This window comes from Schistocerca piceifrons, chromosome 3 (assembly GCF_021461385.2).
Source record: "Schistocerca piceifrons isolate TAMUIC-IGC-003096 chromosome 3, iqSchPice1.1, whole genome shotgun sequence".
Lineage (NCBI taxonomy): Eukaryota > Metazoa > Arthropoda > Insecta > Orthoptera > Acrididae > Schistocerca > Schistocerca piceifrons.
The window spans coordinates 210439436-210511524 of record NC_060140.1 but is presented as its reverse complement, the minus strand read 5'-3'; positions in this window follow the sequence as shown (position 1 = coordinate 210511524).

Sequence of the window (72089 nt, the reverse complement as noted above, 5' to 3'; positions counted from 1 at the left end):
CAAGTACAAACAATCCTGTTGGCAGAACATCCGCAACTGAGCATTATAGAAGAGGCTGAAAATACCGCCTCAGTTGTAAATAACTTTATTTTCGTACGACCGGTTTGAGGATGGGCTTATAACAGTCTGAAACCGGTCGTGCGAAAATAAATTTATTTATAACTCTGCGGTAGTTGAAGAGGGTCGTCATGTGTAACAGGCAGACACCTATCCAGGCCATCACACAGCAATTCCAAACTACATCAGAATCCACTCCAAGTACTATGACAGTTAGGTGGGAGGTGAGAAAACTTGGATTTCATGGTCGAGCGGCTGCTCATAAGCCACACATCACGACGGTAAATGCCAAATGAAACCTCGCTTGGTGTAAGGAGCGTAAATATTGGACGATTGAACAGTGGAAAAACGTTGGGTGGAGTGTCGAATCACGGTACACAATGCGGCAATCCGATGGCAGGGTGTGGATGTGGCAAATGCCGGGAGAACGTCATCTGCCAGCGTGTGTACTGCCAAGAATAAAAGTCGGAGGCTATAGTATTATGGTGTGGTCGTCGTTTAATGAAGGGGAATTGCACCCCTCGTTGTTTTGCGTGGCACTACCACAGCACAGGCCTACATTGATGTTTTAAGCACCGTCTTGCTTCCCACTGTTGAAGAGCAATTCGGGGATGGCGATTGGTTCTTTCAACACGATCGAGAACCTTTTCATAATGCACGGCCTGTGGTGGAGTGGTTACACGACAATAACATCCCTGTAATGCACTGCCTGACCTGAATCCTATGGAACGCCTATGGTATGTTTTGTAACGCCGACTTCGTGCCAGGCGTCACCGACCGACATAGATACCTCTTCTCACTGCAGAGTGGGTTGCCATTCCCCAAGAAACCTTCCAGCATCTGTTTGAACGTATGCTTGCGGGAGTGGAAGCTGTCATCAAGGTAAGGGTGGGTCAACACCATATTGAATTCCAGCATTACCGATTGTGGGCGCCACGAACTTGTAAGTCATTTTCAGCTAGGTGTCGAGATACTTTTGATCACATAGTGTATACATATACAATGAAGAGCGTGGGTTTGTTCAAATTCACACAAATCTACAGTTTTGTTCATAACTGGATGAATTTCACACATTTTACCTTCAAGACGAATGGAAGATTACTGTTTACGTAACATTTAGTAATCTGACTTGAAACATGCTTGTATGTAATATATAAACGGGAAGGGCTGTTTTTGGACGATTTACTTCAAATTTCTGCACAAGACCCAACTGAACATTTGGGCAGACATAGGCTATACACATTTTTAATATTCCCAATAAAAACATCTCGAAAAGTATTTGACCGATTTACTACGAAGTGGGCAGAAACAATGAAGAAAATTAATGGAAAATTAAATGCCTGACAAACGACATGCATCGTGGTAATTAGACTGTAGTTCCTATCGCCGGAATAGGTTATAGCGAAGTAACCGTTCAAATGGTTCAAATGGCTCTGAGCACTATGGGACTTAACTTCTAAGGTCATCAGTCCCCTAGAACATAGAACTACTTAAACCTAACTAACCTAAGGACATCACACACATCCATGCCCGAGGCAGGATTCGAATCTGCGACCGTCGCAGCAGCGCGGTTCCGGACTGAAGCGCCTAGAAGCGCTCGGCCACAGCAGCTGGACGTCATTAGATCGCGGGAAGATATTTTAGTTGTGTTTCAGAGATCTTTTTATTATTAGAATCCAATTATGTTAATAAGATAATCGAGGAAACGCTTTCCGGCGTCTCTGTCACCTTTAAGTCCATCGATTCAGTAGTGGATATAAAGAAAGCTGTGCATTACCTAAAAGAATTTTCAAATGCTCTTGACCTCTCAGCATTACCGCCACATAAGTTCATTTAAAAAGAAACGATCGCCTATCGCATTATTACGCAACATCGTCTCGCCTTCGCCGTGCAACGGAACAAGGCTGGCTGTGAAGAACGTACTTCCGAAAGTAATTATAGTTCACATCATCTCGGAGTATGCCGCATATGAAGACTTATTTGCTCCTCGCGTTCCGTTTATACCCAAAGATTTAAATATTCTATTCGGTTCCAAGCTAGGGCAGTTTCTCATCCGATTTGCATTTTCTATTACTGTCAACAACGCGTAGAGCCCGTCACTTTGTGAGCCACATATCAAACATCCTGAGCAATGCCGTGCACGGCAGCTAGTAAATCATAAGTACATGGGTCCCTCATACCAAAATACCAAGAAGGTATCCATAGTGCCAGGCAAAAAAAAAGTGGCGCACCCAGGAGACACAGTAGGATGTCAGTGTAATTCCGTACACTTAGGCTGCGACCATAGTGGCACCGACTTCTGTGAATTCTGTTGACAACCGACACCGTCCAAAGACCGTCTATCTTTTCAAATCAGTAGACCACTACGTGCATAGTCACAATGTAACCGATCTCATCTTCCGAACGTACAGATTTTTGACGCCAGTCGGTGGAGTTCAAATGAGCTTGTTTTCTGCGGCCATGTCATTCGATACGAAATGAAACATTCACTGTCAGAAACTGACAAAAGTAGTCAGAGAAGGAGTTTGCTGCAACCTTAGGATGAAAAATGTCATAATCGGGATTTATTTCGGAATGTATGGACTGAAATCGCAGGTTTATTGCAAACCACAAGTAGTCAAAATCTTTATCGATAATTTTATGAGTACTGGTTAATTATAACATCAAAAAAATTATTTATTCAATTGTGAAGGATGGCCAGTCTTGTGCTTAAAGTTAGTGTAGTGGATCTTTTTGGGTTATTATTACTGCTTAGGGCATTTTTATGCTGGTAGGCAGGTGATTCTGCTACATGATGTGGTTTGTAAATGTTGTATATGTGTTTGCACTTTTCAGTGCCTTAGGTGAACAGAGTGCATTATTCAAGCAGTATTTTTTGGAAGAATAAACCGCTATTCGACTTTATACTACCGTGTATTTCTTTTGTACTATCTGCATTTCGGCTTTTATGCCATAACCTTGTACAATGTTAAAAGTTCTTAGACCATTAACACGTCATGTCCGCTAAAGTCAGCCCAAAGAAGGTAAACAGGACTAGCACATGCCTTTACTATGTAACTATTTGGATTGATTTTACCAGATATGACGTGTTAATAGTCTAAAAACTTTTAGCATTGTACTCGATAATGACATAAAAGCTGAAATATAGATATACAGAAGGAGAATGCAGAGCTATGTAGTCAAATGGCGGTTTATTCATAAAGAAAGAAAAGAAAACCTCATATTAAAATTGCAGTAGTATATCAGATAAAACTAGAAGTGACGCTTCGATAATTGACATCTGGCGATTACATTTTTCCATTCTGTAAGTGTTTAAAGAACATTGAGGTTTCCATTTCTAGAATCTGATTATCTGCGCATGCAACCAGTTTTGCATTGATTTTCACCGTTTTTAAAATAAAGCGAGCTGCTGTGAAACCACAAATGTACCTTTCATTAATGAAATAATTCTTGCTACCTCGCACACAAATTTTATACACGCATCACGGAATAGAAACATCATCTACTTTCATCACTTAAATTAACCATTATGTGCTAATAACATCACTGACCAAATCGTTATACACCGAAGTCGCACGTCCTATCATTGTAGCATAATAAACCACACTAGGAACAGCACGTTTTGGAGAGTTCCTTAATGCGGTGTGTCATACAAAGTGGCTCTAAGCACTATGGGACTTAACATCTGAGGTCATCAGTCCCCTACACTCAGAACTACTTGAACCTAACTAACCTAAGGACATCAACACATCCATGCCAGAGGCAGGATTCGGACCTGCGACCGTAGCAGCAGCGCGGTTCCGGACCGAAGCGTCTAGAATCGCTTGCCGACAGCGGTCGGCGGTGCGTCATTAAAACTACACATACACAGCTGTAAGTATGAAAAACATAACATATGCCATGTTAGCTTCACTGATGGCGACCCCTTCTGACGCAAATTGGTAGCGGGAGAAGGAAGGTGACGTCAGAAAGTCGAAGCGTTTTTACGTTTTTTGGCACATGTTTTTTTTTTCCTTTCATGTCATATACTGGTAAACCTCCCGTGGTAATTCCAGTGACTGAGTACAGAGTGTACAGTACTCGTCACGTTGTTTTAGACACAGATACAGATCATTTACACGCATCTTTTTATTAGAAAACGCTGCACTGCAGCGCTCGTCTCCAAGCACGGAGTCGTCATGGTACCCATGCCACCCTTGGATGTTAAAATCTAATCTACGTCATACATAGAATATATTCTAACCTAACCTAATCTCCTTCACCCTGCTAGAACCTGACGAAGAAGATCGGACGCTGTGTGACCTAGCTGTCGGCCGATGTTATCGGGCGACTGTGTCTGACCTCCATTTTCGGTGCCACTGTGAAAACTGTCTTACACGGTATCGGCGGGCATGTAAATGATTAGAGTAGCTGCTCTCTGTAACAGGTAGGAGTGCGTTAGTGCATTAGTACTGTTCGTGTTCAGTGTTGTCACCAGGTCTGAGAGGCCACCTCTATAATGGGCGTCAACAGCGTTGAGTGATCACTATGAAGGATATATCAATGTATTTTACAGTTACTATATAAGTTCATTCATTTTTGGCCTGTAGAAAAAGGTGTTTACAGTACGAAATTTAATACGCCTGCTGACTTTCTGCAATTCTCAGGCTATTTGTTCTGCACAGCTAGTTCGGTTTCTGTTATGGTTATCGCCAACCATGTCTTGGCGATAAAAAATTAATTACTCTAGCTGTTTCTCGTTCACGTAATGTACTTGAAGTAACGGAATTATACACATCGGTTGGGCAGTCCTTTCATACTCTTGAGAATGCTGTCAAATAGAGACATGTAAGCATCATCGACTACTGTTCAAGTCCAATCTTGGACACTGCTGGCCGGCTGCGGTGGCCGTGCATTTCTAGGCACTTCAGTCCGGAACCCCGCGACTGCTACGGTCGCAGGTTTGAATCCTGCCTCGGGCATGGATGTGTGTGATGTCCTTAGGTTAGTTACGTTTAAGTAGTTCTAAGTTCTAGATGTTGATGACCTCAGATGTTAAGTCCCATTGTGCTCAGAGCCATTTGAACCATTTTTTTTTTTTTTTTTTTTTTTTTTTTTTTTTTTTTTTTTTGACATTGCTTACTGGAGCATGAGAAGTCCTTCTTTCATTTAGGACATTGGAGAATGATGTTAAGCAAAGTAATACGGCACGAAATTCCACACTTGTCACGCTGAGCTGCTCTTCGAAGACTTTTTCCAGTGCAAAACAAAAGGGTAGCTCCCCTTAAAAAAAAGTGGGCATCACAATTCGGCGGCTATAAATAATAAAAACTAGTTGGGTTCGCCAGTAATGCACCACATTGTCCGATATAACTGAGCGAAAAGCACCTTGATCCTGTACAGTGCAAACTTAAGGATGAAGGTAACTTTCGCATGATAAACTGACAAGTAACATAGCTCGATGGAACTTAGACCATACAGAGAAAGTGCTGTACACTGTAGTATTGAAAGTAACTGAAGGAACTATAGTGAGAAAACAGAAATGACGCTTTTATTCAAAGATATTAATAATACCAAAGTCACCACGATCTATGATAGTTGCCTTGGCATTACAAAAGGCGGGACATGGTTCTTAATAGGATTCTACCTGCGCGGGTGCCCACAGCTGGATGGTCCTTAGTGAATGTGGACGTGCTGCAAAATGTCTCCACAATGCATACCACACGTGGTCGATGGGATTAAAGTCGGGGGAACGGGCAGACTTCGAGGCGGTCGCTCATTGTCATCCATTCTATTAAGGGCCGAATAGACCACTGAAGAGACGCAGATGGGAAAGGAGTACAGTGTCACAGTAACGCTGACCAGTGAGTGTAGAGTGTTCAAAGATTTGGAGGTCAGTAAGCCAGTGAACCATTGTGTTCCCCCCACCCCCCCACCCCCCTGCCACCAATACGATCATGTTCGACAATTTTCCTGGGTGCATTACGTGTTCCCACATTCGTCATGTTGTGGTACGTCCAGAATCACGACTCTCCCGAGAAGAGCTCGCGATTCCAGTCATCGTTGGTCCACGTTTTAAGCTCTTGGCACTATAGCAGACGGCGCGCCGATGTGTGGCTGTCAACGTAACACAACATACTGGTCGTCATACAGAGAAACTACTCCCATCTAGTCTACGTGCCACTGTGAACCGTTAGATTGAGTGCCTTGCAGTCCTGTTAAATGTTGTTGCAACTGCACGCAGTGTTTGACGTGAGTCCATTCTTGTCTGTTGCACAATATAGCGGCATCTGTTGCTATAGTTGACCACAGTCGGCCACCTCCTCTCCTTCGGGCAGCAGAGTCAATGTTTCGGAACGCTCACCCTGCACGTGAAACAATGCTGCGAGCAATAGTAAACTTCTGGGCTACACTCGTCACACTTCGTCCTTCTTCCGATTTCCCGCGATTTTTACCCCGTGTGTCTTCGAGTCGTGGTATAATGAAGAGCACTGGTTGTGTTTTCTGGTTTTCTGGTTCCATTAGGAAAATCAAATAAGGAATACGGGAAAATATTGCAGTTGACAACAATACAATACGCAAAAGAGATTCCTTTAAATACCTAGGAGAGTGGATTACATAGAATACAAAAGAAAAGACAGCTATAGAAACTAGAGTGCAAAAAATGGAAAGAATGTTTCATATGACCAAAAACGTTTATAAAAACAAATCCTTGTCCTAGAACGCGAAACTAAGACACTACCAAACAGTGGCCAGAACTGAAGCTCTGTATGCGGCAGAAACACTTAAACTAACAAGAAATGGAGATCTTAAGAAACTAGAGAAGGTCAAAAGAAGAATTTTAGGGAAAATACTGGGAGCTAAAAGAAATGATAATGCTGAATACAGGTTAAGGCCAAACAGAGAGCTTCAAACAACCCTACCACAACAAAGGTCAAAAATTAATTACAATTGTAGTGTTGATCACGCTGCTAAATATTGCATTTTCGGGCAACAACAAAGTTATATTATGTGGCAGGTGTCATTAGAGCCCAGTTAATAAAGTCATTTCTTGAAATAATGGATAAACTACGCACTCATCTTTTCGTGTTTCCCACGCTGGTCTCGTTGTGAACTCATGACTCAATCGTCGAAAATCTAGGTAGTGATGATTCAAAGCTCGGATACAAAGAGGCCTAGGCGTTATTCTGCGATATTCAAAAGTTTTATAGATGTGTTTCATAAACCGTTCTTGAAGAATAAACTTTTGCAAGTTAGGACAATGGTGATGTAAAAAAAAGTAATCAGCACTCCGAATTTAAGTTACACTTCTATTTCATTACTTTTGTTGCAATATCACGTAACTCGTTCCGAAACATCACTTCACAATATAAAACATACTTGAAAATATCTTCCTCACTGTTAAGTTCACATTTCATAAACTGACTACAATTTGCGTCTTTTTAACATGACGACCAAAGCTTGACTCTTTAATAACCGCTTACGCGCCCAAAAATCAGAGTTAAAAGTACGTCAATGATCATAGTGACAAAAGTAAGAATACACATAAGAATAATTTCATTGCAATATATACATATCGATGTATCGAAGTACCTCTTCATTAATGAAATCAAATCTGAATGTTGTCACAGAAATATGTTAACTATTTTACAGAAACACAGTAGAATTTTGTTGGTATCGAGAGGTTGAGGTGAGGTGCCGTAATGGTTACGTAATTCAAGTACCGTTACAAGCTATACTTGACAACTGAAGAACTAACTGATGTAATGAGGAAGAGAAGACTACGGCTTTTTGGGCATATATTCAGTATGGATAACAACAGACTAAGCAAGCGGATATTCACATTACTCAATAGCTACAAATGCAAGCCCGCATGGTTCACAGAGACTGAAAACGACATGGAAAACGTTAGAATTACAATAGACACAATCGAAAACAGAAGATTTTTCAGAAAGGCAGAGAGAAAGAAAACGAGTAGACGAAAGTGGACTCAAGAAGAAACGGAACAACCCTGTAAAAGGATGCATGAAATACGGAAACTAAGGAAATCTAATACAATGAAGAGTAGCCAAAGTTGATTCATCGTATTCCCAAATGGGTTATTCGAAAGAAGAAGAAAAAGCATACGGGAGAAGAGGAAGAATAAACCACAAAGCTAATATCACATCCAGTGCCACTGAATACTCCCACAGCACTTCGAAATGGGAATAAACACCAGGAACACGCTGTGCTGCGCTTGAAGAAAAAACGGTAGCAGTGCTTTATTATTTTGACTATCATTGTCAATAGAGCATATTGATTTGGCCATGGTTTGTAAACAGTGGATTATCCGCAAACAAAATCTTTCACAGAAAAGCCGCGTAATGTTTTTGCTAATCTTTCTTTGCTTCTGTTCTTGTCATAGTTGTTGCCCAACGCTATTTAGTCCCGTGAAGAGTCTGAATAGCTACTGCGTTTAATCTTAACAATTAGTAATACCAACTACAGGGTGGTTCTCTTCCTGCCACACTTGCACATTTTACGTCAAGTCCATTTGGAGAATGCAACAGTGTGTCTTATCATGGCTACCCCGTCCTGCATGGTATGATAAAATTTTGTATTTTCTAGAGTACACGAGGGCCGTTCGATAAGTAATGCAGCACATTTTCTTCTGGCAGCAGGTTAGATTTGTTGAGGATACCAATACACCACAGTATTCCCTACTCTTTAGTCTACAAAACCGTGTTTTTCAAAATAACCTCCCTTCAATGCAATGACCTTACGCCACCTAACTGAGAGTGCCTGAATGCCCGAATGGTACCACGCTGTTGATCGACATTGGAGCCAAAGCCTTGCTGCAAAAATAACCTCCTCTTCATCGACATACTACTTCTCTGGGCCAAACAGGTGGAAACAGGAAGATGCAGTATCCGGGCTGTAGGGTGGATGAGGAAAAACGATCCAATGAAGTTTTGTTAGCTCCTCTCCTATGCGGAGACTTGTGTGAGCCCTTGCGTCGTCATGGAGATGGAGACGTTCGTTTGCATTTTCGCGGCGACGAACATGCTGAAGAAGTTTCTTCAATTTCTTCAGAGTAGCACAGTACACTTTCGAGTTGGTCGTTGCATCATAGAAGAGGACATCAAACAGAATAACAATTTCAAAATGCCGGTTGTAATGGTTCTTTATTTACGTGACCATTACGGCACTCCAACCCCAGTTCTCGATACCAGTAATATCGTACTTCTTTTCTGCGAAATAACAGGCATATTTTTGTGACAATATTCACATTTGGTTTTATTAATGTATAGGTATTCCGATGTATCGATATATTACAGTGATATGGTTCTTGTGTGTATTCATTTCTGTGAGACTGTCATAATCTTTGATTTACTTGTAATCGTTTTGGCGCGAATGCGCACAGGACAGTCTTTGTTTCACTTTGCAGAAGTTAAGTTGTTATTTCGCTTTGTAAAAGAACAGTCAAACCTTGTGTTTGGTTAAAGTGGAAATTAAATATATGAAGATTGATACAAAACTTTCTTGATGATGTGACAATTAAGAAGAAGAATATGTGAATTTACAAGAAGTTTAATAAAAATGTGGATCGTGAACACAAAGTCAAAAATTATTTCTACCATATCTTTGTTCTGATCTGGGATTGTTTGATCATCAAGCATTTCCTGAAAAACGAATTTGTTAGGTCTTCAAATATTGCTAAAATACAGATCTGGACCTTCTAGCAGTCAAAGTGGACTCACCCTAGAATCAACAAGATGAGCCTTAACAACTTCGATGAAATATACATGGGAATCCATTCAAGATAAGTGCCAAAATTAATGACTATTTTACAGTGACTTCATTATTTCCATTCTGACGATACCACCCACAGTAAATAACTTTGTTGTTGTCCAATAAAGCGAACATATGCTGCGTGAGAAACATTATTAATCTGATTTCTAACCTGCTTTGCAAGTGGTGGTATTGTCAGACGGTCCAGTTGTGCAGTGAAGTATTCGATTGTGATCTGTCCATAACATCAAATAGGAATGTCCGCACTTTCCGACACTGCAAGAGTCACAACTGTGTACAACCTGCGTCACGGGAGAGATCGGTGCACGATTTTGCAATGTTTACAGATGCCTCGCCCAACGACACACCGTGCTTTTGTTCACTACCAGGTCTCCGTAAGTATTCTGCAGCCGCCTATAAAGACAGGCGATTCTTTGGTTTTCCGCCAAAAAGCCAATGACAGCTGACTGCCTGAAACACACTTCCGTCACAGATACTATTTTGAAGATTACAATAGCGCCGCCAGCGACAGGAAGTTCATGAAACGACGTCCCACAAAAAATCCGCATTTTTTTCAACCGAAATTTGCCGAGAAAAAATGCGTTGCATTACTTATTGAATGCATCTAGTAGATATTTGATTAACAGCTTATAATTCTCCATTTCATACCGTCATTTGATTGGTTCCCTCCATCCTGACATGACAACACAAGACAAACCTTTGTTGAATACCGTGCGAAGCAGCAGAGCGTGGTAGGTGCTTAGCAAATTATAGACGTCATTATTTTGCAACGTATCGAGTTGTCCCACACCATGTGAGACACAGCGTATACCTTCCGGTACCGTGCCTGGCACCGCAACAGCTGATACAGCACACAGGCCGCGGAATGGCCACAACACCTGCCCCGGTAACGCACGGCAGTCGCTGGCCCGCTTGTTAGTGCTCGCATGTGGCGCCAGCGCGCCGCTGCCGACGCTACTAAACAGCTGTTACCGATCCCGCAAACTGCGGCCGGTGGGCAGCAGGCGCTACCAAACGAGCAGCCAGTAGTTGGGGGCCATTTAAATTTCGCATCACGCTCACACGCACAGGGCGAGTGCTGCCTGGGCCGGACACGAGCGCAGTTACGATTGTGTATGGCAGCTGCAGTGGCCCACCTCACACACTACACCAACAACATCCGGCTGATGTACGGTATTTGTGCTCACTTATACGAATGTTTATTTCAGTCAACACTCTTCATTTCCGTTACATTAAAAACCTACGAAGAAACAATAGCTAATCTGTCCTATTTTATCATACACGCTATCTGATCAGAAGTATACGGACGCAACGGAAGTTAATACGGCGAAAGTACTTTCTCAGCTATTATGATGGCCAGATACCTCCAATGTCTGAGTGCTCTGAGGGAGTGGCAGCCCATTCATCTTACAGTATAGAAACCAGAGAAGCTAATGGTGTTGGACGCTAGGGTCTGTAGCGGAGCTGATGTTCTAACTCATTCTAAAGATGTTCCATAGGGTCCAGTTTGTGACCTTGTACAGGCCACTCCATCTCAGAGTGTTATTGTTCACAAACTACTGCCCCAAAAATGGTGCTTTACGAAACGCCATATTAAATGATACAGGAATCGACCCTCGTCTACGAACTGTTCATCTACTCTACACAGTGCACAGCGCTGTGTTGTGTACATAGTTCCGCATAGTCAGCGCGTACACAACTTTCCCACTAGAGCGCGCCCCGCTCTAGCGCAGGCGCAGCGCTCGTCCGTCTCCGTACTACGAGATGGCGCTGCCATAGAGACAGACCAAATTCTGCTTCCGCCGATCTGCGTATTAATATGTAACTCAGCCAATGAGATTGCCGCTAACGTAGAACCTTTTCTCCTCGCAGATCACACTCACGCAGTGATACATGAACGCGCGAGGTATTATAACGAGTGTACAGACCTCCGATTAGTCAGTCTGCTTTTGTCTGCAACAGTCTGTACAAGTTCTACATTTGTCTGTACCAGTCCATAGTCAAGTTTGAGTCTGCGCCTAATAAGATTACCACATTCCTGTACATAGCCATGAAGATAAATATATAGACACTTTTGTTAAGTATCAGAGATGTATGTGAGAATAAGATTAACGTACCAATACCAAAGGAACTTCAGACTGTCAATTGCAAATAGCATCCAGAACCAAGTTAAGTAATTTTTATGCTTGTAATTATTTTAATAAATGTGTGTGACAATTAATCAAGTTCTGTTTAAAGTTGGTTACCGTCAATCTGCTACTCTAAGCGTGCAAGTGGCATTTCTATCATCTGACCTAAAGGCAGAAGATAAACACGTCACGATAAGACCACGAGACATATTGGTGACACTCGCCTACTTCGTTAGACCGACAAGTCAAATAATCTGATGGTGTGTGTACTGAAACAGTATACACACCACACATTGTAAAATCTTTTCACGTCATTCCTCATTTAGCATTTTCTTAAGCGCAATAAGCGGACAACACCACAACCAAGAAAAACATTCTATACCATAACGCCACCTCATCTCTACTCCAGTGTTGGCGTAACACACGACGGAAGGTAACGTTCAACAGGTGTTCGCCAAACCCAAACCCTTCCATCGGATTGCCATGGGGTACAGAGTGAGTCTTCATCCAAGACGATACATTTGCAAGTCATCTTCTGTTCAATGACGTTGATTTTTAAACGACCTTAAGCGTCGATTAGCACTAACCATAGACATCTTTCGCTTATGATGAGCTACTTGTCCATTGAACCTCTTCTTTCAACTCTCTACGTGCAGTCATTCTGCTAGCTTGTTTGCTGGTAGCACTTTGGATTTTGCCCATTTCATTCAATTTATTACAGCCGACGTCTGTATTGCTAGACTATACCCATCTGTCAGTACGCGTATTCTGCCTGGTCTTGGTTTACCTGTATGTGATCATTTGCGTTTACACATCGCAGTCACATCACCAATAGTCGACACAGGTGGCTTTAGAAGGGCTAAATTGTCAGTAATGAATTATCAGATGAAATCTAGGGACTATTCCATGGTCGACGTCACCAAGCTCTCCTGACAGGCCTAGTCTGCTGCTACTGCTTCTGCGCTGACAACACAGTACTTCCAGCCCGGTTTCATAATGGTGGGTCCGCTCCTCGTGACATCTAGGGGTCATTTCCATATTACAGAGAGGTATCCTGTTTCTTTCGATGAAATGGTGTTCATAGTATGGACAGTTATGAATTACACTAGCATTCATTGAAAATTTATCTTGAAAACAAACCGTTGTTTGCTATTAATATGACCATGCTGATCTCAAAAGCAGCAATTTCTAGTTTCCAAGATAAACTGTATCTAGAAGAATGTGGGAATACAGTGAGGTGGTGGTTGCTTTCAGAGGAAACGCTTGTACCAGTATAGCTTAATGCAAAGCCTTTCCTTAGACCTTTCCTCTATTGCAAATGTAACCCTGTCTATCAAACAGAATTTTCATAGATGAGCCGTTTATTTATGAAGAAGTATTTATTTATGAGAAAGTATTGAAAGATAAAATGTGTAATGATATTGAGTAGGTAATAACAAGATCTTAGGCTGGTCATAGGATGGTAACTAACTCTTAGTCTATGACATCTTGAAATTGTGGACATCATGAAACATAGAAATTTAGCAGCCTTTTCATATATGTCTAAAATCAATACTATTTCATCTTTACCAATACGTTCAAGCAACGAGGCATGTCCAAATAGCCATATTCATAGATAAAACGAATTACAGAAATCGTTTCACTGGTACTGTGTTGGAAAACTGCATTATTCCTATGAATGAGCTTACAAACTCCTTCACATATTATACTGCAATTCTTCACCAGATGTGTGCTACTTTTTCCCATTAGTGTTATATAATGACAATTGACTTGTATGTATGTGCCATTCATTATTTATAATGAAAGAGGATCTTTAGCTGTTGCTGATGAAGTAGTGGAAATAAATTGTACACCCACTGACCCAAGGTTAATATAATAATTATTCCTATTGTGTAGCAGTAGTACATAATTGATCTAATTATGATACACACATTGTACTGTTCAATAATGATGATTCAGGAGTATTCAAAACAAAATAAGAGGACCAGTATTATCAAATGAAATATATTTACAAGGTACAGCAAGTTGTGCAGTTGATGATTCACAAATTTTTTCATGGGATTATGAGCCACAAACAGGTACAATTAAAACATCCAGTAGCGCTCGTGGTGTAGGTTTAGTAGATGATACAAATATATCAGGTTCAATGATAAGCATGCTTATTCAGTTATAATAAAATCTGTAATTCCTTGTGGTATTGTAATTGAAGACGTAAGTGAAAAATTAAAACCAATATCTAAAAGCAAAACATTATTTGTACATGATCAATGTACTGAAAATGTCAGCAAACAGATAAACTGAATGAAATGCATCATTCACCTTAGATACTTAGTTTTAGTTTAGGTATTAATCCTGTCCCAAGTAATACTACTAAAGAAGCAAATTCATTTGCGAATATTAAATGGTGGTTCAGATGACAATTAAAATAACTATAAGCACTATCTATAAAACATATAAGTCTCAAACATATACATTAAATCATATTGATGAAATGTGGATAACTTCTTCTATTATATCTTTTGTAGATGATTTTAAAAGTGTTCCTTTTGATCCTAATGCAATGTATAGCAGTGATGTATTACTTGAATCCTCTGTACATGTTTCTAATGATTTAAATGTATCTAATTCAAAAACAAAAGGACAAAAAGGATCTGTGATTGCAGTACATCACCTATCCTAGATAACAGGATTTAAAATAAAACAACAGATATAATTTTTGTACAAATTTGTATTCAATCATCATGTCACACAAAGATAATGGATTTAATTGTTTATGTAATTTCATATCCCATGAAGTCCAATAATATTTAATAATTCTTTGGTTTCTTATCTCTCCTTTGAAATGCTCAGTATTAGAACATACAAACACAGGGGTTTCATCAAGAGTAAAATCTCTCTCTAACGTTATTTGAATATCAGTAGGATCACCACTAAAATTAAATCTCAATTGTGCAAATTATCCTGGATCAAAATTAAGATCATCCATACAAATTAAACGTTATTGGTGGAATCCGTGAATTCAAATGTAAAATGTTTATTATTTTTATTGCACTATTCACTCCTAATCATAGCGCTGGTTATGAAATGAGCAAAAGTAGATTTAAAACTATTAAATAACGTATCAGCTGAATACAGTTCCATTTTCCTTTTTTTGCTAAATATATTACACAATGTAGGTATAAAATCATAAATAATGCTCCAGTCACCTGCAAATTGATATTCTAATAAAAGTTTAATTATATCTAAAGGTTCTTTTTCATTGAAATAATATCAATGACACTGTTGCAATTATTCTTGAAAATACACTTCTTTTGTATTCAAAAGATAATCATACAGTTACTATAAAGAAAACTCATTTACTATTATTTCAATAATTTTATCTCACTTGAGAAAATCTTGTCATTTAAAGTACAGAAAGAAATATTATTCCTCTTAAATCATAGCTTTGTATATTTTTACTTTGTTAATTGGAAAAGTAGCACGATTTCCCAAAATATTAACTAGTTATGAAAATATATCCTTCCTGTAAATTGATTTGGATCCAACTGTCCAAGTAAATTTGTGTACTGGTTATCGCATCCCAAAAAGCTTGAGGCACAATCGAATTGGGCTTCTCCAAATTCACATAGTTTTCTGTTTTCATTAATTTGGCTTCATACCAAAGATTGTGTGGTAATATTTTGATTTTCATTGTGTACATATGTAATTTCACATGATTGAGCTATGGAAGATTAGCTACACACAAATGTCGATTATTTTTTTTCTGCATACATCAAATATTAAATGAATACAACAGAAATTACTAAAAATTCCAACTGACATATCTGAAGTAATAATCAAAACTCCTTGTGAGAACCTACATCTAAAATTCGAAATATCAGTATTCAATCCAGAAGCTGCGTATTCATCAGCCACTTACGTATTGGTCCGAGAGGTACAGTGAAGATAAAGTCAAATAAGTAACAGCTCATGCAGTGGATTGTAAGTATACATTTTTTGCATACCCCACTAGTGAACATAACAGAATAATTTTTTAATGTATGTTACAACAAAAAGAAAACAATTCCACAGCCTATGCACTGTTTCTCTGTTACAGAATATTTATATATTTCCGATTGCAGATAACTAACACGATATGTATTAAAGGTCCTGAGTTCAAGTCTCGGTCCGGCACACAGTTTTAATCTGCCAGGAAGTTTCATACCAGCGCACACTCCGCTGCAGAGTGAAAATCTCATTCTCATTCACGATATGTATAGTTTAAATTGCAAATGTCTGACAAATACTTTGCTTCACATGGCAGGGAACATTATATTTAGTAGAATGCACTCGTTCATCGTTACATTGTATTGCTGCTCTCTTTATAACTCACATTCCACGTTTTAATCCGATCTAAATCGTTTATTGAAGCTGATATTACAGATTATCCATGAGCTCTCGATACTATTAATATTTGAATACTATTCACTGATATTCATCTTTCTGGCACTAAATGAGTTTTGCCAATGTTTCAATACTACAGATTACGTAAGTTTGTCTTTCTGTTAGTAATAACATGATCGCAATATGCTTTACACTGTCATTACTTAATGTATTTCTCTGAAAGATGTCCTTTGTTTTGTTTGTTATTATGAGCAAATATTGTGACAGCGGAAAAAAATAAGTGCCAGGTTACATATTATGACTTACGTTTTTCAAGTAGAATACGTTTTCTGGAATATCTAACTTCACCAACAGAGAACAGCTAATGCTGAGAGACATAAATGTACAAGTTGGTTAACATTACAGCACATAATTTCACCGCAGTGACCTACTGTCCACATTTCATAGTTACATCTAGCAACTAGTGACAGAATATAATAGAAAACTAATGCTTATAGGAGATGATTTGAGTTACAAAGCCACAACAGAAGAGGGTTCTGAGATGGAAAACTTTTTCACACGTTAAAATTGTGTTCACGACCAGGACTTGAACCTGTGACTCGAATGCTTGTCTCACACACAATTTTAGTCTAACAGGAAGTTTGACATCAGACCACACTTCCGCTGCAGGGTGAAAATTCATTCTGTAAAAAGAATGATCCTGAGATATTTATAAATGGGCACATTTTGTTTTAAGTTCGAACAATTGAAAGAGATGTGGAATAAAACGTGAGTTCTAATAAAACAAAAGTTAATGTCATTCATTTGTTCACATCTTCGTAATGTAATATAGAGAAGCTATTACTTACTTGAAAAAGACATGTGAAATGCCATAGACTTCATAAATGTTTCAAAGTCTCTAAGAAAGAATGTCGGAGAAACCTTCCTAAACGTTTGAAATATTACTGTTATTAAAGAAGATATATGTGAAGCTGCTGTTCAAAATGTTTTACAGTTGAAGTGTCTGTATATAAGTCGCTTCATTGATTTCAGGGTTAATACCTAAATTCACATTTCTGAGTAGCATCACTTTATGGTCAGTGTACCAATAAATTCAAACTGAGAGCATGATCACAGGGGTGCTACATCTGGCAGTCAAGCAGTCATGGTGATAAGATATATCAGAATTGCATTTTATATCTAAATCATCTCCCACATTTAGTACACGTATATTAAAAGTTAAGTAGATACAGAAAAGCAAATTATCAAGTATTTGCGTTGTCACCTTATGTTTTCCTTGTTCCATCCCTCTGGTTGTCTGCTTCGAAGCGTGTTTGTCGTCTGCAGGAGTGTCCATATGTCATGGGACTTGGGTAAGTTTCTTTCAATGTAAGGACAGTTAGACAACTTTTGTGCATAACAAAGGGAGTCCTTCTCGGTCAGGGAGAAACCACGAGCTATCATCCTTCGCATTTGTCAATATGGCACAGGTAGGGAGTGCATATTATCTGTGGGGCGGCTTGCGGTCTGCGGTAGTAACTGAAGGCGAATAACGAGGAGCCTCGCTGCACTGCAATTCGTGGAAGACGTAACATCTAGTTTCAGTTATTAGTGTTCAAATTTTGTCGCTGTGTTAGTTTCAGGTTAACTGACAGATTAATTCACTTGATAAGTGGTTTCAGCTATTACTGAATAACTCGAGATACCTTGTGTAGGCTGAAATTGAGAATAATTTCGCGAGTTTTTGAAAATTGTGCCGGTGTTTCTCTGCGCTCTATAATTTTTGGATTGAGGGACATGAGGCCACATGGATTTATGAGTGTGACTAGATTCCTGAATAAATCTTGTAGCTGATTATTAGCGGTACTTATGGTTTTAACATTCGGAAGTCATATTAATAAAAGGGACTTAGTTTTGTGCATATGGAGTGAGATTTCTTTGTGCAGAGTTGGTATCCATTACTCCATGCTTGTTCGTGAGATTGTGCTGTAGTTTCTATGCTAGCAACTGAACCAGTTTCCTTGCTTAAATAAACTATCGATTTTTGTTGTCTGACTTTGTGATCTTTACTGTCGTGAATTTTTTAAATATTTTATAGATTTTTCTTTGTAGTGGGTAGCCATGTTTTTATTTGTGATTTTCGGTGGCTTCTACCTTTTGCAAGGATTGTTCACACGTCGCAGTTCCTATTCACTGTTTTAATTGGAATCTCGCATAATTTTTTTATAAATTTCGGAATTATTTTCTGTTAAAATATTCGACCATCGAGGTTAGTCACTCTCTAACCCAATTTCTATTTATATGTTGCTTCCTTTATCAAATAATTGAACAACTTCTTTCTCTGTAGTGAACAGTTTGAATGTGTGCATGTTTAATCCATAGTTCCCACGGCACCCACGACTTCAAATGATCGTGTTATTCATGTATGCGTTTCAGTCCGTCTTACCAGCAATATTCAGCACTAGCACTCCATGACAGCTTAGGGTTTTTGTGTTAAATATGCTTTTGTTCGTCTGCTTCCCTTTTAAGGATTTAATCGTGACAAAAATGTATAGTAAAAGGCATTGTTGATGCTCAATAACTTAGCTGTTTTTTATCCAATTTTGTATTGAGTCTCCTTCAGCCCAGTTTAACTGACACGTGATTGATTATTAGCATATTTAAGAGCACTTCCGAAACTGATTCTCCTGCAGAGTTGAACAAGAACTGTCAAGGTATATTAAGATTTAATTAATTTTTCCTGAACTGAGATATACTAACTAATTTTTAAGCAAATATTCAGGGTAATTCAGTGGCGTGTCAATTCAGGTGACGACCTGAGATATCTTCCGTAGCAAATTACAGATTCAAATTCAGATAATAATGGTTCAAATGTCTCTGAGCACTACAGGACTTAACTTCTGAGGTCATCAGTCTCCTAGGACTTAGAACTACTTAAACCTAACTAACCTGAGGACATCACATACATCCATACCCAAGGCAGGATTCGAACCTGCAACCGTAGCGGTCGCGTGGTTCCAGACTGTATCACCTAGAACCGCTCGGCCACTCAGGCCGGCTCACATAATAATATGCCAAGCTACGTGAAAGAATAATTTTGATCAGGAAAACTGGAAGCTTCTTTTATCACAAGTACCTTCTTATGCGATAGCAGACTGTAGCAGCTGCTGTTAGGCAGGAATTGTTTTCTTTAACCTTCCTTTGTGTCTTCTCTATCAAAAGGTTAAAGGGAATGGAGTAAGCCAATGTTCTTCTTTGTCGTGAGTTATCAATGTGGTTAACACATTCGATGATTATTTGGAAGATACGGGATTCAGGCTGTGATCAATTTCTCCAAACGACTTCTGGAAAATACTTACACTCAATCCTATGAAACTTAATTCCATTTTTATGATCATATCCATATTGGGAGATGTATTTTATTTAACTAGTGTAGTGGTATTGACCTATTTGTGGCCATCTTGCTTCCTAAGAAATTAGTCTTTCTCTACATTTCCTGTTCCTTTGTGACCAAAAACTTTGCAGATAGTGAAATTTCTATAATTTAAAAATCGAAATCCTTCATTTGCGTATTCCACTTTTGAACAATAATCCTCTGTGGGTAACCATCTTCGCTTCCCTGGATGGCATGAACAGTTGGGTTCTAACAGAGTGTATTGTTCAGAAGTGCTGAGTGTGGAATGGCTACCGACAATGTATAGCAGGAGCCTACACTGTCGTAGTAAATATAAATCGTTTCAGACAGTGAAGATATAGATTAAAAACCCTGTTGTAACTATGTTTACACCTATTTATGAATATTATACACTATCACATTTTCAGCCAAATGAAAAGATTTTATTTGCAGAAGCATGTAATGGAAAATAGATTCACTATGTGAATTCTATATGCTGATAAAAACTGTCTAAACTTTGTATCTACTAACAAATCAGGTAACGTTGTACTGATCTGTACGTTTCTGCCCAACAGTGGGACAGTCAATCTTGGCCGGTGACCCTACTGCACCGCCACATCCAACTATCTTTCGCAGCTCTCGCCACTCCAGGTGACGAAAATGAAAGGAACTTGTTCCATTTTTCGGGCAAAGCATATTTTAAGAGGCAACTTGGATTTTAAATTAATTACTTATCCAGTATCCAGCCATGTATGGTTCCTACGTGCAAGGGCCTCTGATTTGTTTGGATGCTGGGAAAGGTGAGAGGATATCACAACACAACAAGAAAGAAATTACGAAGTAACAAAAACAGATGCATATTCTGAAAATGGCCTGATCAAAACGCAAATTTAAGTCGAAGCCATCGTTTATTGACGTTATACAATGAGAAACGAAGCAGAGAGCGAGTACTGAAAACATAACTACATGCACAGTAATACTGTTAGCCAGATAGAGAATCATGAACCGTGAGGAGTAAATCAACGTGATAAAGAGGGAAATTTATTGAATCTTACGTGGTTGGCTGTCATATATTGACGTAATGACTTGTACATTGTTAAACTTAAGGGTGTTAGTAGATAGCAAGGGCACTCCAAGACAGAAAACCTGAGACAGAAAGCAGAGAGCAAGCAAAGTGGTAGCGTTTAGGTTACCGGAGCTCAAAAGTTAATCTAGCGCCCTGCGAATTGCAGACGCTTTGGGTAGCAGTCCCACGGGAGAAGTTCCACTTCGGAGTGACTCGATCCACCGCCTAGACACTGTTGTAAGGCGTCACAGTAGAAGATGGTCCCAAAAAGGTACGTCTTAGCAGACGCATCAAACTTGATACTTGGCCTGAGAATTGCAACGGCAGTGGGTTTACATTGGTTATTGCTGCAACAGCGGTCCGAATGCTCTAAAGGCCTCTTGGCGTGGCCAAATGACGTACAACAATGTTGTTGCCGACCGTAAGAGGATGGTCAGTGCTGTTTAACTTCGAGCTGAACGCTGTTGCTTCCAGTTTAAAGTCCAGATACATCCTTATCTGCCGAGGAGGAGAAACGGAGGAATCTGGACGTGGTAGACCTGAGGCGTCCTGGAGGTGCAGAAACACTAGTGAGATTGGCTGAAGCGTTTAAATCGCCAGTGGATTGGTGACAGGCTATAGGAACGGAGAAACAGTACGCCGCCACAGTCATTTTAAAACACGTGCTTTTGTATTCAGACGAAGTTCTCAATCAGATCATTGAGATGCCAACCCCGTGTCGCTCGTTGTCAGTCGCAGTAAGCTCCAGCAAGTCTGTTTCTCTCACTTGGAGTGCATCTCTCACAGTTTGTACTTAAAACTCTGTTAGTGTGCGCTGCTGTCAGCGCTCACTCCACGTGCTCAGACAGTGATTTCTTTTGTGCAACTAGTTGCACCCTTTGCATTTTCTAATGTTTAGATTTGGCCTTCAGTGTAATAGTTAGTTTGATTTCAAATAAACACTGTTAATCAGACCCACGAATATCACTGGGTCTCCTGCTGCGAGTATATTACTGAGTCTTAAAATCCACGCTTCTTGTAGGTGCATTTTCAGTGCTTGGCGTTACTTCAAACAGTCAACCTGCCTTCACTGGAAGCTCGTATTTCTGCGTTTGCTACTAACCAACCGGAAATTGCAGAATGATATGACGTGTAACCCCTGTCTTCGCGCTACCCTGTGTTACAACACGAAATGGCGCCGTTGGCTTGCGGTCAGTGCGTGAGACAACGCGCGTTCTCCAAGTGGACGATATTATGTGCTTATCTAACGCCATTGCTGTGTTTTGTTTCAAAGTAATGAACAAGTAAACTGCTCCTACCGCATATTAGTAAGCGCCTACAGCAGGATGCATCCCTGAAAAGGGACGTGTCTACAGCATCTGGTTCGTCTCAAAGCTCAAACTGAATGGGGTGGACGTGGTTGTCACTAAGTGAAAAAATTATGGGTCATAACCTGCCTGGTGAAGCTTCAGAACTGACCATGTTCTTCTTTTCACTGAAGTTTCCCATACTAGAGCTAACCCAGTCGTCAGGAAGGTGTTTTCACTGCATCACTATACCCACATGAGGAAGAAAATGATCGTTTCAAACCCGAGTAGTTTTCAAGGTTACCGCCATTCTCAGTGAGTTATGGACCGCTCTCAAAACGACCGCATCCGAAACCTTCTTCCGATTTCGTTTCCTCAAAATGATGGGAATCATTATTATGAAGTTTGTTTTCTCTCGGAAATTTCTTTAATGAGTTCAGTTGCGAGAGAATTTTCGAGTAATTAGAAGTCAAATTTCTATGGAAATTATCGATACGTCAGTGGTTTCTTCATGAGCTAACTCGTTCTACATAATTTCGATAAAACTATCCTTCAAATGATACACTGACAAACCAGAACATTATAACCACCGAAATGCTATCCATATAAACCGGTCCAGGCGATAGCAGCGTCACATGGCGAGGAATGACTGCTAGTCAGACACACCCAGGCTACAAGTGGTATCAGTGAGTGTGCTGTCCGTATGTAGAATGAAGAAGGCGGACGATCTGTCCGAGTCTGACCGAGGTCAGATTGTGATGGTCGTTTCGTAAACTGCTCGACTTACCGGGTGTTCGAAGAGTGCTGTCGTGAGTGTCTTCAACACGTGCCAAAATCAAGGAGAAATCACGGTCATTCATCGTGTGATTGGGCGGCCTCCCCTCATTACAGGTGCTGTACGCTGTACAGACTGATAAAACAGGACAGGTTACGAACTGTGGCGGAACGAACATCAGACTTTAATGCTGGGAGGAGTAAAAGTGTGTCTGAACACACAGTGCACCAGACACTTCAAACGATGAGCTTTCGCAGATGACGAGCCATGCATGTGCCAACGTTAACACTACTGCATCGGCAACTACGACTGAAATGAGCACGTGACCATCGGCACTGGACGTTGATGCAGTGGCAGAGCGTTGCACGGTCCGATGAATCCTGATACCTTCTTCTTCAAGCCGATGGGAGGGCACGAATCCGTCGTCTTCCAGGGGAACAGCTTCTTGACACCTGTACTGCGGGATGGAGGCAAGCTAGTGGTGTCTCCATTATGATCTGAGAACCATTCATTTGGGCGTCCATGGGTTCAGTGGAGCTCGTGCAAGGCACCATGACGGCCAAGGCGTATCGCACACTGGTTGCAGACCACGTACACTCCTTCATGATGATGATGTTTCCCGAAGGCAGGCCGAGCTTCAGTCCGGAACCGCGCTGCTGCTACGGTCGCAGGTTCGAATCCTGCTTCGGGCATCTGTGTGACGTCCTTAGGTTAGTTAGGTTTAAGTAGTTCTAAGTCTAGGGGACTGACGACGTTAGATGTCAAGTCCCATAGTGCTTGGAGCCATTTTTTGAACCCGAAGGCAGTGGTATTTTTCGACAAGTTAATGCGCCTTGCCACAGGGCCAGGAGTGTAATGGAGTGATTCCAAGAACACAGTGGCGAGTTGAAATAGGTACGCTGGTCTCCAACTAACCAAGTCCGAACCCGATGGAACCCATTTAGGATGTGATTGAACGTGGCGTCAGATGTCATCGGCCCCATCCCGGAAATTAAAAGACTTGTGTGTAGAGATGTGGTGCCAACTCCCTCCAAGGACCTACCAAGGCCTCATTGCTTCAAGGCCACGCCGCGTCGCCGCTATTACCAAAAAATGGTTCAAATGGCTCTGAGCACTATGGGACTCAACTGCTGAGGTCATTAGTCCCCTAGAACTTAGAACTAGTTAAACCTAACTAACCTAAGGACATCACAAACATCCATGCCCGAGGCAGGATTCGAACCTGCGACCGTAGCGGTCTTGCGGTTCCAGACTGCAGCGCCTTTAACCGCACGGCCACTTCGGCCGGCCGCTATTATCCGTGTCAAAGTCCTACATACAGTTTATTAAGTATGTGGTCATCGTTTTCTGGCTGATCGTGCGTATGGTACATGCAACCAACTAACTAAGAAAATTACTAAAGGGTCCCGAATTTGCCGCCAGATCGAACGGTTACTAACTCATGGTCAATTGAAACTACCTGGCTGATTAAAACTGTATATCGGATCGAGACTCGAACTCAGGACCTTTGCCTTTCGCGGGCAATTGCTCTACCTTATGAGCTACCCAAGCGCGACTCACGCCCCGTCCCCACAGCTTTACTTCCGCCAGTACCACGTCATCATGGTCAATTCTTTCTTTGCTTTCGCCCTTGTGCGGCTGCTCAAGTGTGCATCTTGCACCATGGCGGACTTTTTCGATGTGTTATACAATGACGAGAACGCATGATAAACGTACTTCTTGAATGCTGTTTCCCTCTCAAGTACGCTGCTATGGGTCCGGATAGCTCCTACATAAATACAATCGTGATAACAGATGAAAGTGCAGGACACGGAGTTCCCCTAGGCTAGTACCGGAATCATGTAAGGAGACCGGGTCATGTTTACGCAAAGCACTTTTCTCAGGAACCATTGTTGCTAGGGCGCTACCGACAATGGACGATTTGAACTGACATATTCTGAGGGCTGTCACAGAGAACCAGTTGAGTGAATGTTTTAGCGCAGAGAACATACCTGAATATGAATGAAAGAACAGACATCACGTATATGCTTAAGGTGATGTCGGTCGCTGATCCCTTCAGTGCAGATGCTCACGAAGCTCGAAGTCTCACGGGAAACAGCGAGATGCTGCAAGTAATGAGGCTACTGAGCAGGAGGGTAGTGTGTGGTACAAGTTGAGAGGTGTGCTAGGGTAGTCCGCGCAAGTGTGATGACTACATTACTGTGCCCAGATGGCGTACTGGTCAGGGCATCTGCCTAGTAAGCAGCTGACTCGGGTTCTAACCCCCGTTCGGCACAAATTTTCAACTTGCCCAGTTTATATAAATGAATGCCTACTACAAGCCAATGCCCTTCATTCACTTGTCTTGAAACACATATTCGTTACAGGGCATTATTTTCCTTTACAAGGCACACTTGGATAATCTGAAAGCCTGAAACGTACTACTGTAGCATCGAAACTGGTTAAAACAGAACGATGGGACAACTTTCCGCAGTCCTATTGCGGCACATTTACGTGCAGGTTTCCTGCCGTCCCAAACGACAGCCTAATGAAGAAAAGTTTAAGACAACACCAGTTGGAAACACAATCTAAAAAAGAATGAAGCCACAGGGGAATAAAAGGTAGATACTGCTAGAAAATTTATTTGCAACTTATGAATCTAATTCTATGGTGTCAAGGGCTGATAAGGGTAAGATATTACTAAAAGGAAGGACAAGGAAAAATTTGGGTAGGACTACTTCCGATGTCATCATTTTACTATGGTAACTCTCCATGCTGTTGTGTTTCCTGCCATCCTCTTCAGGTCCGCGTGATTTCCGCTCCCCTTTATGTCGTCTATCATTTTGCATCTGATCCTGCTGCTCAATCTCCTCTCACGAACTTGTCCTCCCAAAGCGTCTAATAGGAAGCACCCCTGTCAACGAATGTCCAATCCAGTTCTTCCTTTCTCTTACAAATTGCAACAATCTGACAAAGGGGATGAAAACTGCCTTTGTATTTGCCGCTGGAAGCAAAGCTTCCAATCAAAAATAAATGAAGGATACGTCCAGTACCGTAGCTGTAAAAGGTGGACTCACGAGGGTTATACCAGAGGAAGCACATTATGTTTTGTGGGCTTAAGATTAATTCGGACAATGATGATGAATAGGTCTTTAATTAACATTCAAACATATTATGCTAACAGGTGGAAGATGGGCAAAACATTTGATTACTACCAGTATAGCTGTTATGTTTTACCTTACTAATTGGTGTAAGTAAGACTATAATGTTGTTTATTGCCAACAAAGCATATTTTAAAAAGGTTTGCAATGAGTTCTGTTCATTTAATTATTATGTTCTATGATAGGCGTACACGTGCCCCATAGTGCGTAAACCTGCCACATACCCGGGGACGTTTACGTATTCTGCTTCACCCTGTATAAAATTATGTTGCACTCTGAAATGTAACACTGATTTAGAAGTATATACAGGGTGATTCAAAGAGAAAGAACAGATTTCAGTTGTTTATTACAGAAAAACCGTGAAAGATAGAAACGCATTGTGCATATCACTGGAAAGAGGAAGGTTCAAAGTCTTATGTTCGCCTAGACATTATACCATACACTCAGCATGAGCACCATGCGTTGCTCGAGAAAGATGGAAACGGTAGTCCATTTCATTCGACACAGGATTCAACAGCTTTCTGATTACTGAATCGACAGCTTCAACTATTCTATTATTCAGCTCTTGCATAACAGCTAACTTAGGTGTCCTCTGTGTACACCCACAGAAAAAAATCGCGAGAGGTGAGGCCTAGTTACCTGGGAGGCCAAAAGCAATGAACAAGATCTTGTCAACCTCTTCCAGTCCAATGGTGTGGGATGGTGGTGTTAAGATAACGCCGTATCTCAATATGAAAGTGAGACGGTGCACCGTCATGCACAAAAACGAAATGATTGGTATCATCGTGAAGTTGAGAACACGAGCAGTTTTGCAGCATGTCTGGGTATAAAATTTCTGTCGCAGCGTCCTTCACAAAACAGAACAATCTATACACTTATTGAACAGAAGGAACACAAAACACGTTTAGTTTCGGTGAGTCTGTTTCATATTCGATGACGATCTCAAGATTTTGTGACTCTCACACAGCCTTTCGTTATGGTGGTTTCCTTTGTACGATAGTTGAGACTTCGATTATCCCGAAAACACGAGGGCTGTCCAGAAAATAAGTTCCGATATGTCGCGAAATGGAAACCACTGGGAAAATACGGTAAAGCTTTGCACAGATGTGTTGGGCAGTGTCTCTAGTACGCTCGTCGATCGTGTCGCAGAGCTCTTTTCAGTTTAGAGTGAACAGTGGGCACGTAAAGATGCGTAGCGAATAACGTCTCCCTCCAAGTACGAGGGCCTGATTTGAGATTTCGCCTGTGTCAAGCAGCCCACATGACACAACTGTCGAGCAGTTCCTTCTTCATGGCAATTCTCGGCCGCAGACTGCAGAGGCAATGAAGACGCTCCTGCAGCGTTTCCGATGAGAAGTCTTTGATCACCCTCAGTACATTCCGCAATTGGCTCCCCCTGACTCTCATCTCTGCTCACAAGAACTGCTGGCTATGAAGACAAAATTTTTCCACAGACAACGTGCTGTAGACCAGTGCAGATAACTGGCCGAAAGCACAGACGGCTGCTTTCTATGACGAGGATATTGGAAAGTTGATACAACACTACGACAACACTCGAAGTTGGAGCTGCGACTATGTAGAGTAGTGGGTGGAAGGTGTACCTAACCGTTGCAAATAAAACGTTTCTGGTTTTCACTGTGGTTTCCATTTCGCGACCGATCGGAACTTACTTTCTGGACCACCCTCGTATCTTGGAGAAATGAAAAGCAAAATTTGCACCTTCTGTTGTGGTCACCGGGACGGAAGTGCTGCAGTAACAGCTACTTGTAAGGCTTCATACTCAGGTATCATTTCAGAACACGCCACACCGTTGTTTGACAGTGCTGAAGTCTCTGGCCTGTCCATTTTGTGAACTTCCGAGGGCTCCGTGTGAACGCATCTCGGATACGCTTTCGTCATATGTGAGTGTCCGACCAGTGCTTTATATATGCAACCAACTTCCAAGACTTTTGTGTTCCAATCATAAATCTGCTTGAGCAGAGACGGTTTCTTGCTGAAACGATGGGAGAATCCAATGGACTGACTTCGCGCGAGTTCCAATACGCAAAACGATTTCTCTTGTTGTGTACTCGCCATGTTGCTACGAACAACAGCGCAGCTGTATCAAAACTTTGAATCTATCTCTACCCACTCACATGTGCACTTTGTTTCTATCTTTTATAATTTGGTGAAATAAAGCATTTGCAGTCTGTTCTGTTTCTGAATCACCTGGTATTGCAAGTTATATTTTAATAACCATGTTATAAGACTAAACAATTTTTAGAATGGAATTTTCACTCTACAGCGGAGTGTGCGGTCATATGAAACTTCCTGGCAGAGCACTGTGGCTAGAGCACTTGCCCGCGAAAGGAAAAGGTCCCGAGTTCGAGTCTCGGTCCGGTACACAGTTTTAATCTGCCAGGAAGTTTCTAAACAATTTTAATAGTGATAAATGTAACCATTTTTTTAATTGTGTCCCGACTCGCCTACAATATGTGCACTTCGTTCCTATCTTTTATAATTTGGTGAAATAAAGAATTTGCAATCTGTTCTCTGTTCTTGAATCACCTGGTATTACAAGTTATAATTTAATAACCATGTTATAAGACTAAACAATTTTAATAGTGATAAATGTAACCATTTTTTTAATTCGGAAAAGAAATTTGTCTCAACTCGTCTACAATATGTGGCGCAACTTCAGCAGAAGTATGGATCAAATGTCAAATAAAATCTTGATAGCATCCTTAATTTGAAGTACAATGTTTCTGGTCGCTGCGATATATCTTGCGAAAGAGGAGCTAGAATGAGTTCACAATTTGTCATTCAGACACACTTCCTGAGAAGTCCTTCCGGAGAGCAGTGCGAGAATTTCATGATAAAAGGGAAAGGAAAATAAGGCCCCAACTGGCAGTGACGTGAAGGCCGAGGTTTCGTTAAAGGAGGCAGCGCCGGGGGAAACACGATACGGTGGCCGCTGAGGAAGTCAGAGAAATGGTGAGCGGCAGCTCCAAAGAGCCACACTCGTCCATCTCCCTGACGATAAGGAAAGTCTGCGTCCGTGCGGGGGCGGAAAGGGCGCGGCTGCGCCTGAAAGATTGTTCTGGAGGAACGGGCCGGGATAAGCGCTGCCCTCCATCAACGGGGGCGGTCCTTCACGGGGGGCACTGACGTGACGTCACTGCCGCGCTGTGTGTGCGAGAGCCGACGTTGGGGTGAGGGCGACAGTGCAGCCGAAGGGCGGCGGGAACGTCTTGTCTGGCTTCGTACCGGGACCCGTTACTCCACAAGTAAACCCCACTTCATCTCTTGTTTACAACGGGTGTGGAATTGTCAGCCATGCAATGTCGTTCCGGGTTTGCCACAGAGCAAAGGAAAGGGTAGTAAAATCGGAATGAGTTTCTAAGTACTATGCGCTCTCCTGTCTAACTTCTCTCACGAGGAGAAAAGGCAAGTACCGTAATCCGATGTCTCAGAAACTTCGCTCTGTGGGGGAGGAGTCAAAATAAACGAACACGGGTCTCCGATTATCCGTAGCTACTCGGTCGTTTCTGAGGAAACGAAGTCAAAGTGTTTGACGTAACTTAGATACCTTTCAACGCACGACAGTGGCGGTGCAGTCTAGCGTTATGACTTCTCACTATTGCGCCTCGTGTTCGAAACCTGATTTTTGTTTCATTTATTGTATTTTATTTCTTTCATTTATCTACTAATATCTGCAAAGGGGAATATTTGTTATCAGCTTAGGGGATACAAGAGCGTTACATTAACTGTAAAATTACAATTGGGTTTCACTTTAAGTGTCGTACATTTATTATGTTAAGTATGTGTGTATGGTTTCTTCAAGAGTTACAAACTTTTTAAATTACCTTATTCTTACATTTCATCCTTGTATCAATTCTTATATTAATTCTTATACTTCATTCTTATCAGTATTGGTTAGAAACAGTCTTGGTTGCAATTTTAGTTTTTTTTTTTTTTATTTTCCAGCGACGCGTTTCGCCTTGTTTAGGCATCTTCAGGTTATCTTTTCTAGATGGACGCAAGAGGCACCAAGATCTCCATAAAGCGTTCCCGTTCACACTAGCGAGTAACAGAGTAAGATGGGGGCTCAGGTAGTAAGCATAACGCCATCTCACTCTGTTACTCGCTCCTGTGAAGGGGAACGTTTTACGCAGATCTTGGTGTCTCTCGCGTCCATCTAGAAAAGATAACCTGAAGATGCCTAAATAATGCGAAACACGTCGCTGAAAAATAAAAATACTAAAATTGCAACCAAGACCGTTTTTAACCAATACTACTAAGCACTTGTTTGCTGTATGCCGCATATGGATATGGACTTCATTTTTACGTTTATTATTCAGCAAAATTTGGTGCATTTCCTTGTATGATACCGATCATAGAAACATTCTCCGTAAAATTCCGTCCGAATAGGCTTTGGAAGGCCCAAAAGTACTACGCACCGACCGACCATCGTGTCATCCTCACTTCGCAGTACAGAAACATTCGGAACAGAAATTCCGAACACCACTAGCATCGCGCGAAGGCAGGTTTTCCACAGCGACAATTCTTCGTATGACTCGTACTCGGGAATGAAACGTCGTTAATATTCCTGAAGATTTCGCAAGTTGGCAATAATTTTGCAGTAAACCCTCCACATCGTTTCACTTTACCGAAAACTGATAATGAATGAAGAGTCACTACAATATTTTATCGATGCCAGTTTCAAATAAGTTTCTCGTTTATTTACTTTTATTGTTTATTTACGTTTTTCTTTAATTCGTTCACCAGACTTGGAGTTAGTTGGAGAATGAAGGCAGCACTGCTTCAACATACAGTGGAAAATATTCGTGGATTAATCTTCTATGGTCACGTGTAGATAAATGAAAAACTGAAATGAAAGTAATAATTAGGTTCTGAATACGGGGCACAAAATGTGACGCTAGCCTGTGTACCACTGCATCGGTTTTAGTAGTTGCTCGCTAAAAGGCACATAAATTACTTAGAAAACTTTGACTGCCCTTTTCTCACTAACGGTAGAGTATCTACGAGTTTGCCGAGACACGTGTTCGCTTATTTTAACACCTGCTCCACTGAGCGAGGTTTCTGTGAAATCGGATTATGGCACTTGCCGTGTTCTCCTCGTCAGGAAAGCAGACTCTCATCTCGGCTGTAGTGGAAACTAACCGCGTCTTGCAGCTACGTGTGCAACTGCATCTACGAGAAAATCCACTCTCTGCAGACCGCTGTGAAGTGCATACCAAAGGGCTCTTCCCAATGCATCACCTAACTGAGTCTCTTCCCTTTCCATTTGCGTTTGGAGCGAGAGAAAAAAGTCTGGTTCAGCGTCTCAGTGCGCGCTGTAATTAGTATAATCCTGTTTTCGCCATCCTTTCGTGTAAGATACGTAGTGAGCTGCAAAGCATTACTACATTCCACACTTAATACTGGTTTTGGGAACATCGTAATTAGGCTTCCTTGAGATAAGGTAGAGTCTCGATATCTCGAACCTCAGAATTTCGAGTTTCCCTTCGTAATATATAAAGTTACTGTTCAGTATATCGATCCTTGAATTCGTTTCTCCCACCTGCTCATAGCAAACCACTCATTCTTCATAATTGTGCCAGTGTCAATGGCCCTAGGGATACACTTCTCTCAGTTTTTAATTGTTTACACAAGCTGTCCTTCCGTTGAAAGTGGTGTTTCAGGTTTGTCATTGTGGATACATTACAGTGCTGTGTTTTGTTTCCTTTGTTCACTGTATTTGTTTGTACACCTAAAAATGAGTGCTGCAACAAACGAAAGGAAATCTGCGATTTCGAATGTTAAATTGGAAGCACTGAAACGACTTGTGAAAGGAGAAGCAGTTTTAAAAATTTGCTGTATTATGTGGTATCGGCGATGTTACTATTGATGACTGGCGAAGAAACTTACTGAAACTGGAACAGTTTTCTTGAAAGAACTGCTATGAAGAACCTCTTGGCCAAAAAACTATATAGTAGTCGGTGTTTGAAAAAAAAAAGCAAGTGAGGCATTGTTCATGTAGTTTATTCTTTTCAGCGTCATTTTATTTCTTTTCCTACATTAATTTTGATATTTTTCAACTTTACAAGGTGCTCCCGGACGCAATACCCTGTTGCACTCAACCTCCGTTTTCAAGCATCTGTCATTTCAGGCCTCAACATTCCCGTGTCTCTCTTCCTTGTGTCAAACGAAAAGGAGGCCACTCGTGTTGCTCTTCTTTTTATGCGTTCAGTATCCTCAATTACAACTATTTGCTATATGTCCCACATACCTGAGCAGTCTTGTAGTTTGGACCACTCAAATATTTTTAAAGCAGCCTCTTTTGTCGACATACTGAATTTTCCCAGTACCGTATCAATAAACCGAATTCTGCATCCTGTTTGCCTTCGACCAGGCGTATGTAATCATTTCATTTTCACATTTTCACAAATTTTTACATTGAGATTACTGCATGAGTTGACGATTTAACTTGTGTCTAATTGGTATTGTAATCATCACATGCTACTTTTTATATTTAGTGAAATGGGAATTTCCATACTTGTCAACATATGAAGCAGGATGCCAATATTTGCACTACTTTGAAATCTTTGCGAAATATGACGGAATGTTTGTATACATGTTTACTTATTGTACTCTATTATACAGTAATCTGCAAATCTCAAGGATGAGATCGATAAAGTAACATACACTCTTAAGGCAAAGCAAAGATTCACCATGGGGTAATTATTCGAATGGCACGTTAATCAGTAGATGTGATGTAATGTACAGACATAAAAATGATTAGAATTCCAGAGAAACTGCCGGCCAAGGTGGCCGAGCGGTTCTAGGCTCTGCAGTCTGGAACCACGCGACCGCAACGATCGCAGGTTCAAATCCTGCCTCGGGCATGCATGTGTTTGATGTCCTTAGGTTAGTTAGGTTTAAGTAGTTCTAAGTTCTAGAGGACTGATGACCTCAGAAGTAAAGTCTCATAGTGCTCAGAGCCATTTGAACTAGAAAAACTGGAGGATTTATTCAAGAGAAAGACCTTCACAGATTGAGCAAGTCAATAACGAGTTCGTCCACCTCTGTCCCTTATGTAAGCAGTTATTCAGCTTGGCACTAAATGGTTCAAATGGCTTTGAGCACTATGGGACTTAACATCTGAGGTCATCAGTCCCCTAGAACGTAGAAGCCGGCCGCGGTGGCCGTGCGGTTCTGGCGCTGCAGTCTGGAACCGCGGGACTGCTACGGTCGCAGGTTCGAATCCTGCCTCGGGCATGGATGTGTGTGATGTCCTTAGGTTAGTTAGGTTTATGTAGTTCTAAGTTCTAAGGGACTTATGACCTAAGATGTTGAGTCCCATAGTGCTCAGAGCCATTTTTTTTTAGAACGTAGAACTACGTAAACCTAACCAACCTAAGGCCATCACACACATCCATGCCCGAGACAGGATTCGAACCTGCGACCGTAGCAGTCGTGCGGTTCCGGACTAAAGTGCCTAGAACCGCTCTGCCACGGCGGCCGGCGGCTTGGCACTGATTGTCGGATGTCGTCATGAGGGATATCGTGCCAAAGATATGAAGCCAAACTCTGTCCAGCTGGCACCTCAGATCATAAAAATCTCGAGGTGGTTGGAGGGCCCTGCCTATAATGTTCCAAACGTCGCTGTCCATCGGCACAAGTAGTCTGCCTGGTCTTGGTTTGGCTGCAGTTGTTCCTTGGCGCTCGAACTTCGCAGTCACATCACCAACTGTAAAGTCTGGTGGCCTTAGAAGGGCTGATGTCCCTGATGGATTAGTTAGTCATGTGATATCCGATGTCCAGGGCGACTCCGGAAACGTCTCCGTCATGTAGTCTCATTTACTGGAGTACAAAATTTCATTAGGAAATTGGGTATATTCAGAAGTGATACAGGTATAAGGCATGATACTCCAAAACAGCTTCCTTTATCTTTGAAATACATATGTTTTCACCTCTATAAAAGGTAGTAAGGGTAGAGAATGGAATGCCATCGTCTAGTCCAGAACACGAGTTGTGGTAGATGATCTTCCAAACCCCAGTCTCACTTCTTTTCACACTGCTAAAAAAAGTGACATATTCCGAAACTATGAACCACCGACCTTGCCACCGGTTGGATGGGTTGCGGATCTCAGCGATACAGATAGCCGTCCGGCAGGTTCAACCACAACGGAGGGGTGTCTGTTGAGAGACCAGACAAACGTATGGTTCCCAAAGAGGGGCAGAGGCCTTTTCAGTAGTTGCAGGGGCAACAGGCTAGATGATTGACTAATCAGACCTTGTAACATAAATCAAAACGGTCTTGCTCTTCTGGTTATGCGAACGGCTGAAAGCAAGGGGAACTACGGTTGTAATTTTTCCCCGAGGGCATGCAGCTCTACTGTATGCTTAAATAGTGATGGCAAAGTGTTGGGTACAAGATTCCAGAGGTAAGACAGTCCCCCATTCGGATCTCCGGGCGCGGAGTACTCAGGAGGATGTCGTCAACAGGAAAAACAGGTCGATCTACCGATCGGAGAGTGGAATGTTAGATCCTTTAATAGCGCAGGTAGGTTAGAAATTTTAAAAAGGCAAATGCGTAGGTTGAAGCTAGATATAATGGTAATCAGTGAAGTTCGGTGGCTGGAGGAACAGGACTTCTGCTCAGGTGCATATAGCGTTATAAATATAAAATCAAATAGGGGTAATGTAGGAGTAGGTTAAGCAATGAATAAGAAAATGGAAATGCTGGTAAGTAACTGTGTACAGCATAGTGAAAGCGTTATCGTAGTCAAGACAGGAGCTAACACCGACGACAATAGTTTAAGTTAATATGGCAACTAGATTCACAGATGGTGAAGAGAGTGAAGAAATGTATGACTAGATAAAAGAAATTATTCAGATAGTTAAGGGAGACGAAATTTTAATTGTGATGTAGGACTGGAATTCGATAGTAAGAATCGGAAGAGTAGGAAAAATTGTAGGTAAATATGGATTGTGGAAAGGAATGACAGAGGAAGCCGCCTAGCAGAATTTTACACAGAGCATAATTTAATCATTGCCAGCACTTGGTTTAAGAATCATGAAGGAAGGCTGCATACATGGAAGAGACCTGAAGAAATCGGAAAGTTTCAGAATGGTTTTATAACATTTAGACACAAATTTCAGAACAAGATTTCAGATTGTAAGACATTTCCACGGGCAGTTGCAGACTCTGACCACAATGCGTTGGTTATGAACTGCAAATTAAGGCGGAAAAAACTTCAAAAAGTTAGGGAATTAAGGAGATGGGACTTGAATAATTTGAAAGAACCGGAGGTTCTAGAAAGTTTCAGAGCGTGCATTAGGCAACGGATAGCTAGAACAACGGAAACGATCACAATAAAAGACGAATGGCGAGCTGTAAGAGATGAAATAGTGAAGGCAGCAAAGGATCAAATAGATAAAACATCAGACTTAGTAGAAATCCTTCGATAACATTGTAGATATTGAATTTAATTGATGAAAGGAAAAATTTGAAAAATGCAGCAATAGAAGCAGGTACACGGGAACACAAACGTCTAAAAAATGAGACTGACAGGTAGTGCAAAATGGCTAAGCAGGAGTGTCTAGAGAACAAATGCAATGATTTAGTAGTATATTTCAGTCGGGGGAGGAAAGATACCGATTTCAGGAAAATTAAAGAGGCATTTGGAGAGGAAAAAAAAAACAGCTGCATGAATATCAAGAGCTCAGACGGAAAACCAGTCCTAACCTAACAATGGAAAGCTGAAAGGTGGAAGGAATATATAAAGAGTCTATACAATGGAGACAAACTTGAATCAATACTGTAGAAAGGAAGAGGACATATATGAGGATGAGAGGGTAGATATGATACTGCGAGAAGAATTTGATAAGGCACTGAAAAAACTAAATCGAAACTAGGCCCGGGAGTAGACTACATTCCGCAAGAACTACTGATAACCTTAGGAGTGACAGCTATGACTAAATTATTCCATCTGCTGTGCAAGATGTTTGAGAGAGAGGCGAAATACCACCATACTTCAAGAAGAATGTAGTAATTGCAATTCCAAAGGAATCAGGTGCTGAAAGGTGTGAAAATTATCGAACTATCAATTTAATAAATCATGGCAGCAAAATGCTGACATAAATTCCCCAGGAAGATCAGTTTGGATTTCGGAGGGATACAGGAACACGCGAAGTGATACTGATCCTACGACTTACCTCAAAGGATAGGTTAAAGAAAGGCTAACCTACATCTGTAGCATTTGTAGACATACAGAAAGCTTTTTACAATGATGACTGGAATACTCTTTTTGAAATTCTGAAGGTAGCAGGTGTAAGATACAGAGAGGGAAGGGCTTTTAACAATTTGTACAGAAGCACGATGGTAGTTATAAAAGTCGCGGGGTCTGAAATGGTTCAAATGGCTCTGAGCACTATGGGACTCAACTGCTGAGGTCATTAGTCCCCTAGAACTTAGAACTAGTTAAACCTAACTAACCTAAGGACATCACAAACATCCATGCCCGAGGCAGGATTCGAACCTGCGACCGTAGCGGTCTTGCGGTTCCAGACTGCAGCGCCTTTAACCGCACGGCCACTTCGGCCGGCCGGGGTCTGAAAGGGAAGCAGTGATTGAGAAGGGAACGAGACAGGATTGTAGGCTATTCCCGATGTTATTCAATTTGTACATTGAACAAGCAGTAAAGGAAATCATAGAACAATTAAAGTACGAATTAAAGTTCAGGGAGGAGGAATAAAATCTTTTGAAGTTTGCCAAGGCATTGTAATTCTATCACAGACAGTAAACGACTTAGAAGAGCAGTCAAACAGAATGAACAGTGTCTTGAAAGAAGCATATAAGATGAACATAAACAAAACAAAGACAAGGATAATGGAACGTTGTCGAATTAAATCAGGTAATGCTTAGGAAGATAGATTAGGAAATGAAACACTTGATGTTTGGTATTTAGGCATCAACGTTACTGACGATGGCTGAAGTACAGAGAATATAAAATGTAGACTGGCAATGCCAAGAAAAGCGATTCTGAAGAAGATAAACTTGTTAAAATCGAGAAGAGACTAGAAGCTTTCGAAATGTGGTGCTACAGAAGAACACTGAAGATTAGATTGGTACGCATGTAGATAATGAGGAGACACTGAATAGAATTGATGAGAAAAGACATTTGTGGCACAACCTGACTAGAAGAAGGGATGTTATGACACGTTCCGAGACATCAAGGTATCACGAATTTAGTATTGGGGCGAAGTTTGAAGGGTAAAAATCATAGATGGAGACTAAGAGATGAACACAGTAAGCAGATTCAGAAGTATGTTGGTTGCGGTAGTTACTTAGAGATGAAGAGGCTTGCACGGTATGTAGAGTTGCATCAAAGAAGTCTTCAGAACAACATCATCAACGACAACAACACAAAAATCTTTCAAAACCTTGGAAATATATCTTTTCAAAAATATGAAGTCTGCCACACCATGACATACCCTCCAAATTAGTTGTAGAATAATAAAGATTCCAGTACTTTTGTGGTCGTTACACATAAAAATGCCTTTTATTAAATGTCTGTACGAGAACAATACATATTAACTCATGGAAATTGTTAATGACTTTTTTTTTAATTTAGGGCTGTTGAAACTAATGACTGGATGGACAGCAAAAGAAATACCCAAAGGAGTATAAGCTTCCAGTATTTTTCTAGGTAAAGCAAAGAGGGTTTTAAATATCTAAGCTGAAGTAGTAAGTCCCCCAGCATTGTACGTTACCATTATTTAACTAATGCAATAAGAGACAGATAATTAGAGCATTTCGTGAAAAAAAGGAAAACTGGCAAGCAATTGAGAGATTTACGTTGGGAATTGCTAGGAGAAAATTGTAAACAAAAAACTGGAGGGGAAATCTTAAATTTGTCATGAAAACAAAACTGATGTGGGCAACACATGTATCCAAGCCAACTAATGATAGATGGACCAATGAAGTTGTTTGGTGAATTCCAAGTAACAGACGAGAACAAGGTCGATACGCGAATTGGAAAGTGGGTGGATGGTATTTGGAAACGTGCAGGCCGACCGTGGATGCTTTTAGATGAAGACAGTGAAGTATAAAAATGTGCATAGCATACTCGTATCTAGCAGTGGATGTCGATGTTCTTTGTCGAGTAACTTCATCAACTACTGGCAATATTTCCACAAGTGAACTTCGCATCATTTTCAGGAAAGAAATGAAATGAGAGACTGCTATGCGTAGCAACTTAAATCCCAAGCCAACTTAGGACCAAAAGGTAGCGTATGGAGAAACACAACAGGCACGATGACAACGGTATCACACAGTCAAAGAAGACCAATATCAATCGTTACCGAGAGTGAAATACCAATAAAAATTAGTAAGCAAGACACGCTAATTGTCTGTCTGTTTTCTGATTAGAAGGAGCAGATTTCAAACAGAATTTAAGCAAAACTCTCCGTCTCTATTTATGACAGCTGGTAATTAAATGCCAACAGCTTTCTTAATAACACTATCCCAAGTCCAAGCCAAAATCTCTGTGTTATTGTACAGGTATTCCGCTGGGTGAACGGTACCAATGGACTGTTCTCAGTAAGACATTTGGTCGGCTGTTGTAAACATATGTGATGCTTACGCTGTATGCTCGGTCCGCCAAGGTTCAAATGTTTCTAACTATGTACGACATACCACAAGTGCACGGTTTACGTTATGCACACCCTTCTGCAAACCAGAGTCATACTTGCAGACCGAAAGACGGCCTTAGGTGCTGTTTTAAAAGCACACTTCTCACCGTGTTTCTTCTAAACACGATCAACGCTTTGCAAATACTACCAGCCTAAGGTAAAATTATAGATATTTGAAGAAATGGCCATTTTTGGACCGTTTTGTTTTGGGCAAAAAAACTAAATATCATCATAAAAAATGGACTACGATGAACTGAAAAGAAATTAGTTTGCTTCAAGGGAGACTAAAGATCATTAAAATCGTATGAAAACTGTAGCGTGAATGACGACTACCATTCTGACAAACATGTTTTTGAGAAAAACGCTTTTTAAGATTGATAAGTACACACATCAAAAAATATTTTGCGTCACCTCGGTTCCGAGAGTGCCGAAACCTATACAGAAAATTGGAATAGAGATCAACATAAACATTTCCGCTCTTTTTACTACTCATGAAAACCACACACTGCTTGTTGTACCACCATACAGCGAGACCTTCAGAGGTGGTGGTCTAGATTGCTGTACACACCGACACCTCTAATCCTCTTTCATTGATGGATGCCTGTATTCGTCGTGGCATACTATCCGCAAGTTCACCAAGGCACTGTTGGTCCAGATTGTCCCACTCGTCAACGGCGATTTCGCGTAGATCTCAGAGTGGTTAGTGGGGCACGTCGTCCACAAATAGCCCTTTTCAAGCTACCCCAAGCATTTTCGATAGGTTCCATGTCTGGGGAACATGCTGGTCACTCTAGTCGAGTGATGTCGTGATCCTGAAGAAAGTCATTCACAAGATGTGCATGATGGGGGCGCAAACCGTCGTCCATGACGACGAGTGCATCGCCAATATTCTGTCGATATGGTTGCACTATCGGTCTGAGAATGGCATTCACGTAACGTACAGCCTTTATGACACCTTACATGACAAGGCATGTGCCACACTCATCTGTGAAGAGAACGTGATGCCAATCCTGAGCGGTCCATTCGACATGTTGTTGGGCCCATCTATACTTCCCACTTCCCTTGTTGAGAGCCGTTCCTGGCACAAAGTAACAATGCGGACGCGATCGAACCGCGGTGCTGACCCTTTATGCATGCTTGAATTACCGACCACACGGGTCGTGTACTTCCTTCCTGGTGGTATGACTGGAATTGTCAGAACTCGTCCGTCTAATAGGCGCTGATCATTCATGGTTGTTTACATCTTTGGCAGGTTTAGTGAAATCTGTGAACGCTAAAAGAATTGTGTCTGTGATACAATACCCACAGTCAACGTCTATCTTCAGGAGTTCGGGGACCAGGGTGAGCCAAAACTTTTTTGATGTGTGTATTAATCACATAAAAAAAGGATCAAAGCTTGAAACTTACGGGATATCATCGTAGCCTCGTCCATAATAACTATGGCTCCGACTGGTGGATGGCCGTTTTCAGCTACTTTGACCTAATAAGCCCCTACTTTCGTCCTGAAAGCCCATTTCGTCGCTGAGCGCACCACCGATGGCGTCTCGACATGAACTTGGTACACCTGCCTGATATCATGTAGGGCCCCCGCGAACACGCAAAAGTGCCACAAAGCGACGTGGCATGGACTTGTCTAATATCTGACTTAGTGCTGGAGGGAACTGTCACCATGAATCCTGCGGGGCTGTCCATAAATCTAAAGAGTACGAGGGGGTGGAAAATAGCACGCTGCAATGCACCCCAGAAATGCTCAATAATGTTAATGTATGGAGAGTTTGGTGGCCAGCGGAAGTAGCAATTCTGGACATGTGGGGTGTCGCATTGTCCTGCTGAAATTGCCCAAGTCCGTCGGAATCCACTATGGACATGAATGGACGCAGGTGATCAGACAGGGTGATTCTGTACGTGTCACCTGTCAAGAGCCGTATCTATACGTATCCTAGGTCCCATATAACTCCAACTGCACGCGCTTCATACCATTACAGAGCCTCCACCAGCTTGAACAGTCTCCTGCTGACATGCAGGGTCCATGGATTCATGAGGTTGTCTCCGTACCCGTACACCACCCTCCGCTCGGTACAATTTGAAACGAGACTCGTCCGACCAGGCAACATGTTTCCAGTCATCAACAGTTCAACGTCGGTGCTGACGGTCCAGGCGAGGCATAAAGCTTTGTTTAGTGCAGTCATCAAGGGTACACCAGTGGGCCTGCGACTCCGAAAGCCCATATCGATGATGTTTCGGTGAATGCTTTGCACGTTGACACTTGTTGATGGGCTGGCATTTAAATCTGAAGCAGTTTTCGGAAGGGCTCCTTTTATGTCAAGTTGAACGATTGTCTTCTGTCGTTGTGGGCTCTGTTCTTCGAGGATATTTTTCTGGCCGTAGTGATGTCGAAGACTTGATGTTTTATCGGATTCCTGATATTCGCGGTACTCTTGTGAAATGATTGTGTGGGAAAATCCTCACTTCATCGCTACGTCGGATATGCTGTGTCCCATCGCTCGTGGGCTGACTATAACACCACGTTCATACCCACTTAAATCTTTATAACCTACCATTGTAGCAGCAGTAACGGATCTAACAGCTGTGCCAGTCACTTGTCTTATGTAGGCGTTTCCGACCGCAGCACCGATGAGTGTCGCAAATGCCTTCAACCACACAATCGTCAGAGACGTGTTTGGAGGGAGCCCTGTCAGGCTGAACGCCTTTGACACACTGTCCAGCGAGTGCAGCAAGGTGGAGGTTCCCTGCTGTTTTGGGGTGGCATTATGTGGGGCCGACGTACGCCGCTGGTGGTCATGGAAGGCGTCGTAATGGGTGTACGATACGTGAATGCCATCATACGACTGATAGTGCAACCACATCGGCAGAATATTGGCAAGGCATTCGTCATCATGGACGACAGTTCGCGCCCCCATCGTGCACATCTCGTGAAAGACTTAAAGACTTCCTTCAGGATCACGACATCACTCGACTAGAGTGGCCAGCATGTTCTCTACACATGAAACCTATCGAATATGTTTGGGATAGGTTGAAAAGGGTTGTTTGTGGACGACGTGACCCACCAACCACTCTGACGAATCTACGCCGAATCGCCGTTGAGGAGTGGAACAATGTGGACCAACAGTTCCTTAGTGAACTTGTGGATAGTATGCCACGACGAATACAGGCATGGATCAATGCAAGAGGATTAGAGGTACCGCTGTGTACAGCAATCTGGACCACCACCTCTGAAGGACTTCCTCTATGGTGGTACAACATGCAATGTGTGGTTTCCATGAGTAATAAAAATGGTTGATCTCTATTTCAATTTTCTGTAGAGGTTTTGGAACTCTCGGAACCGTGGTTATGCAAAACTTTTTTTGATGTTTGTACTTTTCAATCTTAAAAAGCGTTTTTCTCAAAACCATGTTTTTCAGCATGGTAGTCGTCGTTTACGCTACAATTTTCGTACTATTTTAATGATTTTTGATCTCCCGTGAAGCAAACTAAATTCTTTTTCGGTTCATCGTGGCCCATTTTTTATGATGATATTTAGTTTTTTTTTTTTGCCCAAAACAAAACGGTCCAAAAATGGCCATTTCTTCAAATATCTATAATTTTGCCTTAGGCTGGTAGTATTTGCGAATCTTTGATCATGTTTAGAAGAAACACGTTGAGAAGTGTGTTTTTAAAACACCACCTAAGATTAAGGCCGTCTTTGGGTCTGCAAAGTATGACACTGGTTTGCGGAAGGGGGTGAATACCTTACGCATTCTGTCTGTTTACATGTCTCTGTATTTGAATACGCATGCCTATACCAGTTTCTTTGGCGCTTCAGTGTAATACAAATTACGAGAAACCTTTTCGTTTCATTACATTGACTTTAAATTTGCCAGCGGATTTTACGATCTGAGTGCCAGTGCGAAATCCGCGTGTTTGAGAAGTCTTCTATTGTGGCAGGTGTTTACTCAAAGGAGCGGCAGCGGAAAGCCTCCATCAAGGGCAGTGCTGGCCAACGAACGTGTCGGTAAATGACCGCCATCGACCAGCAGTGGCTCCTGCGGCCGTGCCCGGTGGGACCCATACAGTGTCACTATAAATAGCCCCGGTCGGTCGCCATTGTTTTCACAAGGTGCGCCGCCAGTGGAAACCCCGGGCTCACTTCGACAGCGAGGCTCAGTTGCAACAAGTGCCACTTACAGAAGTTACGAAGTCGGAACAGATAACGGCAACACCCATAACGTGGGATCACCAACAACAGCATCACAGACAAAGAAGTAGGTCACCTGTTACGTGGAAGATAACTCAGAACTGAATTACAAAGCTCTACAAATTTATACTTTAAAAATTGTTTTAATCACTTTCGGTGATTCTAGAGTTTCATTATTATGTTCAGAAACTCTAAAGGTTTCACCATGTCACATAAAGTTTTTACACGAAGTATTCATGAAAATTTAGTAAATTTATACTAAACACACACATTAAGAATGCTTCGTTCTTTAAAAAACTGAAATGAAGCACTTCTAGCATTACAATGAAGAATTATATTCTTTAGTACTAACACAGATGTACAGCCCTTAACGTCTATTACCTCCTCCGCTCTGCGGCATCGAGCAATAGTCAGTTATCGTGGTGACATCCCATCGACCCTGATACAACCACACCGTTTCTTTAATCGCTTGATGGAACATTTCGTCTTGTTCCTCACTCACGGCACGTGGATTATGTGTAAAACAACCAACGCGTTAGTCCAGAAAGTGCAGCTTCAAGCTCTTTGGGACACTCAACACTTTAATGTTACGCAGCATGTTTCTTACGATATTCTCGAAATCAGGGTCTTTGTTGGCAACTTCTTTAAAGGATATTCAAGATGATCTGTCACTGTCTTTCATTTTATCTTCAAACGTCTCGCCTGTCGTTAGATTCCGAATGTCAGGGACAACTAAAATTCATTCTTTCAGCTTGGGTAATGACAGTCTCGGAAACTTGCTTGTTACATTCTGGAAATTGTCACCATATTTTGGTAGTGTGTTAATAAATAGCTTCATCATTTCAAGTTTTATATGAAGTGACGGCAGGAGTAAATTTATGGGTACACCGAAGAATCGAATACTATTTTTTTCTCGCTTCAGTTTTCGGCGTTGTACTTGGTCAGATTTTCGAAATTCAGAGCTCTTGTTTCGCATGACGTTCAATAGAAAGGTAGTCTATTATAGACTACACACTAAAACAGCTTTTTGTAGCAGGTTACATTGCATATCATAAAAAATACTGGCATTATTAGAATGATTAAGCAGCTACATTTTGCATACCTTACAGATATTCTAAGTTCATATTAAAACTACTTGTGACTGAACGTTTAATCACATGTGGTGAAATCAGTGCCCTTAGACCAGCAAAGTCTTTTAACTTTAAGAAAAATTACATTGTCAACCGGTGTTATCTGTGTGCGAATGATACTGCCCGTGCGTTATCGATGCACAGTTCGGCGAAGCCTGAGATATTCTGTTGTAGCTGTTACGAAATCATAGTGTACGTATATCGCTACATCGATACAGTGACTATAACGCATCTGTTATCCAGATGTTCGATTTATTTCATTTCAACAACTGAACATGTTTCGGGAAGACATGATCCGTAGAGTTCAACAGACGAGGAAAACTTCACACGTAATTTCCCAAGTTAACATACATACACTCCCGGAAATGGAAAAAAGAACACGTTGACACCGGTGTGTCAGACCCACCATACTTGCTCCGGACACTGCGAGAGGGCTGTACAAGCAATGATCACACACACGGCACAGCGGACACACCAGGAACCGCGGTGTTGGCCGTCGAATGGCGCTAGCTGCGCAGCATTTGTGCACCGCCGCCGTCAGTGTCAGCCAGTTTGCCGTGGCATACGGAGCTCCATCGCAGTCTTTAACACTGGTAGCATGCCGCGACAGCGTGGACGTGAACCGTATGTGCAGTTGACGGACTTTGAGCGAGGGCATATAGTGGGCATGCGGAAGGCCGGGTGGACGTACCGCCGAATTGCTCAACACGTGGGGCGTGAGGTCTCCACAGTACATCGATGTTGTCGCCAGTGGTCGGCGGAAGGTGCACGTGCCCGTCGACCTGGGACCGGACCGCAGCGACACACGGATGCACGCCAAGACCGTAGGATCCTACGCAGTACCGTAGGGGACCGCACCGCCACTTCCCAGCAAATTAGGGACACTGTTGCTCCTGGGGTATCGGCGAGGACCATTCGCAACCGTCTCCATGAAGCTGGGCTACGGTCCCGCACACCGTTAGGCCGTCTTCCGCTCACGCCCCAACATCGTGCAGCCCGCCTCCAGTGGTGTCGCGACAGACGTGAATGGACTGACGAATGGAGACGTGTCGTCTTCAGCGATGAGAGTCGCTTCTGCCTTGGTGCCACTGATGGTCGTATGCGTGTTTGGCGCCGTGCAGGTGAGCGCCACAATCAGGACTGCATACGACCGAGGCACACAGGGCCAACACCCGGCATCATGGTGTGGGGAGTGATCTCCTACACTGGCCGTACACCACTGGTGATCGTCGAGGGGACACTGAATAGTGCACGGTACATCCAAACCGTCATCGAAACCATCGTTCTACCATTCCTAGACCGGCAAGGGAACTTGCTGTTCCAACAGGACAATGCACGTCCGCATGTATCCCGTGCCACCCAACGTGCTCTAGAAGGTGTAAGTCAACTACCCTGGCCAGCAAGATCTCCGGATCTGTCCCCCATTGAGCATGTTTGGGACTGGATGAAGCGTCGTCTCACGCGGTCTGCACGTCCAGCACGAACGCTGGTCCAACTGAGGCGCCAGGTGGAAATGGCATGGCAAGCCGTTCCACAGGACTACATCCAGCATCTCTACAATCGTCTCCATGGGAGAATAGCAGCCTGCATTGCTGCGAAAGGTGGATATACACTGTACTAGTGCCGACATTGTGCATGCTCTGTTGCCTGTGTCTATGTGCCTGTGGTTCTGTCAGTGTGATCATGTGATGTATCTGACCCCAGGAATGTATCAATAAAGTTTCCCCTTCCTGGGACAATGAATTCACGGTGTTCTTATTTCAGTTTCCAGGAGTGTATTTTGGGTACCTGGGTATGTCGTCTACGCAGTATACGTATCTTAACAGGATTATGCCATCAGCCACAGTCAAAAATTTGCAAGATGAGAAAATGTATTGCTAAACGTATAGAAGACTCTCCATTCTACGTGTAACATGGTGTAACGATCGGAAGTACGGGTGGCACACCGACCTCAGCAAAAATTGTTTCATGACTTACTAAAATCCACTAACAGTTACCACCAAATAATGTAACTCGCTGTTTCGTATGCGTTAGTGCCAGTCTATGATAACGCTTCCTCTCAAAGTCATTTAAAGGTCTGTACGACTATCACCCTATGAATCACGGACCTTGCCAAGGTGTGGTACCTTAAATGCTTCAACGATACAAACATCCGTACATTAGGTGCACAATCACAAGGGGGGGGGGGGGGTGGAGGGGGAGGGGTGCCTGTGGAGAAGGGAGACCAACATGGGATCCCAGCAGCAGGGCCGCAACCTTTTCAGTAGTGGCAGTTTAAACATTCTGATGATTGCCTGATCTGGCCTTGGATCACCAGCCAACATGGCCGTGCTGTGCTAGTACTGCCAACGACTGAAAGCAAGGGGAAACTTCAACCGTAATTTTTTCAGGGAGCAAAAAGCCCAACTATACGGTTAAATGATGATGGCACCCTCTTGGGTAAAATATTCGGGAGTGGGTGGGGAGAAAGAAAACTGAAGAAAACTGGCATTCTGCTGACCGGAGCTTGGAATGTTACATCCCTTAACTGGACAGGTAAGAAGGGAATTTAAAAAGGGGATGGGATGGGTTAAAGTTAGATATAATGGGAATTAGTGAAGTGGAGTTAGTGAAGTTCGGTGGCAGCAGGAGCAGGACTTATGGTCAGATGAATATAAGGTTAAATTTTTCGTTGTGTTCTGCCTTACGGCAGGTCTTGTCATGGGGGAAGCCTCGTCAGAGAGGTCCACTGCATGAGCGTCTAGGTAAGTGATTCCAGTAGTGGTTTCCCGTTACCTTCCACTGGTAATGATGAAATGATAAGGGGGACAAGAGAACACCCAGTCCCTGAGCGTAGAAAATATCCGACCCAGCCGGGAATCGAACCCGGGCCACTTGGCGTGACAGACCGCCACGCTGACCACTCAGATATACATACACAATGCAACAGTTCTTCAAGGTACCATTTAAACATATACAAATGATTCTTAGTTAAACAAAAAATATTAGAAAAACATTAAATACAACAAAATATAACATATTCTGTCTTTTTTTCGGTGCATGAGAATGTGGATAAGAGTGTTGCATCATGTGACGGGGAGGCATGGCACACCCCAACTTTGAGCAGGGTCAAGGAAGACGCTGCGGAGATAACCGGCAAAAGTTTGTCTGTAAGATGGTTTTCGGGTGAGGGTGCTATGTGTGGTAACAAATTTGTACTAGAAATCAAGGACTGTATGCGGACCACTCTGAAAGAGGTATTCTAAAGCCTGACCTCGAAACCAGATGAGTGTGTGATGCTTAGCAAGAGGGTAGTGAAATGTCTGGGGCAACAACAAGAAATCTGGGGTCACCGTCGTTGGCGGGGCACGGAGGTAAAAGCCCACGATTCGTTGGATGAGGAGCCATACTTTTCGTTTGAGGGGGCAAATAAGACGGTGCTCGTCGGTGTCTTCGAGCTGACAGTCAGGGCAGAGTGGGGAGGTGGCCAGTCCTATGCGATAAAGTTGACTATTAGTCGGGAATTTGCTATAGACTAAAACGTACCAGAGTGCAGACACAGACGACGCTAAAAAGGTTCAAATGGCTCTGAGCACTATGGGACTCAACTGCTGAGGTCATTAGTCCCCTAGAACGTAGAACTAGTTAAACCTAACTAACCTAAGGACATCACAAACATCCATGCCCGAGGCAGGATTCTAACCTGCGACCGTAGCGGTCTTGCGTTTCCAGACTGCAGCGCCTTTAACCGCACGGCCACTTCGGCCGGCTCGCTAAAAAGGGTGCACGCACACACACCCCAACCGTTCGCCAGTTAATGTCAGGGTTGTGTAGCACCATGGGGTCGCAAGGATTTGACAGCACAAACAAACGATAATCTTTTGTACGGGAAGGACGGGTGACTGGAAGATCGGCCCGAACGTTGCTGAGTTCTATGAAACGATTGGCGACGTGGTACAATAATGGAGAAATAGGTGCCACATTGAGTGGTTGATCGAGAGAAGCTGGTCGGAGGATATCTAAGAGACTGCGTGTTAAGGACGGGACCGGCCCCCGCCAGTGCCGCAACGTAGTATGGACAAAGGGTGCAGAAGATGATGCCCGCACGTTGACAAGTCCGAGGCCACCTTTTGCAGGAGGAAGTGTTAGAGTGTTGTAGCGGACTTTGAAAAGTGCCCCTGCTGACACGAAATATCCAAAGACTGATTGGATGCGGCGGCCAAGGAGTAACGGCATTGGGAGGATCTGGGCGACGTGTACCAGTTTAGGTTCAAAAATGGTTCAAATAGCTCTGAGCACTATGGGGCTAAACTTCTGAGGTCATCAGTCCCCTAGAACGTAGAACTACTTAAACCTAACTAACCTAAGGGCAACACACACACCCATGCCCGAGGCAGGATTCGAACATGCGACCGCAGCGGTCTCGCGGGTTCCAGACTGTAGCGCCTAGAACCACTACGGCCTGCCGTACCAGTTTAGGAGCGACATACATGTTGACATAGGTCACACGTTGGATTTGGTTTAAGTTACGGTGCACCTGACCGCGGACCGAGGAGCAGGTGAGAAAGTCGTCCGCATAAGCCCTGCAGTGAAAGGTGTAGGCACGTAAAGTGAGACCCTGCAGTCTAGAGGTAAGACCAGTGATGAGGGGCTCAAGTGCAATGGCATATAGTAAAGTAGACATAGGGAATCCTTGACGCACAGGGCGCCGTATAGGAATCGGTCCTACAAGCCTCCCATTGAGACCGCGGGAAGTAGTAACCGGCGAATGGCATTGACAAAAGGTAATGGGACCCCATACGTGTCGCCACCATGAGGAGCATTGGGTGTCGAACGCGCTCAAAGGCACTCGTGAAATCGATGGATACCAGAGCTGCACAAAGGCGAAAAACTGCCGCTAGCGCGATGAGGTCACGGCATTCTCCTAGGGCTGTTTGCAATGTGGGCCCACAACCACGTGCAGTCTGCTCAGGTGAAAGGACCGTAGGTAAGACGGTGCGTATGCGCGTTGCTAAGAGGCGTGCATAGATTTTATAGTCTGCATTCATCAATGTAAGGGGGCGATATGCAGAGACATGAGACCCTCCCCTCGGCTTAGGCACAGGTATAAGAATGCCAATGACGAATTCCGGTGGAATTGGGAAGGACAGAGTAAAGAGTTCCTGAATCATTTCCGTCCAGCGAGGAAGCACAGGGAGACCATCTGGTCCTGGTGATTCGTTCTCCGGCCCCCTTGTTGATCGCATCTACCACCTCTTCTGCGGTGATTGCAGACATCATGGACGTTGACTCCGCTACGGTGAGGATCCGATCAGGGGAAGGACGGAGATCATCAGGACTTGGCGTTGCCATCGGTTCATCATCATAAAACTGGCGGTAACGTTCAGCAAAGGCAGACACCACTGCCGCCTGTGTTGTGTGGTCGGAGGTCGTGATGTTGGAGGCGAAAAGTCGACGTCGACGACAATGGTCGGATGCGGCATGGATTGTGGATGGTATTTCGTCGTGGAGGAGGTCTTGTCGTCGGGAACGCACCACGATACCATACAGTCGTGCACGTTGGAGAGGGAGGAGACGAGTTTTAGTACGCTGTCGTTCCCTATGGGTTTCAGGTGATGGAGGGAGTGCATCGAGCCAACGGAGGACGGCTTAGTGAAAATTTGTGGTGTCTCGATGCCATGCTGCTGCTTCCTTGCCACATTGCATGAATACCTTTCTGATCTCAGGTTGGCTGGCTCTGAGCACTATGGGACTCAACTGCTGAGGTCATTAGTCCCCTAGAACTTAGAACTAGTTAAACCTAAGGACAACACAAACATCCATGCCCGAGGCAGGATTCGAACCTGCGACCGTAGCGGTCTTGCGGTTCCAGACTGCAGCGCCTTTAACCGCACGGCCACTTCGGCCGGCTGATCTAAGGTTTGGCATATTTGAGCAACCAATGGAACGTGTATGTGTACTGCGGGAGGCGTCTTTCGCAAGACGTCCATGTAGTGGCAATACATTGGCGGCAGTGTGAGTCATTAAGGAGGGAGGTATTAAGCTGCCAGTAACCTCTGCTGCGCCAAACTGACTGAGGTGGCAAAGCCAGGGAGCAAACGACGGCGCAATGGTCCGAAAATGCAAGGGGCCATCGTTCAACTTGGGCGAATTCGTTGCCAGTTGCCAAGGTGGGCAGAGACATAAAACCGGTCCAGTCTGCTCGCAGAATGTGCTGTATAATGGGTAAAACCGGGGGTATCGCCATAAATTTTCTCACGAACGTCCACTAGATGAAAATATTCGATTAAGGTGAGCAGCGCCGGGCATGGTGAATAACCAGGCATTTGGTCCTGCGGATGGAGGACGCAGCTGAAATGGCCTCCCATGATAAGGCGATCATAGCGCCCAGAAAACAGCGGCGCCACGTCATGTCCGAAGAAAGTGGACCGCTTCCGACGGTTCGTGGATCCAGACGGAGGGTTGATATTGACGACGCGCGTGTCGAAGATGGTAACAGCCATGCCCCTTCCAGAGGGAAGGATTCTCTTGTCCTTGAGTGGGATTCCTTCGCATATGTATAAAAGCCACTCCACGCCCTGGTTCATCACATGTGGACGTGTATGAGTCGTAGCTGTAGACCGATGGTAGTGTGGCAACGCGTACTTCCTGAAGAAAGGCAACGTCGACGTCAGAGGCCCGAAGCATGTCAGATAGGAGCTGCAGCTTGGGTGCAGTGCCGATCATGTGGAGATTCAGTGTGACGAACCGATACGTTTGTTTCAGTGCTGGTGAACGCGCATCTACCATCACCAAGGGAAGTGTGAGGAGGGCACCGACAGGAAGTCCCGTCCCATCAGCTGCAGTACCTCGCTTTTGATGTTAACAGGCAGCCTCGTCCGGAGGAGGCAACTCATCCGGAGGAGGGGGCGTACCTTCCTCAACGTCGTCGGCCCATGCTCCTGTGCCGTGGGTCTGTCCAATGTCCATGGGAATTGCGTCGTGGCGAGAGAGATCTGGAGTTGTTGGCATCTCAACCTGCGTCTCAACCTGCTCACCGATCGTTTCTTTGTCGTGGCGACCTCTATGGTGGTCCCTAATTGCAAAACGTCTCGTTAATCGTGAAAGCTGTCCGCCAACCTCTGCGTTTAAACGTCGGCTGGTTGAGTGTCGTCTTCGTCGTGGCGGGTGGCGACGCTTTGAGAGCCCGTGGGTGAACGGCGGCGGTGTTTGCGCCTACGTGGCGAGCATTGTTTGCGCAGGTGTTCCTCAGTGTCGGACGACGGCAAGGAGGAGCGTCGACCTGGTTCGAAGGCGTCAGTCGGTACAATGAAATTGTGAAACTGGTTTTGTGAAGAAGTACTGTTCTCCTCAGCGCCCGGTGCGGGAGCCTGTTCTGTGGCAAGGTTGTCAGGTGGGACGTCTGCACCGTCCTTAGGTGACTGGGACGGTCACGATCGGCACGATCGGATGGACCGGGCGACGGACTGAACGAAACTGTAGACGTGGCAAGAGCCGCTGCGTAGGTGACCGGTAGGGCGGTCACCATGGGTGTGACGGATGCTTCCGACAACGGGAGCTGCGCGACACGTCGTTGAATACATTCAGACCGTAGATGACCTTCTTTCCCGCAACCGTAACAGGTCCGAGGATGGCCGTCGTACATTGTAATGGCACGCAGCCTCCGATACGTAGATGAGAAGGCACGTGTTTCTGCAACTCGATGCGGACCTGTCTAACACCGTTTAAAACGGGATAGGTTTGAAATTGTACACATCGTTCGGTAACATGTTCCAGTACGTTGCCATAGGGACGGAGCGCCTCGATGACGACGTCTGTAGGTAGTTCGAACGGCAGTTCGAAGGTACTTATCGTTCGTGTGCCGAGACCTGCGTGATCGACGGTAACGTGTCCGACGTTGCCGTCGGAATGACAGAAGCGCAGTCCACGTTTTGCCTCTTGAAGCACCTTGTCACACGCCGCATCGTTGATCATTTTGACGTAGACGGTACTGCTAACTATGGACAAGTGGATATCAATTAGATCTGTAGGAGGTATTTTAACTTTATTGCGAATAAATCCTTTTACCTCCAGGGTCTTGGGTCGGGCGAAGTCGGAACAAAAGTTGAAACGTAATGTCTTCTTCCGATAGCTGTTGGCCGTGGTGGTCTAGAAGGAAAACGGCACTTACAGCGGCCGAAGTAAACACAAACACAGGGTGCGCGCCTCGCCCGCAGCGGTCTGGCGCGTGACCGCCTCGCAGCACTGCCGGCGGCAGACTGAGGTTAAATTTTTCTTTGTGTTCTGCCTTACGGCAGGTCTTGTCATGGGGGAAGCGTCGTCAGAGAGGTCCACCGCATGAGCGTCTAGGGAAGTGATTCCAGTGGTGATTTCCACTGATGATGATGAAATGATAATGAGGACAACACAACACCCAGTCCCTGAGCGGAGAAAATCTCCGACCCAGCCGGGAATCGAACCCGGGCCACTTGGCGTGACAGACCGCCGCGCTGACCACTCAGCTATCGGGGCGGACACAAAAGTACAAAACAAAATAGTGGTGAAGCAGGAGTAGATTCAATAATGGAATAGAAAACAGGAATGCGGGTAAGCTACTATGAACAGCATAGCGAATGCATTATTGAAGCCAAGATAGACACGGAGCCAACACGCACCACAGTAAGTAGAAATTTACATACCAACTAGCTCCTCAGATTATGTAGAGATTGACGAAATGTGTGACCAGGTGAAATAGATTATTCATTTAGTTAAGTGAGAGACCGGAATTCAGTAGTAGGAAAAGGAAGAGCTGTAAAAATAGCAGGAGTATATGGGTTGGGGGAAAGTACTGAAAGAAGAAGCTGCAGTGAAACATGTAGCGTAAGCTCCATAATCGTAACTTTGCACAGCAGATCGGATTTATTTGTGTCAACAACGTAGAAAGTAACTGGTGTCGGCAATCCGTGTACTATACGCACACACTAAGTTGACACGCAGCGCGGCGGCTGATAGGAATGACCTTAAATGCATTTCCCATTTACAGTCGCTCCCACCAGCCACAGCGCCGATTGTCAACTTAGTGTGTGCGTACAATACTGTATATACATGTGGCAACTACCACCGCGCACCAGCAGCAGTTCTCTTCCGAATTCGGCTCCGATCGCTATTCCAGTTTTTTCGCTGACCGTTGTTTCAGCCTGACACGAATTTAGGTTAATGCTTTAATTTCTACCTGTAGCTTATCTCGTATAAAATTCGTAAGAAAGTTACGTTGTTCTTAAATAATTCCTCAGTGGAGGGGATACGTGCTCGGACCGAGATGCAATGCAATCTTCGGAGAGACTGTATCGGCATAATCAACGAATGGTAAGCGTGTCAGCACTTGCATAGCTGCGGCTCGTATAAAAAGCAGGACCACACTGATCAGATGTCAGCTAAAAATGATTAGGACAGTGATTCTTTTCAATTAATGAATGTGAATAAATTACTGTAGTAGTGTAGCGGAGTCAACAGTCAATAAGGATGTAGCAGTTGGCACGACGGAAAAAATTCAGGGAGTACAAGTAATTGGAAACATCTTAATAAATTCTAAATTTTTTGGGGAGATATGTGAGTCTGTAATCGGAAATGACAGTGTAGTCACTGAGCAGTCGTCAATGCAAACTTCGACACCCGCAAGCGGTCGAGAATCAACAATACACAAAGATGACAGCGAACTTATAATTCAAATTCTGCAAACTATTACAGACAGTTACCACGAAATTAAAACTGTCGTCGCGATTTGAATCATAAATTTGAAAACTGCAATCGGAAATTAAGAGACTCAATTGCGACAAGTGAGAAAAATTATTAAGAAGTATAACAACGAACGTAGAAAATAATTTCGCGTAAAGCACAGAAAGCAAATTGAGGTCGAGGTCCTCAAGAGCTAAAGACGGAATTTGTCGAATAGAAAGCCTGGAGCAAAGATGTAACTACAATTTTTTTTAAGAATAAAAAGAAACAAGACTGCTAAGTCTCAGCAACAAAGGTAGCAATGTCATCGGAATGAGTTACAGCAACCAACTAACCACATCTGCCATTCTCAATCCGAAATGGACAAGAAGAAACTGCGTTTCCATAATTTTATTGAAAATGAAATATAACACGAAAACAACAATATTACTGAAATTAATATTCTAGTTCCTGAAATTATATGCATTTGACCTAACAACATACAGTACAAGGAGTCGCAGGAGGAATATTCAGGGATGCTGCTAAACCACAAGTACAGAAACATATGGAATCTTCGAAAAATACCAGTTTCATGCAGGGCAGTGTAATCTGTGGTAAACACTACGATCAGGGCTTTCGACACGTCGGAAAGCGCCGACGGTATTTTTCAACAGCAGCAGGCTCTGTACCATCGCACAAACCGTAAACACACACCATATCTTCATTATTATATACAGCATATCTCCATTATTACATACGCCATATGTTCATTAGTGTAGATGTGTGGTATTTTACCCAGCGCATGTACACTCTCATGTCCTCGCGCTACTCGACTTACAAAGCACCATGGACAGTTTTGCATTCAGCGAGTTAATTTAATGGCAGAAATAGAACCTGTGCAAAGAGAATGAAAGCAACGAGGTATATTGAGCTAGAATAAAACACCAAAGAGATTGAGTAAGACATACGTGCACACCACGAGCAGAAAGAAATTATAGTAAATGTGTTCTGTGTAGGAAACCATTCGGAACTGATCAAGAGTCCATCTGAAGTTTTTGCTTCTGATCATCGTTCCACATTACTGACCATTCCTCCTGGGGCGCTCTGTACGTCTAGTTTAACAGCCACTGCTGGCGCCGATTTGTGGCTTCGTTGGAAGTGATTGATACCATCACAGAGTCGTTCCTAAACTGAACCATTTCCATTCATTTTGGCAGTAACTGGTTGGATTTGAATTTTTTTTTAATTTCCTTGTATTTCGGGAGGTTCGTTTAAGACAAATCGACTCTTTATTAAAAACATAACTCCTGTTTTGACTTTATCAACGGTTTCGTGTACCGGCTATTGTATTTTTTCTTGCACAATGGGATTTAAAGAATGTGCAAAGCATGGGAGATATAGAAGCTTTGAGAGCACGGCAGCTGATTTCATGTTTGAAACATTGTCTTTTATTGTGACAGTGATTTTAAACTTGTTATCTAGTACCCAATTTGAAATATTTTATGAATAGTGTCTTTCTTCGGGCTGGAAACGTTTGAGAAGGTGCAACTGTAATTGAGTATTCTCATTTATAAAATGTGCCGTGAGTGCACGGAAAATAATGTTATTTTTTTGCTGATACATGTTCTGCAATGAGACTACATGACAGCTAATGAAGTTGTGTTCTCTCGGGAGAATGCCAGCCTAAACCCTGATGTTGGGAGAAAAATCCACCGCTATTTCATAGAGGCAACTGGAATACACCATGAATGGAGTGCTCCTCTTTCCAGAACAGAGTTTTCCAAACGTTGCCAGATAAACGAAACTTTTACACATAGTGGACTCTCATTACACCACAGCATGTTAAAAAAAAGTTATTCTTGTCAGAATTTCTCTTGATTATCATATGACTGACATATATTTCAGACATGACGGCCTCCTGCGCTCCCCTGTAAAATTTATACTCACCTCGCTACTTGTGCAAGGGAGGAGTAGTGCACGACTCCCAGACTGGGAACCTATGCTATCAGAGATCACGCTGGTTCCTCAACTATTTTCCGAATGTACACACCGCAGGAAATCGCCTCCCAAGAAGCTTTGTGTACTCCTGCTCACATAATTACAATAACCGATTATATTTCGCGTAAATTTGTACGACAATAACGCATGTTATTACTCCATATCCAACAGTTATTGCTTAAATTAAATTTTAAACACGTTAGGTTGCAAGTGATATAATCCAAAAATATGAGGTCTATTGTAGTTGGTATCCTCAAGGGGAAAAGCATTTTACTGGGAAATTGCAGACTTTCAGGCATTTAGGTTGCCTGACAAAAAGGTGAAGTACAGGGAAGGGGAGGGGAAAACGAAAGTACACTTCACGGGTCTAGAGGATATGTGTTGCTGTTTCACTGATTACAATACCGAAGCAAAAATGGTTCAAATGGCTCTGAGCACTATGGGACTTAACTTCTAAGGTCATCAGTCCCCTAGAACTTAGAACTACTTAAACCTAACTAACCTAAGGACATCACACACATCAATGCCCGAGGCAGGATTCGAACCTGCGACCGTAGCGGTCACACGGTTCCAGACTGTAGCGCCTTCAGCCGCTTGGCCACCCCGGCCGGCAATATCGAAGCAAATTTAGAAAGGGCTTGGCTCTGTTAACGTATTTGTCAGTGTAACGTTGTATCTCCTCTGGCCTGGATATACGCACTGATTCGCATGGTACGGGTGTCATAAAGTCTTTATTGTCTCCTGAGACAATTTAGATGACAACTGTTCTGAACGGTCCTTGATCTGGAAAATAGCATTGGGACAGAGTTTTCTTCCGAGCTGCTCCCATGCACGTTCTGTTGCACTAAGGTATCTAGATCTCGCCGGCCACGAGAGTGCTTCATCATCACGCATGTAATTCATAAACGCACATGCCATGTTCTGGTGAGCATTGTCCTATTGAATAATAGCACTACAAAACTGTCGCATGAGAGATAGCATATGAGGACGCTGGATGGCCGTGGAGTACTATTCTACCGGCAGAATTCTCTCAATGATTACCATACTTGAAACGCCCGACTGCTCCTCACACCGTGACACCAGGAGTAACACCATTGTGCGTCTCCAGACGTTTGCAAAAATAGGGCCTCTCCCAAGGTTGCCCCGACTCGCCAACGATGGTGATCCGGGGTAGTGCAGAAACGCAATAGCCGGCCGCGGTGGTCGTGCGGTTATAGGCGCTCCAGTCAGGAGCCGCGCTGCTGCTACGGTCGCAGGTTCGAATCCTGCCTCGGGCATGGATGTGTGTGATGTCCTTAGGTTAGTTAGGTTTAATTAGTTCTAAGTTCTAGGGGACTGATGACCACAGCAGTTGAGTCCCATAGTGCTCAGAGACATTTGAGCCATTTTTGAAACGCGATTCACTGGTGAACGCAATGTGCACCATTCATTAGCTTCCCGATAATGATACCACTCGAAGTGCAGCCATTTGTATTGTGGTGTTAAGCGCAACCTACAGCAAGGTAGCTTAGTTTTAAACTGCAAGGTAAGAACAGCAGGTGTCGTAATTGAGCCGTGTGGCTCGATCAGCGATATTCCCGCCGCCGGTATGGGTCATCTTTCCGGCGGTGTGAGCAGAGCGCGCGCCGGCGCCACCTACCGGGCCGATAGGGAACGAGAGGAAAAGCTGAGGAAGAGGGAGTGATTTTGCTTTTGAAAGCCGAGGAGTAACGGCGTTTTGGGAACTGTGGCGGACAGCTAAGGTCCGATGTCAGCCAGCAAGCAGGGCACGTCCACAAGGGGCTGTTTACCCTGGTGACGGCGCCGTGGCAAATATCGCCGGCATGGAAAGAGACTTTACTGGGAAGCCGTTGGTGTTGTTTCTCCGCTTGCTTCATGTCTCCTGGCATCGGGATCTGCGGCGGCTGGCTTCGTCGAACAAGCAAGAGGGTAAGGGTCTTGCTTGTCCTGTAAATTGTGGTTGGAGTCCACGACTGGGATCTGTGCTGTTGACTGTATTTTCTTGGGCGGCCGTCACTACTCCTACTGAGTCTGTCCTACAATGTGTTGATTTTAATTGGTTTAATTCGTAGTGTTTTAAGGTGTATGTGGTGTTACGCCTTCTCTCCACTTGTTAGCAGCAGACACAGTGGGTGCGCCAAAGACTGAGACAGCGTGGAGTTTTACAATTATTTATTGAACTTTCTTTACAATTTCTCCCTCGTGGCCGCTGCCCGGCCCTGCGGATCCCTCCGCCTGGCTGCTGCTGTGTAGATTCCCCGACAATGCGCGCCACGCGCGCCGCTGATCGCACTCGGAGCCTCAGGCCAACAGTGCTCCGCTGAAGCCAGGATGCCCTGTGGTTGAGATGAACTCGTCGCCGTGAGGTCAGCTGCCGACGCCTGCTGCACCGGCGGCTGGGAAGCCGTCAGCCGCGATGTCCGCGATGTGCCGTCATGGACGGACCACGCGCAGTCCCCGGCGGCGCCTGTGACCAAGACCGCGCTGCGGCCGGTACAGCTGGAAGTCCTCGCCGTAGTTAGTCAGCCATGGTGCCGACCGAACTAGGCCCGACCGCCAGAGCTGAAGTTGACATCTGGCGGCGAACGGATGACTTCTGCGAGCTGGAAGAGACTTCCGGCATCGTCACCTACGAAGATTGAACATTGGGACACGGACCACGTCCATCCTCAGATCCGAACTGCTTCCTAATGGCTTCTGTATGTTGCTACCTGCGCTCCACTATTTATATCCGGCAGGAGGACGTTTTCTTACCCTCGGTGGTAGCTTTTTGTTATTACTCCCGCAGTATATTGCAGCGTAACTTAGCGTGCTGGCCTCACTTCCCCTAATCAGCACTCTCCAGGCTTCGCTCGGCGCGCGATCTGTGTGCGTCCTTGCGTCAGCTTGTTGGTAGACTGCTACTGTCAGAAAGGCTATCTGTGCCGCGCTTACTTCGCTACGCCTCGGTCGCTGGCTGCCTCTGTTTTGCCATTCTCCACTGCGTTAAGCAACGCTTACTACATGTGGCCGCAACAGTGGTGTGATCATTAACATTTACGACGGCCTGGAGCGCTGACACATTCCGTTGTAGCTCCCTACTGTCAAGGTTTAACCGCTATTGAAAATAGTTCGCTGGTCCTTGTTTACGTACCGCGTGGTTATTGTATTTATATCACACCACGGAGTTAAAATGGTCAGTCGCTATTGATAAATATACATACATACATATATATATATATATATATATATATATATATATATATATATATATATATTTCCCTGGGTATATTTATCTCTGAATTGTAAAAACATTACTGTTACGTTTCTGTTTGAACTAATAGCATGTCTGAGAGAAACGTGTAGATTCCTTGAATGACAGAGATCGATCTGTAATTAATTTTAATGATGTGTTGTGATGCGTTATTGCGTTTCTAGTTATTTAAGGTAGATGTTAGGCTGTTGTAGATACCCACTAGTTCTGGGATTTTTTGGTGCCCATTCGGGCCTGTTGCTGCTCCTGTCTTAGGGGTCCATGTCGAGCCTGCATTGGTAGCAGCTGAAAGGGCGAGCGTCCGTTTTCTGAGCTTAGTTGTTGAATATCAAGAGCTTGTTTGCTCACATGAAATTTTGTATGTTATATGCTAAATTAACTGTATTATTTTGGTAATGGAAGAGTACAACAGTCATAAAATTTAACTCATTTCCATAAATGTGTAATAGGCCATAAGTACCGCATTTTTATGAATGTTTAAAATTGAACTAATTGATTTTCACCTGAATGGTAAATTTTAAAGATGTGTGGTAGTTTTAAACATGTGATGGTTTTATTTGCCAAGTTCTCTTTTTCAAAGTTACCAAATAAAATGTCAGGTGCCACTGTCGATGGTGATTGCCTGATGTGTTACTTTGGTCCAGTCCTACCACCCTACAGCCTGTTGTACTGAATTCGTGTCGTTGTGTAAAAGGTGTAATTACATGTTATCTCGACACTTCAGTAATAATATCAGGGTGCCCAGCAAAATAATAATTGAGCAAATTTATGACTACTAAATGGAACACGAATCACAATCGCTTTGATTTATTCCGATAAAATTATTGGCAAAACAATTGAAAAACCGTATCAACATTAGTATAATACGGCCTTGGCACATCTGACACAGGGGTCGGGGACAGGGTGATACTAATAATCGCGCAATTCAGTTCAGTTTAATCGTGAAGTGTCCAGTGAATGTCGCAATGTTAACTGGAAACAGATGGTACTACAGAAATTAATACGTCACACCTGTGGTCAGAGTTGAAAGCGGACTGTTCGTTTCCGTTAAAATACGTCCTCAGAGTGAAACTTGAAGTAACCGAATTTCTATAGAATAGTGTTAATGTCGTTGCACATCGCCTCACGGTTGCAGCTAGATCTCATCAAAGTATTGCAGATGGAGGCTGAAGCGGCTGCAGAATCAATCATTGGCAGAACCAACGACTCTCACCAGCGACTAAATGAAGGCCAGCTCGAAGCTTTTCCAGGTCCCCAGTAAAACAGCCGTGATGACGTGGCAGGCCAGTGTAGTCGATGGTGGCTCTCAGTGAGGAAGCCTGACGGCGGAGGCTCCAGAAAATCGAGGAGTGATTTCTGATTGAAAATTTTTTACAGGGAAACATCGCATTTCCACGTTTTGCATCTCTTACTAAACTGAGATTGGCTGGGCTTCGGATCTTACGAGTGCCGGCAGATAAAAACGATCCTTAGAAAACATCAGTCCCCTTTCCTCTAGTTGCTTAATCAACAGCGTTCATCTTGCCATCTTCCGTGGAAAAAAGTCCATTTTTTCTCGACCTGTCTGTGACCAATTAAGTAGTCTTCGTCATCACCATCGCGTTTCTCTATCTAATATGTAGTTTATTTACTTAGCAAATGCTTGCAGTTCTTACACTGCGACAGCATTTGTTTTTCGCAGAGTCAACACAATCAGCAGTGCGTTCTGCTACAAAGCAAACCTTGTCGTTCCACTTGCAAGTTGCAATATGTTTTCACACGGAGTGAGCAGCTTGGGAGGTCCTATCTGTGTTCCTTCAGAATAAAGCCGGACGTTGCGGCGCAGCACTACAAAAGCATGGCCGATGAATTGTGGGATATTGACCCTCGCCTGTCCCTTGGCAGGCCTTGAGCAAATTAGCTTTTTCCAGCACTCAGAAGGCTTTCGGCGTTCTCTCACTTGCAAATACGAATCTAGAGGGAAAAAACGTAAGGTTCCATTAATGTGTTACAGACACCACTAGTACCGTTGTTTATCGCATTCCTGTGCCATCAATGAAATTTTCCAAACAAATGGGTCTTTCATTACGAATTTTCATAAGTTGTGTGACTGTTTCCGGAAAAACGGTTGCTTAATACTACACATGGAACGATATTTCCATAGTGTGACTGCTGGTAGTCTCCCACCAATGGCGCAGGATGACACAATGCAGCCGGGAATCCATTACTTGTTCTCGGATGGTAGGCGCTGATGTGAAGTGGTTACGATGTGCTTTGTACTCTCTTGTGTAGGTGAGATGTGGCCGACCAAAACCTTAAGACTGTATGTGCCTGCGGCCTCGTATTCATGCAGCCCTACATCGGACCACTGTCACATCTCACGGCCCCCTTATCTGGATATTTCACGATTCGAACAGCTGACCAAATGGACACACACAATGTGCCTGCCATACTGAGTCGGTATTTTCGTATACTTCACAGTGATCACTCAACATCTGACGCTGTTTATTCCGCTTATATACCCTACCAGGCCCGGTAACGATTCTAAACACAACAAGGATAAACTGCAGCTCTAATCGTCTACATATCTGTCGATGGCGTGCAAGTATACAAAGTTCTGTTGGGACTGTGGCTGAGTAAAATAATAAGCCGGGACCCACCGCGCCGTATTTCGTCAGGAGGCCGAGGAAGTTCAAGAGTGCAAGGGGCAGTGCAGACTGATGCAGCGGTATTCGGTAGCATTTCTTTATTCGGCTAATTTACAGTATTCGATGGGTGCAGCGTACAGTCGGCGTGCCGTCCGCAGCGTTGTCCCGCGAGTCCAGCCGGTTCAGTAACTCCTGCTATGCCGACACTGCTGCAGCCCTCATCAAGGCCGGTCAGCTGGAAGTCGGCCGCGCTCTCCCTGGTCGCCGCCCTCCGATGCGTCGTGTCTTGCGCAGCGTAGCTGCCCGCGATTCCGGAGACTGCTACAGTCCCTGGTCCTCGCCGCCGTCAACCACGTTTGGCGTGCTCTGTCCGACCATGGGACGAAGGTGGATGTACTGGTCACCCGTGGCCCTCCGGCCGCCGCTGCTCCCAGGACAGGACCGGACTCGAACCCGCGCCCTCCTGGACGCTGCGGCTTCCTGCCTCATTGTTGCACCACTCAAAGCAAATCGTGCGTGCAATACCGTCGTCGCAACTTCCTCGCCTGCGAGTGCCATGTTTACCTTGCCAGGTATGCTGGCTGTCGTCTGTTACCACACTCCGTCAGCGGCCCCAGATTTCATCGTCCAATTACGCCTTCATTGAATTTTGATAAAATTTCCCTTCGTTTTGAAACTATCATTCAAGTCCTTTTTCGGAACTGCATTTAGTATTGCAGTACAGTTTTCTTGGATGTCCTTAATTGTGCAACAATATTGTGCTTTCGTTGCCAACTTCAGTTTTGGGAAAGATAGAAATCGTCTATGGCCAAATCCGACGAATACGGGAGGTGATTCGTTCGCAAACCAAAAACTCGCACACGGTTTTCGTTTTGTGGGTTGGGGCGTTGTCGTTGAGGAGTGATCAGGGGCCTGCCTCTCGGTATTTGGGTCGATTTCGGTAAACTATCACCTAGGAACGATGAGAGATCTCTGTAAACTTGATGTTGCCTCATTGGTCCCCCGTCATCTTCCGACAGGTGACAGACACTCGCTGTTACATTTGCCGTCAGGACTGTTGCTGTAGTGATGCGAGTACTTTCACCTTCTGCACGGCTGTCGTTGAAACTTTGAGGACTGCAGATTGAAATTTCACGCGAGTAGTCCTAACTGAAGTGGAAGACAATGTGCACATTCATTCATTTCCGTAGCAGGTCATGATTTCCAGAATGTATCGACTACGATGGCTTTGTTATTTGCTTGGAAATTAACAATACACTTCGCAGCTCGTACGTCGCGATCGCAGTATAGAAACCTTTACTGTTCCAAAATGACAGATTTATCCAGTCTTATGCTGCCATCATATAATTCTATGAAACTTATACAAGTACAGTGTTACATTGCATGAAGTCAAAGCGGAAAAGGCCTCCACACATATACATATCTCGATACACGTAGTCGATAAAGTACGTAGTTGATAATATACTCTTACCATCCATGCACATCAGTGTCAGACAAGACTCTACCAAGCTTACCACACTGCACTGTGCTACAGACGGATTATTAACGTAGAGGCGGCGAATACTATATAAAGTTACGTATCTCGCCGTTGGATGGCGTATGTGATACACGCAATGACGTGTATGCCTGCCGTCACGATTTCATGCAGTCCAACATCGGGCTACTGTCACATCCGAGTGCTACACAAATCTGGATATTTCACGAATCGACCAGCCAACCAAATGGATATACATAATGAAGCCATTTTTGAACTCTGTCTGGTGCTTATAAAGCGCTGTCTTAGGGTAGGACGTGGCATTTTCGTGTCATTCACAGCAAAAAATTGTAAGCGTTTACTACTTACGCCATCCAGCGGCGAGACAGGTGACTTTGCAGCGGATCTGCTGCTTCTATATTAACTCTTCGCCTGTTGCATAGCCAGCCGGTGTGGCCGAGCGGTTCTATGCGCTTCAGTCTAGATCCGCGCGACCGCTACGGTCGCAGGTTCGAATCCTGCCTAGGGCATGGATGTGTGTGATGTCCTTAGGTTTAAGTACTTCTAAGTTCTAGGGGGCTGATGACCTCAGATGTCAAGTCCCATAGCGCCCAGAACCATTGGAACCTGTCGCACAATGCAATGTGGCAAGCTTGAGAGAGTTATGTCCGACGTCGATACGTATGGATGGTACGAGGATGTTATCAACAGTGTACATGTTATCAACTATGTGTCTTTTATCAAAATATCTGTGTATGGAGTGCCTTTTTTGCTTTCCCATGTAATGTAACGTGGCACTGGTATAGCAAGTTCCATAAGATCAGATGATGTCAGCATAAGACTGTTGAAAGCGGACGTCTTGGAACAGTAAAAGGTTCTACACTGCGGTTGTGGAGTACGAGGTGCCTTCTTCACTTCCAGCCATACAGATCGCACCGCAGCGCAACATCTGTACCTTAACAGAATACTTGTTATTTGCCTCGATAGAATCCTGTTGTTCAAGGTTGTTCCAGTAGAAGGCGTATGAGACAATGGCCGCATCTTGGGTTGTTCCACACTCGCAGGACACGTCTCCATCAGATGGAAGGATGGCCCATTGTTGCATGTTGGTTTTACAACTGAGGATGATGTTACGCAGACGTCCGACCATTGCTTCTGCGTGCTTCAGTTCTTCTGTCAGTCAGTGTATTTAAAAACTTGTTTTTCACTATTCAATAGTACTGTGGAGGCAGAGGAAGCAATGGGCAACAGAACAAGTTAAATCGTCCTGGAGTCTTTTTTCTGAAGGTTGCGGGCAGAGGAATAAAACTGGACGGTTTTGCACAGCATAGTTTCACCCTACTGCGTAATAGGACAACTCATATGTCTCGAAATGGTACCATATATTTCTGTAAAATCATGTCATAGCATTAGAAAGAAACAAATTTTTATTTTCAGCCTTACAACAAACGACTAAATGTTCAAAAATACAAGATAGGAAAGAATGTAAATGTGACCAAGGGCCAGAGAGGCTATACAATGCACATTCCGATAGACAGAGAAGAGACGAAGTTGAGAGTAGTTGAAAGAGCTGTCTGTGTTACGTTTGCGCCGTTTGTGGCCCCAGACACTCCACCTAAAAGTGGGGCGAGCACAGTGAGCATGCCGTAGTTACGGACTTCAGTACTAATGAGTGAGAAAATGCTTATGCACTCTTTTTCCAGAACGATTACACTCCCTGGGATATTTTGCCAGCCGTGAATTTCCAAAAATCACGTGTGTAACTTGGTGAACAATAGCTAAGCCTGCATTTCCAACATTTCCTCTGTATGTGTGAAACTGAGTAACTCCATGTGACAGCAGCATAAACGTTGCCGTATCAAAAGTACGAGAACACCCAATGTAATGCGGAATTTACCACTAAATGTCACAACAGGCGGACCCGCCGAAATATAAGGGGACGGGGAGTATAGTGCTGAAAGCAGCAAACCACAAACAGAAAAATATGTCGATCAGGGGAGCTTAGTCACTTCGAACGTCGACTAGTCATGGAAAGTCACCTGAGAAACAAATCCATCAGAAACGTTTCAACCCTCTTAAAGCTGTCTGAACCTCGAGTACCGACACGAAATCAGCGCTAGAAATCATTCGTGAGTTCCCACGGGCTACTTGCTGTCCAGCCAGCACAATGAGTGTGCGTAGTGTGTCAAGAAGAATGAGGCACAATGGTCGAACAGCTCTTCATAAACCATAAATTTCGATAAAGACACAGAAAACGATGCTTGAGCTTGTAAGAGCGACGCCACTGGACAGTAGATGACTGAAAACGAGTGATTTCGAGTGATGAATCATGCAATGGCAGTCCGATGGAAGGGTGGAGAACTTTACCTGGCGTCATGTTCAGTGCCATCAGTGAAGTATGGTGGATGTGCTGTTACGGTATAAGGGTATTTATCGTGGTTATACCGTGGTTCCCTTACTGCGCTTAACAAAACGCTAAATGCGTAAAGATATCATCTCATTTCACGGCATTGTGTACAACATACAGTAGACAAACAGTTCGGAGACAACGATTGTTTTTATCTGTATGACAATGCACGCTGTCGTAAAGCAGCATCTGTGAGACAATGGTTTGCGGGCAGCAATACTCTTGAAGCACTGGCCTGCCCAGAGTCCCGACCTCAAACCTGTGGACTACAGTTCGGATGAGGAGAAGCGTCGACTTTGTTGCAGATCCCATCGTCCAGTATCACTGCGCTTTCTGGTCCCAGTTAGTGAGGAACAATGGGATGCCATACCGCCAGAGACATTTAGACAGCTCACTGGAAGGATCTCCAGCAAACTGGCGAAGTGTGGACATATCCGATACTAATATCCACTAATAAATGTCCGGTTACTTTTGATCGGGTAGTGCGTTATGAATCGTCTCTTTTCTAACCACGGAGGCGTTATCGCTAACTTCGGTAACCTTTTTGCCGATAACTGACAGCTCACATTTCACTTTGACAGGACCTGCTGTGTTACCCAAGTATAAAGATCAAAAGTCAGTGTTGAAGTAGATATGACTAACGTCAAATAAATGAATGTTATCTTACTACACCAACCTTTAGAACATATTTCCTGCTCTATAAACTATCTAATTTGGCTAGTTTCAGTGTTAATACTGCGTTTTCTTCCAACAACTGGATGATGCAGCACCGTTCTCTCAGTAGCGTAAGCTTTACCAGAATCAGTAATCAGGCAAATAAATAGTACATTGACGAGGGGCCCCAAACAGCTGAATATATTAGGGCCGCCCCGCCCCCCCTCCTGCGTTCCTTTCCCCATTCTACCTGGTTCTCAAATCAACAAACCGTTACCCAAACATCGTCATTCACAACCAGTCTCCAACCCTTTTCGCCTCACATACACACAAACCATATGACCTATAGCGTCGATCTAACCGCTCTTTCTTAACATATTATGTGAAATAACCACCAGTTCCTGGGTCATCTCACTCTTTAATTTCTCGTACTTTCCATGTAATGTCTCACATACCCGAGCACATTCTCTGAGTATCCCGTGCCTTTCCGCTTCCTGAAGGAATTTGACCAGTACTTCTTCCAATCTGCTCACCACGCGCCTGTATCACCCAGCGATGACTGGTGATCGGTCTTCCTGCTTGGCGAACAGCACTCACCCTTCCAGATGCTGGTTCCTTAACGATTCCACCGAGCCGAAGATCAGTAGTCCCAATATGAACCGCATCATCTCACCTTCTCTGCACCTCATCTACAGGCAAGAATACTTATCACTTTCCTTCCCCTTATATTTATTGCTGCTCCACAGCTACTTATATTAACTACAAGTACTCTATACCTAACCTAAAAAAAATATTAAATGACTACCTCCTAGACCTTAATCCATACAAGTTACTCGTTACCGATGCGAATCCAGTGTGCTAAACACTGCGCCACCTCGTTCGGTCCTGCGAGAAGGAGATTATCGTAACAAGTAAGGGGAGTACTAGCAATTCCACAATTTTCGTTCTAGGGGCGAGAGGAATTACTTTGTTATATTTCTGTAGCGAATGGAGGCACACTGACCTATTATTATAGGCTGCATTTCTCTATTCATTATAGCCTAAATGATGGTTCAGAATTATTTACAGAAGAAGAAAAGTTATTTTTGTGTCGTTTAGGATTAAGGATGGAAGAGATTGTCTAAACTGAGTGGTTATAAGACTTTTGTCAGCAAGTAAGTTTTAGATCGGTGAAGTTTCAAACATGTGTTCTGCGCCCACTCTGATAAGGCATGTTCTTAAATTCTCATTCCGTAGCAATCTGCGACCAAAAATTTGTAGAAGTTCTCAAGTATAGGTTGACTCTTACATAGAATATTACAGCAACCAGACCCTTTTTACAATGCTATTTATGTATTTAAACAGCGTCGTTACCGGTTTCGAACCGACAGGTTCATCTTCAGACATCTAGTTCACGTTTTACATTAGATTTCGCCTTTTGTTTCCCCAACTGACGAAATTTCCTTGGGGTGGTGGTTTCGCACCCTTATGTTCCAGTGCAGGCTGCTTATCATCTTGCAGCAGCGAAAACTGTGTAATGCACTTATTTGTGTATAAATATGGACATAATGAAAAGTACCACTCACACGCTAAGAAGTTTCATCTCAACTGCTTCGAAATACAGAACTGTTTCTTGATTAGGCTTTTAACTTCTAGCGGACCTTTAAAGGCAAATTTACATTTACATGACTGTTGTCAGCACACCATTGTACACAACACTCACGACAGATTTTCCGTCATAGCCTTGGCCGAAACACTTTCTCGCATCTACAATGAGATCACAAAAGTAATAGTAGAGTGGAAACTCATATACAGATGCTGGCAGTATCGCGTACACAAGGCAGAAAAGCGCGTTGGCAGAGCTATAATTTGCACACAGATGATTCAGTTGAAAAGGTTTCCGAAGTGATTACGGCCGCACGATGAGAATTAACTGACTTAGAAAACGGAATGGTAGTTGGAGCTAGACGCATGGAACATCCCATTTCGTAAATCTTCACGAAATTCAATGTTCCGAGATGCACAGTGTCAAAAGTGTGCCGAGAATACGTAATTTCTGTCATTACCTGTCACAACGGACAGCGTAGTTCCCTACAATCTTCACTTAACGACGGAGAGCAGCAGCATTTTGCTAGAGTTGTCAGTGCTCACAGACTAGCAACAATGCTTGGAATAACAGCAGAAATCAATGTGGGAAGTACGATTAACGTATCCGTTAGGACAGGGTAGAGTAATTTGGCGTTAATGGGCTATGGCAACAGACGACCGACTGCAAGACATCGCTTTCAGCGCTTTACCCGAGCTCGTGACCATATCGGTTGGATCCAAGACGAACGTAAAACCGTCGCCTGGTCAGATCAGTCCCGATTTCGTTGGTAAAAGCTCATGGTAGAGTCTGAGTGTAGCGCAGACTCCGCGAAGTAATGGACCCAAGTTGTCAACAAGGCACTGTACAAAATGGTGGTGATTCCATGATGGTCTAGGCTGTGTTAACTTGGGATGGACAGCGTCCTCTGGACCAACTGAACCGATCACTGATTGGAAATGATGTGTTTGTTTACTTACAGATCATTTGTAGCCATTCATGGGCTTCATGTTACCAAACGCGTCGTCCGCAGCTCGTGGTCGTGCGGTAGCGTTCTCGCTTCCCGCGCCCGGGTTCCCGGGTTCGATTCTCGGCGGGGTCAGGGATTTTCTCTGCCTCGTGATGACTGGGTGTTGTGTGACGTCCTTAGGTTAGTTAGGTTTAAGTAGTTCTAAGTTCTAGGGGTCTGATGACCATAGATTTTAAGTCCAATAGTGCTTAGAGCCATTTGAACCAAACGCCTCATCGCGCCACAACCGTTCGCGGTTGGTTTTAAGAATATTCTGGACAGTTCGACTGAATAATTTGGCCACCCACATCACCCGATATGAATCCCATGAAACATATATGGGACATAAAGGAGGGGTCAGTTCGTGTACAAAATCATGCCTCGGCAATTACGTGAGGCTATAGAGGCAGTGTGACTCAGTATTTCTGCAGGGGACTTCCAACGACTTGTTGAGTCCACGCAACGTCGAGTTGTCTCACTACCCCGGGCAAAATGAGGTCCTGCACGATGTTACGAGGTATCCCATGACTTTTTTCACCTAGGTGTAGTCCCTTTCGTTGTATATATTCAGTCCGTATCCAAATGAAGAATGATCTTTGACCTGGGTAAAGGAGGCAACTGTTTCACGTAACTTTACTTTACAATAATTTTCAAAACAATTTTTGGTTGTTTTAACGTAGTGAAAGACTTTTCTAGACTGATAAATTTTTGTAAATATTTCGTTTTCCGTTACCATTTTAATTACTCGTTTTTTCTTATTTTTTAATGTTGGATGCTCGTTAGCCACGGGGGCCATGCCTCGGTTGACCTAGTGTAGTTACGCCCCTGCTGTTATCTCTGGATAGTTTCCTCAGTTGTCCTGTGATTATTTTCCGCTTTGAGATAGAAACATATGGCGGCGCGTCGTAGTTGTCAACAATAGACGTGTCCCTGCGGCGGTCCACACCGTTGCTCAGCAACAGTCTGAGACGAGACGACTGGTGAGCAACATGTGTGTCTTCGTCTGCAGTCAGCAAAATCGCAAGAAAACCGTGATATGCAGCAAGAGCTCGCTGCAGCGGTAGCAGTCATAAGGTAAGTCATCAGCGTCAAACTGAGTGTACTTTACTGCGGATGTAAGTTATAACATAAATATTCACAGGCATGTAAATTATAGCGGTCTAGTGAAGCAGGGGATACAATCCGTCGGCTTTGACCAATGACGTCATAAATTAGTCATAGATAGTAATGTCTTCACTTCGAGGCATAGATGATAAAACAGTTCTGTCTTCCGGATAAGCGGTATTATTGAACATTAAATTAATTGAATGGGATTCTAAAAGCGATCGCTTCGTATTACTTAAAATATTCTTTGTGTGTTTTAAATAAATTAATTGGTTGTTTCTTATTCATTCGGTACGTAATTTCATTCGTAATGAGATTGAGGTAATTTGGACTATTATTTTCTTATAGTGGAACAATTTTTAGTGTCTTATTTTCGTTTGTAGGAATGGATTTGTCTGTTGCAATGAACCTTGATGATGTACGACAAGCTATGGGCGAAGACATGTTGACCACAATTTGTTTCTTGCAAATCTGTGGTATTATTGCTGAATACGTTCGATGTCGTGAGTTCGGCGAACATACGCACCTCACCAGTGTATCTGGTCGCCGTACTCACGACTTATTTGTATGGAGGTGCAGCAGAGATAGGTTGTGGCGATCCATTAGCAGGGGAACGTGTTTCGGGAAATCTAAGCTCGCCCTGAGAGACATCATGAAAATCACTTATTGTTGGTGTTTTAGATATCTTGTGTGGCTCTGTGTGCATGAATGCCGTGTGAGTAAGCGTACGGTAGTGGACTGGTACTCTTCTTGTAGGGATGTTTGTGGGGAAAACATAAAATATAGGAGGCCGTTGGGGCGGCCGGGTATTATGGTCGAAATTGACGAATCACATTTTGGCAAAAAGAAGTACAACAGGGGGGGACCTCCGGTGGGATTATGGGTTTGGGGGGCAGTAGTTTCAGGTCATCATTGTGACGATGTCGTGTTCAAAGTAGTACCGAATAGAAGTAAGGAAGTTTTGGTTAGCTTAATTGAAGATCACGCTGCAGAGGGTTCTTTTGTTATTTCAGACGGGATTTCTTCATATAGGGATTTAGGGGATAGGGGTTATCAACATCTTGTAGTAAACCACAACACTGAATTTAGATCATTATCCACAGGGGTTCAAAATGGTTCAAATGGCTCTGAGCACTATGGGACTTAACTTCTAAGGTCATCAGTCCCCTAGAACTTAGAACTACTTAAACCTAACTAACCTGAGGACATCACACACATCCATGCCCGAGGCAGGATTCGAACCTGCGACCGTATCGATCCACAGAGGCTTGCACAAATAGTATAGAGGGTTATTGGTCAGCGGTGAAATCTCTGATAGGGAAAGGGAAACGTCAGATTTCGACACTTCAAAGCCACGTACTCGAGTATTCGTGGGGACACCGTATTCCGCGGACATATTGCCCGTTTAAATGTTTTATTAAACATGTTGGCAAAATGTACCGTCCCAAATATCTCAGCTAATTTCACATTGGGTGGGGGGGGGGGGGGGAGGGGGGGGGGTTGGTGCATGGGTGTGTGTGTGTGTGTGTGTGTGTGTGTGTGTGTGTGTGTGTGTATGAGAGAGAGAGAGAGAGAGAGAGAGAGAGAGAGAGAGAGAGAGAGAGAGTGTTTTCGTAATGTGTTTGTTCTGAATGTGGGCATGTGGTTTTCGTTAATGTCTTTCAAGGCGAGCTTCGGTTATTCCACGATATTTCCATCTGGTTAGTTCACTTTTCCATTTGCTTCTTTTACTGTATTTCACTGTTTTGACATATTTCATTCTTTTATTACACCAATATGTGTATTTTCGTGTAGTGAAGTAAGTAATAAAAATTTCTTAGCGGTCGATCTTCTTTCGTTTCCCAGCACTAGTATCAGTTCAACATTTTCCAATCTGTACTTGCTATATTACAGGCGAAACCACCGACACAATAAAATTTGTATCCCGTCCTTCACTTGACCTTTACACTGACACTATATATGTCAATTCAAGAGCAAGATACAAATGTTGCGTATAGCTATATAGCTCAAGTAGAGAATGGGAAACTATTATCGTCGAAGGCCACAAAAAAATTCACCCCATAGTGAAGTAAGGGATATATATATAGAGGTCAACGGAAGTATGGTATACAAATATTACGTACGTAGCTCCTTCTGTCATCAGTAGTACTGATATGTACGTGAGAATAGACTGTTAGTAATAGCGAGGACGTAATAAACAACACATCTACAGTTTGTATCCTGTGTTCCATTCAGAGTTTACTGAAGCAGAGGATACATCGTTCAAGTGAACAACAGGACAGTAATGCTATTGAAAACGAAGAAATCGACGTACGCCAAACTTGTATTCCGTACTGCACTT